This window comes from Emys orbicularis, chromosome 25, assembly GCF_028017835.1.
Source record: "Emys orbicularis isolate rEmyOrb1 chromosome 25, rEmyOrb1.hap1, whole genome shotgun sequence".
In the NCBI taxonomy this organism is placed as follows: domain Eukaryota; kingdom Metazoa; phylum Chordata; order Testudines; family Emydidae; genus Emys; species Emys orbicularis.
Window position 1 is genome coordinate 13,596,852 of NC_088707.1, and position 70,847 is coordinate 13,667,698.

The window sequence follows — 70,847 nt, forward strand, 5'->3', positions numbered from 1 at the left end:
AGAACTGGGGGTCACCGAATGAAATTAATAGGCAGCAGGTTTAAAACAAATACAAGGAAGTTCTTTTTCACGCAGCGCACAGTCAACTTGTGGAACTCCTTACCTGAGGTGGTTGTGAAGGCTAGGACTATAACAGCATTTAAAAGAGAATTGGATAAATTCATGGTGGTTAAGTCCATTAATGGTTATTAGCCAGGATGGGTAAGGAATGGTGTCCCTAGCCTCTGTTTGTCAGAGGATGGAGATGGATGGCAGGAGAGAGATCACTTGATCATTGCCTGTTAGGTCCACTCCCTCTGGGGCACCTGGCATTGGCCACTGTCGGTAGACAGGATACTGGGCTAGATGGACCTTTGGTCTGACCCGGTACGGCCGTTCTTCTGGACAGACTTGTGGTAGCTTAGCTGGTGCTAGCACACTAAAAATAGCAGGGTGGAGGTTGTTGCACTGGTGGAGGGTCAGGCTAGCCACCCAAGCTCGGACCCACGGCTTTAGGTGGATCTGAGATCAGGTGGCTGGCCTGAGCCTCAATGTCCACACTGATATTTTTAGCACACTTAAGTTGAGTTGAGCTGAGCTAGTGTGAGTCTCTATCCAGGCTGGGAGACACTCACCCAGCTGCAGTGAAGGCATCCTAAAGTGTGTGTGTTTAGGGGTAGCAGCTGAGTGTCAGATTTGAAAATGTCAGTGATGCCTAACTGGTGAATTTAGGTGTGTAAAGGAGGCAGGTAAGCCCCTGAATACCTTTTGAGGCATCATTGATTCACCCTTACTCACAGAGCTCTGTAGTCCCTTTTGATCTGCTGAGGGTCATACCTTGCAGTATCATTAGTGCCCACATGGATGAGTAGCATGGGGTAATAGAGGGCAGATGATCCTCGACAATCCCTCTGTAACGTCTCGCATATGGGCCCCTGGCGGGCAGCATGCTTCCTGGGATGCCATGTCCGGGTGACAGCTGGGTGCCTCTGTCCCCTTCAGAAGAGCGTCACCAACTACCACTACCCTACGTTTCCTCCTGGGAGTGGTGGCCACGATCCTCCCAGCCTTGGAGGTACATGGCTTTTCCTCTTCCACCTTTGGGGGTGAATCCTCATCGCTCGTTGCCAGGGCAGCATAACGGTTTTTCATCACCATGGGGGGTGGGTTGGGAGTAGAGGTGGAGCACTGACTGCTGCCAGAAGTAACCAGCAGCCAGTGTCTTCCCATTGACAGAGCCATATCCTCCTCACCCGGTGGTGTGACAGCAGTCCTCTAGCTGGAAAGCTTCCTCAGCCTTGGCTGTTTTCATATGAATACTCTCGAGGAATTCCTCGTGGTCATGGATGCTCCTCAGCCTAGCCACCTCTTGTAGCTCTCCCAGCTGCTTCCTGAGAGATTCCACCAGCAGGCACCTTTCACACTGGATGGTCCCCCCAGCCTGGCTTTCTGTGAGTGGAAAATGCAGCTCAGATCTGGGTAGAAACATCCATGGTTAGGTTGTCTGTCTAGATACAGAAAGGATGAGGAGTACTTGTGGCACCTTAGAGACTAACAAATGTATTTGGGTATAAGCTTTCGTGGGCTAAAACCCACTTCATCGGATGCATGAAGTGGAAAATACAGTAGGAAGACAGACACAGACACAGACACAGACACCCACCCACCCACCCACCATGAAAAAATGGGTGTTGCCATACCAACCCTAACAAGACTAATCAATTAAGGTGGGCTATTATCAGCAGGAGGGGGAAAAACTTTTGTAGTGATAATCAGGATGGCGCATTTCAAACAGTTAACAAGAAGGTGTGAGTAACAGTAGGGGAAAAATTAGCATGGGGAAATAGTTTTTACTTTGTGTAATGACCCATCCACTCCCAGTCTTTATTCAAGCCTAATTTAATGGTGTCCACTTTGCAAATTAATTCCAGTTTCTTGTTGGAGTCTGGTTTTTGAAGTTTTTTTGGTTGAAGAATTGCGACTTTTAGGTCTATAATTGCGTGACCAGGGAGGTGGAAGTATTCTCCGACTGGTTTTTGAATGTTATAATTCTTGATGTCTGATTTGTGTCCATTTATTCTTTTGCGTAGAGACTGTTTGGTTTGGCCAGTGTACATGGCAGAGGGGCATTGCTGGCACATATCACATTGGTAGATGTGCAGGTGAACGAGCCTCTGATGGTGTGGCTGATGTGATTATGTCCTATGATGGTGTCCCTTGAATAAATATGTGGACAGAGTTGGCAATGGTCTTTGTTGCAAGGATAGGTTCCTGGGTTAGTGTTTTTGTTGTGTGGTGTGTGGTTGCTGGTGAGTATTTGCTTCAGGTTGGGGGGCTGTCTGTAAGCAAAGATTGGCCTGTCTCCCAAGATGTGTGAGAGTGAGGGATCGTCCTTCAGGATAGGTTGTAGATTTTAGTTGGGGGCTGAAGGTGACGGCTAGTGGTATTATGTTACTTTCTTTGTTGGGCCTGTCCTGGAGTAGGTGACTTCTGGGTATTCTTCTGGCTCTGTCAATCTGTTTCTTCACTTCAGCAAGTGGGTATTGTAGTTTTAAGAACGCTTGATAGAGATCTTGTAGGTGTTTGTCTCTGTCTGAAAGATTGGAGCAAATGCGGTTGTATCTTAGAGCTTGGCTGTAGACAATGGATCATGTGATGTGGTCTGGATGAAAGCTGGAGGCATGTAGGTAAGTATAGTAGTAAGTAGGTTTCCGGTATAGGGTGGTGTTTATGTGACCATTGCTTATTAGCACTGTAGTGTCCAGGAAGTGAATCTCTTGTGTGGACTGGTCCAGGCTGAGGTTGATGGTGGGATGGAAATTGTTGAAATCATGGAATTCCTCAAGGGCTTCTTTTCCATGGGTCCAGATGATGAAGATGTCATCAATGTAGCGCAATTAGAGTAGGGGCGTTAGAACACTTCCTCAGCTCTCGTCCCCTAAGTCAGCCATAAAAATGTTGGCATACTGTGGGGCCATGCAGGTACCCATAGCAGTGCCGCTGACTTGAAGGCATACATTATCCCCAAATGTGAAATAGTTGTGGGTGAGGACAAAGTTCAGCCACCGGGTTTGCCGTGACATTATTGGGGATACTGTTCCTGACGGCTTGTAGTCTATCTTTGTGTGGAATGTTGGTGTAGAGGGCTTCTACATCCATAGTGGCCAGGATGGTGTTTTCTGGAAGATCACCAATGGATTGTAGTTTCCTCAGGAAGTCAGTGGTGTCTTGAAGATAGCTAGGAGTGCTGGTAGCGTAGGGCCTGAGGAGAGAGTCTACATAGCACAGACAATCCTGCTGTCAGGGTGCCAATGCCTGAGATGATGGGGCGTCCAGGATTTCCAGGTTTATGGATCTTTGGGTAGCAGATAGAATACCCCTGGTCGGGATTCTAGGGGGGTGTCTGTGCAGATTTGTTCCTATGCTTTTTCAGGGAGTTTCTTGAGCAAATGGTGTAGTTTCTTTTGGTAACCCTCAGTGGGATCAGAGGGTAATGGCCTGTAGAATGTGGTGTTAGAGAGCTGCCTAGCGCCTCTCATTCATATTCCGACCTATTCATGACGACGACAGCACCTCCTTTGTCAGCCTTTTTGTTTATGATGTCAGAGTTGTTCCTGAGGCTGTGGATGGCGTTGTGTTCTGCATGGCTGAGGTTATGGGGCAAGAGATGCTGCTTTTCCACAATTTCAGCCTGTGCACATTGGCGGAAGCACTCTATGTAGAAGTCCAGTCTGTTGTTTCGCCCTTCAGGAGGAGTCCACGCAGAATCCTTCTTTTTGTAGTGTTGGTAGGAAGGTTTCTGTGGATTAGTGTGCTGTTCAGAGGTGTGTTGGAAATATTCCTTGAGTTGGAGACGTCGAAAGTACGATTCCAGGTCACCGCAGAACTGTATCATGTTCGTGGGGGTGAAGGGGCAGAAGAAGAGGGTCTGAGATAGGACAGACTCTTCTGCCGGGCTAAGAGTATAGCTGGATAGATTAACAATATTGTTGGGTGAGTTAAGGGAACCACTGTTGTGGCCTCATATGGCATGTAGTAGTTTTAGATAGTTTAGTGTCCTTTTTCCTTTGTAGAGAAGCAAAGTGTGTGTTGTAAATGGCTTGCCTAGTTTTTGTAAAGTCCAGCCACGAAGAAGTTTGTGTGGAAGGTTGGCTTTTTATGAGAGTATCCAGTTTTGAAAGCTCATTCTTAATCTTTCCCTGTTTGCTGTATAGGATGTTGATCAGGTGGTTCCGCAGTTTCTTTGAGAGTGTGTGGCACAATTTCTCAGCATAGTCTGTGTAGTATGTACATTGTAATGGATTTTTTACCTTCAGTCCTTTTTACCTGACTTCTTGAGGTACCTGCTGTTAATTGATTTATCTCGTTAGACTGACCTCACACTTGGTAAAGCAACCCCCATCCTTTCACGTATTTATACCTGCTCCTGTATTTTTCACTTCATGCATCTGATGAAGTGGGTTTTAGCCCACGAAAGCTTATGCCCAAATAAATTTGTTAGTCTCTAAGGTGCCAGAAGTACTCCTCATTCTTTTTGCTGATACAGACTAACACGGCTACCACTCCTCCACCTGCACCTGTATCTAAATAGGTTTCAGAGACAGGAGCAGCACTGGCGATGCAGCCCTTCCTAACCATAACGATTATATTACATCTCCCTCCCACAAACTCCCCTGTTTGCTAGCTCCCCTTGATCGCTTAGCCTCTGGCTTTTAAAACCTTCTCTCCTAGGTCAGTCCTACCCCCTCGTTAATCACACGGGGAGGGTGATCACAAGGCTGATTGAGGCTGATCAAAGATGATAAAGGATGATCCAGGGAACAAAGGCTCAAAGAGTTCCCAGACACACAATCCCAACTGACCCAGTAACTGAAATAACCTGAAAGAGAGAGAAAAACCACAAACATCCAAACAAACTTACTCGCACCTTGTTCGTTCAGCAGGGGGATCTCCTTCAACCCCTCTCAAATTCCCCTGTTGGCGGTCCCATTCATGATCACTTGTACCTACGTTACTGTTAATTTTTCGTTCTGTGATCACTTCCTCTAACATAGCATTCTTCCATGTCAGCTGCAGCACTTTTTAGGTTAGGAAATTGTCATCTATTATATTTAGAAATTCCAAGGATGTTTTAGTCCTGGCAGAATGAGAACTCCGGCATGTGTCACTCAAATTAAAATCTCCCATGATAGTTTTTTTCCTACACGTTGTAGATAGGGATGTAAGGAGGTGGTCATCCTGTTCCCCAGTGAGATTTTGTGGGTTGTGGAGATACCAACTAATACCCTATTTTGTGATTTATCTGTTTGTTAGGACTTTGATCCATAAGTGTTGAAGGTAATTTTCCTTCGTTATCAGTGACTCAGAAGAAGGTAATGCCATTTTAGACATGATGCCACTCCCCCTTCCCTTTTGCCCACTCAGTCGTTCCTAAATAGGTTACAACCATTGATTTTAACATTCCAATCATTCAAATCATCCCAGCAGGTTTCAGTAATACCAACTTGAGCAAATTTATGCTCACCAATAAATAATTCCAGTTTCTCTTGTTTGTTACCCATGCTTAGGGTTACCTTATTTCAGGTTCCCAAAATGAGGACACAGGAGCAAGAAGCTTGAGGGGGGTTCAGTTGGGGTTGCTGGAGGGGGGAGGTATTTGGCTGTGTGTGTGTGTGTGTGTATGTACTGGGAGGGGTACCTGCAGCAGGGGTACTCACTGGAGGTAGTAGGGGGGCAGTGTCACTCCCTGCCATAGTGGCTGGGCAGCTGGTGCAAACCCAGGACCTAGCGCCAGCCATCAGTCAGCGCCTCCCTGTGGGACCTCCTCCCAGGGCTGGGAACCGGGGCTGTGAGGGAATGGACCAATCTGCTGTGGATGCAGGGGGAGGGACCAATTGGAAAGTAGACCAATGAGGGCCCTTTCTGAGCTGCATGTCTGGGAAAACCCAGATGTATGGTAACCCTACCCATGCTCCTAGCACTGGTGTATAGGCAATTTAAGAATTTCTTCTTTGTCCTTTGGTTCCTTGATTTTGTTCTCAACATCTCAATTTTTTGCTGTGTGCTCATATCTTCCCTCTTTTTATCCTTCCCTTTTGCTATTAGTTTACTGCCCTCCTGACTACTCTAGCCAGCCTGTCTAGGAGGAGATTGGTCCCCCTTCTACTGAGGTGGAGGTCATCCAAACTATTCAGCCCCCTCTCGCCATATAAGGTGGGCTAATGTTCCACAAAACCCAAACCCTCCTCTCTACACTACTTACCTAGCCAGCATTTCACTTCCAGAATCTTCTTCCTTCTTTTCTGTCTTCCTTTGGACAAGAAGAAACTCAGAGAAGTTTGCTTGGACATTCTTCTTCAGCAAGCTTCTCCGTTCCCTGAAATCATCTACTGTCTGTGAGAGATCCTGTGATGCAGTGTCATATGAACCATCACCAATGGATACTTGCCTGTCAACTACAGCAGCCTACCCAGTCTTAGAGTGAGGTTCGGGTCTTTGTCTCCAGGAAAGCAGCACGCTGTCCTGTTGTCTGCCTGTCCCTTGCAAAATGTTCTTTCGATTCTTCTGAGTATTGAATCCCAGTGTTAGCACTCAATGTAGACAGGCACATCTACAGTTCTGCTCACTCCAAGGTCAACCTCAGCCAGCTGCCTTGACAGTAAACATAGCAGTGCCTGATGTTTCCGCGGTTTAACAATCAGTTACCACAACTTACGGTCATGTTCTAATATGGTGCTGTGGCAGCGTAAACCTTAAGTGTGATTAATTTCATGAATGCTGTATGTGACCTAGTTATTGAGAAACTAGAACTATAGTGGGTTAGTGGAATGTTTATTATACCCCTATATTGCTTTAATTCAACTACGGCTGTTGCCAGGAGAAAAACAATACTCCCAGATAAGAACATCCCCAGCAAACACTTGAAAACCAATGGGAAAGCTATTAGTGTCAAGAATCCTACATCTTATCTCCAATAAAGTAGTGTTGCCAGTGCTGGGAGCTAACAGATCAAAGGGCTATAAACAGTTGACAAATGACTTGGTCTTATGGGGTGGGGGGAAAGTTTGGGGGCAGGGATTTAAGTTAAAGATTGAGCAGAATTTAAAGACACACACTCTCCAGCAGAGGGAGTGAACTGGTTTGTGAGTTAAGGGACCAGACTGCACACCTAGCTCTAGATGCCTTGGAGTGTCTGTAGGAAGCTTAGCCCTCCCTGAATGTCCATGTGCAAGATGGACCAACACCTGGTGAGCTAGACATCCATATTGTCTGTTTATTGTTTTAAGATCTTTTTCTCTGAAATGCTTTGGTTCTAAAACAACAATTTGCATTAGGCTGTCTGGTCACTGGCTGCCACTGGTTATAACTCCAGAGGAATGGAATGGCAGCTACTGAACCGAAGTTGCCTGAGGCAGTCGGGACTGCATCCCAAGAGAGGTGATGGCTGAAGGCCTGGGGTAAGTGCACTCACACGAGATGGGGGCAGAGGTGCAGTTAGCCTGGGAACTCTGACAGGTGCCTGTCACAGTTTAGAACAACTGCACCTGTATTCCCCTCCTCTGTAGTCCATCAAGGATACGCACTCCAGGCCTTTGGCTCCTTGGCCATCACCTCTCTTTGGCAGAGAGACACATCTCTCTCCCTCCTGAGCAGGGTTTTTCCAGGCAGCACAGTTCCCTGCCTACCCTATATTATCCCCAGCAAGCCAGACTGCCTAACACAGGCCAGTATCTGTGCTCTGCTTGCTCTCCAAAGGTTAAGAACAATGTAATTTCCAGCAGTTATGAGTTACCACACAGCACTTTATAAGCAAGCAGATTTATTCTTAAGGTGAAAGCATTACAGAGAAAACCTATTAAAAACAATACAAGAACCTACATGTATGCTGATAGGCTTACCAGAGAACATCCCCCAACTCTAAGAAGGGCTTGGTCAGAGTCAATTCTTCAAACCCCACAAAGGGGGTTTGCTGTGATTACAAGTTAATAGCCATCTTAGCTCAGAACTAGCCCACCCAGTCTTTCCTTTATACAGTTTGGGCCTTTGATCTTGGGACCCTGGGAACAGGTCATCAGACAATGGCTCCCTCCTCAGATCATAGCTTCAAAAGACAAGGTGTTTTTGTATAACTGGAGTGAGAGAATTTGCACTCGCTTCCCCTGAGAGAGGTTACATACAATCCCATCCCACAATAATACATACACTTTACATTTAATACAATAGACACCAGAGATACTTAATTCAATGGAGTTTTTTTCAAGATGTTACAGGAAATTGCCATATCTGTTACATCTCCTACTAAAGAAGTGGGTGCGAGTAGGGTCATTGGCTGACACCCTAGGGGCACCCATTGACTTGTTTCTTGGCGAGAGCATCAGCAACCAAATTTGCATTCCCTTTAACATGAATCACATCCACATCAGAGTTTTAGCATTTACCATTTTAGCAGCTTGGTGTTTGTCCCTTTCATTTGATATAGCCAGTTGAGTGGTCAGTGTATGTGAAATGTCACCCAGCAAAGTCAGGCTGTAGCTTCCTTGAAGGCCCCCATCATAGCCAAACATTCGTTTGCCACTGTTGCATAATTTTTCTCTCAGAACAGCATTTTCTTGCTCAGATACACTATGGGGCATATCTCCCCCTTTTCAGCAGTTTGCATCTGCCCAAGCCCGTGTCAGAGGCGACTTCTTCGAGTGCTTGCATATCAATTCCAGTGCAGGTATTTGTGCGCCCTGAGCACAGTTGCTGGAAATTTTTCCCTTAGCGGTATCCATCTGGTTGGCTCTAGTGCCCTGTGGCCAGGGCCGGCTCTAGGATTTTTGCCGCCCAAGGCAAAAACAATTTTGGCCGCCCCCCCCCCCCCGTTTTTTAATTACCCCCGGCCCCGCCTCAACTCCGCCCCTTCCCCAAATCCCCAGCCCTGCCTCCTCCCCCCAGGCTTTCAAGCCTGGGAGGGGGAGCAGCGGCGCGCGAAACACCTGTTTCGCGCACCGCGGCCGCTCGGGATCTCCCCCTCCCTCCCAGGTTTGAGAGCCTGGGAGGGAGGGGGAGACTCCGAGTGGCCACGGCGCGGGCGCCGCTTCTCCCCCTCCCTCCCAGGCTCTCAAGTCTGGGAGGGAGGGGGAGCAGCGCCGCGGCCGCTCGGGATCTCCCCCTCCCTCCCAGGTTTGAGAGCCTGGGAGGGAGGGGGAGACTCCGAGTGGCCGCGGCGCTAGGGCGGCCGGGGCACATTTTTAGGGGCGGCATTCTGGCGCCGGCCATGCCGCCCCTAAAAATGTGCCGCCCCAAGCACCAGCTTGTTTTGCTGGTGCCTAGAGCTGGCCCTGCCTGTGGCGTCGCACACTCATATGCCAGTAAAAGGGCCTGCTGACCCTGCCCTCCTTCAGTTCCTTCTTACCGCCCGCAATGGTTGCCGGAATCCCTGGTTGCTTAAGCAATCTCTTTCCTTAGTGGTTCTCTCTCTAGAATGTGCTGTAAATAGTTTGTTGATTAGGTAGTTTAGATAGCTCGGACAACCCTGCTTTATATAGTGGAGCTGTCCATAGTCTCGGTCCCGAGGCATATCCCGGTCACCAGGACTTAAGACTTACGCTGTATACAACAGGTCCATGCCCTTGCACAACCTGCACTTGAGGGGATGTTCACAGGAAGGACCGTTGCCAAATTTGTAAGGACTTTAAACCTCATAACCAGGAGGACAGTGCTGCTCACTTGAAGGTCCTGCTCCTGGAGGAGGCCCTAAGAACAGCCTCGGAGCTGCATTCAGACTTGGCATCAAGCAGAGCACGCCTCCGTCGTCGAGAGCTTCCTGACACTGATCATCATCTCTGGTGCCAAAGAAAAAGCACCGCAAAGACGTGGAAAAAAGCCAGTCCCCAGTGCCAACACACAGAGGGGAATGGGTCAGAGCAAGACCTGCGTCAGGCCGCTTTTCACCCCTGCACTGCACTGTCTGCTGCCCACAGTGATGGGGCAGCAGTGTCCTTCAAGGCCCCTCCGCCCCCAGACCAGCGCATGCAGTTTGTGGTGTCATTGACCCCTGAAGCCTTTGCAGTTGCTACAGATCTGATGACCTTGCCAGTACCAGGCTCTCCGGAGGGTCAAGACTCGGCACCACTGGTGCCCCCAGGTGGTAGAGAGTTGTCACCAACTAGACCAACACCGCACCACCTAGCCAAAGGCAAGCTGGCGTTTACAGCACCGAGGTCCCCTAGGCAACCTTCCCTGGCTCCCAGAGGCGCGGCCCAGCCCTGCTCTCCGTGGTACACCTTGTCCCTCTCAACATCTGACTTGGAGGAGGAAGCGTACTTTCGGCATCAAAGCAGTCAACCACTGTACTCCCCTGGCCGCTTCCACTCCTTCGCGGTGACAAGTTCATTAGGACCTCCTGGTTCTTGGCCACAGTGCCCTTGAGGTACAACCACAATGTACTGACCCTTTTGGAACCTGTGGGGATTCCCACTACTGCAAGGGGCCCCTTCCAGAAGGTCCTATTGGTTGTCTCATAGGCCAGGACACCACAGGCACCATGCAGGGACACCCCAGAACCGGACTCCAAGCTCCTGCTGGCACTGAGGCACAGATGGAGGTATCCCAACCAATTTTAGCATCCTCATCCTCTCCAGATGAGGCCACAGTAGCGCCTCTCCACTGACGGACGACCATAAGACTTAACAAGACCTCCTGAAGCAGGTATCCTCAAACCTAGGGGTCCAGGCTGAGGTGGTTAAGGAGGTGACACATGGCCTCCTGGATATCCTGTCACCCCTGGGCTCTTCCAGAGTGGCCCTACCAGTACACGAGGCTATCATGGAACCCATTAAAGCCCTTTGGCAAAGCCCCATCTCCTTCCCACCAACAGCAAAATGCTGCTAGCGGAAGTACTTTGTTCCAGCAAAGGGGTACAAATTCCTCTTTACACCTTCCCCTCCTCCCATTGGTGGTTGCGGCAGCTAATAAGCGAGACTATCAGGCACAATCAGGCTCTACGTCCAAAGCGAAGGACCCTAAAAAGATGGACCTCTTTGGGCACAAGGCTTATTCCTCAGGGGCCTGCAACTGCGTATAGCAAATCAGCAGGCCCTACTGGGGCGCTATGACTTCAACATGTGGGAGTCGTTAAGGAAGGAAGTCCTTAAACTTACTTAGGACTCCAGGCTGGAGTTTTCTTCCCTAGCAGAGGAAGGGAAAATGAGCCTCCCTACAAGCTGTGTTGGACGCTGAGGCCAAATCAATGGCAACGGTGGTAATTATGCGCAGGATTTCCTGGTTAAAATCATCAGGACTGCCCCAGGAGGTGCAACACACCATTAAGGGCCTCCCTTTTGAGCGCTTGTCACTCTTCTCAGAGTAGATGGATGCTAGGCTATATGGCCTTAAGGACTCCAAGGTGACGTTGCAATCCCTGGGCCTCTATATACTGGCAAGCGTGAGGAAACGGTTTAGAGCTCAACAACCTGTCACCAGGCAGGATCAGCAGAGAAGGAATAGAGGCTACAGGGGTAGGCCTCCTCCTCCTCAGTCATCCTCAGAGGGCCCTACATAACAAGCCTCCCGACATCCCGGTTGTCAAAGCATTAGTTTTGATGAGACACTCAAGGTTGGTATTTCAACCCCATCACATCGGATCCAGCTACACATCCCTGTTTTCCAATGTCTTTCCCATTTCCTGGATGCATGGACCCTGATTATTACAGACAGATGGGTACTCAATACCATAGAAGTGGGTTACACCATCCAATTCCTATCTTTCCCTCCTTCCCACCCACCCTGTCCCCATCCCTCTTCAGGGACCCTTCTTATGAGCTTCTGTTGGAACAAGAAGTCCAATCCTTCCTTCGGGTGGGAGCCATAGAGTGGGTGCCTCCCCACTTGAGAGGCAAGGGGTTCTACTCTTGCTACTTCCTAATCCCGAAAACCAAGGGGGGGGGAGAGGGTCTCAGACCCATCTTAGATCTGCGGGGTCTCAAAAGATATCTCAAGAACCTAAAGTTCTGCATAGTCTCCTTGGCTTCCATCATTCCTTTGCTGGATCCTGGGGGTTGGTATACTGCCCTCAATCTAAAGGACGCTTACTTTCATATTGCGATCTTCCCTGGTCATAGATGTTTCCTAAGGTTCGTAGTGAACCAAGATCACTACCAATTCACAGTGCTCCTGTTTGTCTGCCTTGCGGGTTTTCACAAAATGTATGGTGGTAGCAGCCGCATATTTAAGGAAAAAGGGAATACATGTGTTCCCATACCTCGATGACTGGCTAATCAAAGACTGGTCCAGAGCTCAAGTGAAGGCCGACATATGACTCATTCAATTGACCTTCAATGCATTGGGCCTCCTGTTGAACTCCCAGAAGTTCACCCTGACTCTGGTTCAAAGGACAGAGTTTATAGGGGCAGTGCTCGACTCCGTGAAAGTGAGAGCTATACTTCTGCATGACCGCTTCCTCATGATCTCGTCCCTGGTAAAGTCCCTCCAAAGCCACCCGATCACGACAGTGCCTGCGCCTTCTGGGCCACATGGCATAGGGCACATAAGTACTATGACAAGCAAGGCTCTGATTCAGACCTCTGCAAGCCTGGCTGACCACAGTTTATTCCCCTGCCCGACACCCCTGGACCTCAGTTCTTACGGTCCCGGCCCAAGTCCTAACCTCACTTCAATGGTGGCTGGACAAGAGTGTGGTATGCGATGGGGTACCCTTCTCAAGACCTTGCCTATCTTTGTCACTTGTATACAACGCATCAGCCCTTGGCTGGGAGGTGTACTGAGGGCCTATCAGAACACAAGGCCTATGGATCCAGGAAGAACTCTCCCTGCATATAAATGTCAGGAAGGCCATGTTCTACATAAACAGGCAAGAAGATGTGCACTCTTCCCCACTATGCCAGGAAGCGGTCTGCCTGTGGCTGTTCTGCATCAAGCATGACATCTTACTAGACGCTTCCTACCTTCCTGGACCTCAGAACCAGCTAGCAGCGGTCTTTCTCTTCTCACCACGAGTGGTCTCTCCATCCAGACGTTGAGGGACGTATTATGACGGTAGGGGACTCCCTGTTTGCCACTCAATCCAACTGGAAATGCCATCGGTTCTGCTCCTGCAGGGGTCACGACCAGGGATCTCTCGGAGATGCGTTCCTGTTACCATGGACACAGCACTTGTACTATGCGTTTCTGCCCATCCCACTCATTCACAAGGTTCTGATGAAGATCAAACAGGATCGAGCTCAAATCATCCTCTTAGCTCCAGCATGGCCCATTAAGCACTGATTCTCCTCTCTCTTGGCCATGTTGGTGGAAGTGCTTCTACATCTCCTGTCGCACACGGACTTAATATCCATGGATCATGGCTGAATGCTTCATCCAGACCTCACATCACTACATCTTATGGTCTGGAAGCTCCATGGCTAAATCCAGAGGAGCAGACCTGTTCGGAGCAAGTCCAAGAAGTCCTGATGTGCAGTAGAAAGCAATCGACCAGAGCTACTTACCTAGCAAAATGGAAGAGGTTCTCCATCTGGTGCTCACGAGTTCCACCCCTGCAGTTCTTCCTGCAACTCATCCTAGACTTTCTGCTTTCATTGAGGTAGGACGGACTGGCCCTCTCCTGAGTCCGGGTGCATCTGGCAGACATTTTGGCCTTTCATCCCAAGGTTGACAACTGTTTGATCTTTTCTCACAACATGGTGGTCAGGTTCCTCAATGGAGAGGGTGTACCCCTAGATCAGAGACCCCACCCCTTTGTGGAATCCTGGTCCTATCAAAGCTTACAGATCCCCTATTTGAACCATTGGCACATGCTTGCTACTACATCTCTCCTGGAAAGTTGCCTTCTTCATGGCCATCCCTGCAGCCAGATGGGTTTCAGAGATCCGAGCACTCATCCCAAAAGTGGTGTCTCAGTTCCATTGCAATCAAGCAGTTTTTCTGCTGGTATTCTACCCTAAACCGCATACCAGAGAGGAACGACTCCACACACTGGACGTACGGCGCGCCCTGGCAGTCTACGTACAAAGGAACAAACCATTCTGCAGATCCACCCAGCTATTTCTAGCAATAGCAGAGAGAATGAGAAGCCTCCCCATTTCAGCGCAAAGATTCTCATCATGGATCACATCATGTACCAAGACATGCTACATCCTCACGAACATTCCGCCCCCAGCTACTCTGATGGCTCATTCTACAAGATCCCAAGCTTCCTCTGCTGTCTTTCTGGTGCAGGTACCAATTCAGGACATGTGCAGGGCAGCAACCTGGTCATCAGTCCATACGTTCATCATGCACTATGCCATTACACAGCAGGCCAGAGACGATCCTGGCTTTGGCTGGGCTTTGTTAGTCATTCTACCCCTAACCTCCAAACTCACTTCCAGGTCAACTGCTTGTGAGTCACTTGCATTGGAATGGACACGTGCAAGCACTCGAAGAAGAAAAAACAGTTACTACCTTTCTGTAACTTCGAGATGTGTTGCACACGTCCATTCCAAAACCCACCCTCTTCGGAGGTGGTCTGTGAGAAGAAACCGAAGGAGAACAGGGTCGGCGGGTTCTTCTTCGAGTGATTGCTCCTGTGTATTCCACAGTAGGTGTGCGTGCTCGCCACGTGCACCGGTGCCGGAAGTTTTTCCCTTAGCAGTATCCGTAGCTGGGGAGCCCCGCGGCGACCCCTAGAGTGGCGCCTGTATATCGCGCTATAAGGGGAGCCATGGGCTCCCCCCACCCTCAGTTCCTTCTTGCCGCCAGTGAAGGTGGTCAGAACTTAGCGCTCCAGCTTCGCTGCTGCCCTTCTTCTCTAGCGGTACCGTTCGTCGGATCGTTCTCAGTGTTAGCTTGGGCTCGGGGCATGCCCCGCGCCCCAGGCTTCAAGTCGTGCGACTCCTGTTGCCGTTCTATGTCCAGGAGCGACCCTCACGCTGAGTGTCTTCGCTGCCTGGGTGAGACTCATATTAGCGACCGGTGCAAGATCTGTAGGTCGTTCAAACCAAGAACTAAAAAGGAGAGGGACTTCAGACCTTGAGCTCTCCTGATGGAGTCAGCGTTGGCACCGACGCCGGTGCGCAGATCGGACTCCGCACCGGCCGCCGCGTCGTCAGTATGTAGCGAGGCCCCCTCGACCACTCGGCACCGGTCTCCCTCCAGGAAGCAAGGGAAGGGCCTGGCCTCGCAGCGACACCACGATAAGGGCAAGGGGAAGGCTGGTCCCGTGCTGGGCAGCCCTCGGTTCCCCCCGGGCTTAAGACCTCCGGCTCATGTGGAGCGGAGCAGCCCGGTGCCATCAACCCAGACATCCCTGGTGCAGATGCCGTCGATGCCAGAGGCAGTGCAGGTGGCAAAGGACATTGTCTTTGTCCGTGCTGAGCTCGCAGCCGAGTACGGGCCCCAGGACTCGAGGCAAGCCCCTGTTAGGTGCCCGTCAGACCTCTTCGGCGAGCCGCAGTTCCTGCTCCGGGGACCGCTCCCCGCACCGCTCGGCGCACAGCGGCAGCTCTTCAGATGACTCCCGGCCACCGTCAGCGCCACCCAGCCCCACCGTCCCGCCGTCGAGACGGGAATCGCGGGCCCCCTCTACGCCGCCCGCCAGCGAGCGCAGGCACCGGGAGAGGCGCCAGGAACTCCCCGGTCAGGCGGGGGTACCGGAGCCGATCTAGACGCGACAGACGTCGTCGTTCACGCTCCAGCTCCCGCTCGACCAAACGCTGCGCCAGAGACTCTCCACGTGGTACCTCGGTGTCAAGGCACCGGGCTTCGTACCGTCATCATGGGTACCGAAGCAGCTCGTCGAGAGGGTACCGTTCCTCGTCATCGAGGTCCAGATTGCGAGGGAGACGTTGCCATAGGCACTGTTCCCATCGCTCCCATGGCACCGAACACTCTTCGGCCACCTCGGCCTCAGCACCCCTCTTCCCGTCCTCGGGCTGCGCTGCCCCGCCGGGACATGTTGTGCCATCAGGCACCCAGCAGGGTCAATGGCATGGTACCCCGTGGCAAGGACAGTGGTGCCAGTGGGCACCATGGCAGCAGGTACCGACCCAGCCCGGGGCCCGTTTGGTCGCCGGAGCATCCCAGGCTCCATTGGCCTCGTTGGGCCGTCCACGGGATAAGTCGACGGGCCAGGACTTGTCGGCCCCGCGACCGGACTCCGACCTGGGTCTTGACGCCCCGGCACCGATTGTGGTGCCCGGCTCCACGCGTGCCACGTCCCCGGCACCGGATGACGCCATTGTGGCTCCCCCGCCTTTGGTCCCACAGGAGGACTTTAAGGCACACAAGGACTTGCTGAAGGGGGTGACATCTAGCCTTCAGCTACAAGCCGAGGAGATGGAGGGACCTTCTGATTCCCTCTTCAACGTTTTATCTCCCTCGGCACCGGGCCGTGTGGCCCTGCCACTACACCAAGGTGTGGCCAACATCACCAGCTCCCTGTGGCAAACTCCTGCCTCCTTGGCCCCAATCTCCAAGAAGGCTGAGAGAAAGTACTTTGTGCTGGCAAAGGGTCATGAATTCCTTTATTCCCACCCGGCGCCTAACTCACTTGGGGTTGAGTCAGTGAACCACAGGGAGCGCCAAGGCCAACCCGCGCCCACCCCTAAGAACAAGGACGCCAAGAGACTCGACTCCTTTGGCAGAAAGATTTATTCGTCAGCTAGTTTTCAGCTGAGAGTAGCCAACTACCAGGCCTTGCTCAGCAGGTATGACTTTAAACTGTGGGAGTCCTTGCCTAAGTTCGAGCCCCTTCTCCCGGCCAAGGACAGGAAGGACTTCAAGGCTCTGGTGGAAGAGGGGTTGGCAGCCCTGCAGGTGGCGTCGGATGCTGCTGATACAGCGGCTCGCTCCATGGCTTCCGCAATCTCCATGCACTGGGTGAGATGGCTCCTGTTATCGGGTCTGTCGATGGAGGCCTAATCTCTGATGCAGGACCTCCCGTTCGATGGCAAGGCGCTCTTTGCGGACCAGACCAACGTCAGGCTACATGGGATGAAAGACTCCCGTACCACCCTGCAGATCTTGGGCCTCTACATCCCTCCGGCGAAGGACAAGGCCAAATCGCTCCCGGCGGCTCAACCTGGTAGGAGCAGATACGAGCCCCCATATAAAAGGCCTATAGACCAGAAATGCCAGTCTCAGAGGCAGCCCTGCTTTGCCCAACAGCCTGGTCCCCCTAAGAGCAAGAGGCAGGGAAAGCGGTGGTTTTGACTGTTTGCAGGGGGGTACCGGGCCTGTTGCCAGGGAAACCCCCCGACCAATAAAGTTTGTGTTCTGCAACCGATTGTCTGCCTTCCTCAGGGCTTGGTCCCGCATAACGTCGGACCAGTGGGTCCTCACTACTATTTCCAAGGGATACGTTCCGCAGTTCATTTCTCCCCTGCCAAGCCACCCGCCCCACATCATGGTCCTGGGGGATCCCGAGCATGCCCGCTTCCTAGACCAGGAGGTGGATTGGCTACTCGGCCTCTCGGTGGTGGAACGCATCCTGACACAGTTCCAGGGCAAGGGGTTTTACTCCCGTTACTTCCTGATCCCCAAGGTGAAAGGTGGTCTCAGACCCATCCTGGACCTGCGCGACCTGAACAGGTTCCTAACCCGTTCCAAGTTCCGCATGGTGTCCCTGGCTTCTATTATCCCCTCCCTAGATCCGGGGGACTGGTATGCTGCCCTGGATCTCCAGGACGCTTATTTCCACGTCCACATTTTCGAGGGGCACAGACGCTTCCTCAGATTCGTGGTGGGGATGGGGCACTACCAGTTTACGGTCTTCCCCTTTGGCCTGTCCACAGCCCCCAAGGTATTCACGAAATGCATGGCAGTGGTGGGGGCGTACCTCAGGAAGCAGGGGGTACAAATTTTCCCGTACCTGGACGACTGGCTCCTCAAGGGCGAGTTTCGTCCAGAGGTGGAGTTCCACATGCGGCTACTCCTGGCCACCTGCAAAACCCTAGGCCTGGTCGTGAATGAGGCCAAATCTACTCTAGTACCAGTCCAGCGCATAGAGTTCATTGGAGCTCTTCTAGACTCCTCCAAGGCTACAGCCTCTCTTCCCCTGGACAGGTTCGAGACCTTAAGGGATCTCATTGGAAACCGAGGGGTTTCCACGTTCCCAGTGACCACAGCCAGAGCATTCCTCTGGCTTCTGGGACACACGGCGGCCTGCATGTACGTGGTCTGCCATGCCAGACTCCGGATGAGGCCCCTCCAACTACGGCTAGCCTCCCAGATCTCCCAAGCCCAGGACAGCCTGGACAAGATCCTCACAATCCCGTCCCCGGTGTTGGCTTCCCTTTGATGATAGTCCCTCCCGAGCAATATGCTACAAGGGGTTCCCTGCAGGGAGGCCAGCCCATCCATAGACCTGATGTCCGATGCTTTGGACCTAGGCTGGGGAGCCCACATGGGAGACGTGCAGACCCAAGGGACGTGGTCGACCCCAGACTTGTCCCTGCACATAAATGTCAGGGAACTCAGGGCAATATGACTGGCGTGTATGGCATTTCTCACGCACCGCCGTGGCAGGGTAGTCAGAGTCCTCACAGACAACACTGCCGCCGTGTACTATATCAACAAGCAAGGTGGTACTCGTTCCCTAGCCCTATGCCGGGAAGCCCTGGCCTTATGGGAATTCTGTATAGCCCACGATATCTCCCTGAGGGCTGCTCACCTTCCGGGTGTCCGCAATACGCAAGTGGACCGCCTCAGCAGGGTCTTCTTCCCCCCAGTATGAGTGGTCGCTCCACTCGGAGGTTGCCTACCGGATATCCTAAAGTGGGGAGCTCCCCAGATCGACCTGTTTGCAATCCACCAGAACCGGCACTGTCCCCAGTTCTGCTCCAGGGGAGGGGTGGGGGAAGGCACGATCTCTGACGCGTTCCTCATGAGCTGGTCGGGCCAGCTCCTGTATGCCTTCCCCCCGCTCCCCCTCATCGCCAAGGTCCTGGAGAAGGTAAAGGTGGACAAGGTGGAGGTCATTCTTATAGCCCCGGCGTGGCCCCACTAGCACTGGTACGGGCCCCTCCTACGCCTCTTGGCAGACACCCCCCCCCCCGAGGGCGCTACTGCTCCGCCTGGACCACCTCTCCCAAGACGGGGGACGTCTCCTCCATCCCGACCTGGCCACGCTCCACCTGACAGCGTGGCTGCTCCGTGGCTAAACGAGAACAGGTGTTCGGAGCAGGTTAGGCGAGTCCTCCTGGAAAGCAGGAAGCCGTTCACGCGTCGGACGTACGTGGCGAAGTGGTCCAGATTTATCAGGTGGGCGAGCGAGCGGGGAGTTTCCCCCTCCGCTGCTCCTCTCCAGTTTGTCTTGGACTACCTTCTGTCCCTTAGGACCCACGGTCTGGCACCGGTCTCGGTCAGGGTGCACCTCGCAGCCATATCGGCTTTTCACCCGCCGGTGCAAGGGTACTCGGTCTTCTCCCACCCTATGACCTCCCGCTTCCTGAAGGGCCTAGTCCATTCGTTCCCGTACACTAGACCCCCCGTGCCACAATGGGACCTCAACCTGGTCTTGTCACGTCTCACGGGAACCCCTTCGAACCACTAGTCACGTGTTCCTGGTCACACCTCTCGTGGAAGGTGGCCTTCCTCGTGGCGATCATGTCTGCCTGGTGTCTCGGGACTCAGGGCCTTAACCTCAGAACCCCCCCATACAGTTTTCCATAGGGATACGGTCCAGCTTCGCCCACACCTGGTGTTCCTCCCAAAGGTGGTTTCCGCCTTCCATATGGAGCAGAGCATCTTTCTCCCCGTGCTCTGCCCTTAGCCCCATGCCTCTAACAAGGAACGCTGCCTCTACACGCTAGATGTGCATAGGGCGTTGGCTTTTTATCTGGATCGGACTAAACAGTTCCAGAAATCCTCTCAGCTCTTTGTTGCCTCGACCAAGCGGGTAAGAGGGCAACCTATCGCTACCCAGCGGCTCTCCCGCTGGATTACCTCGTGCATACGCACATGCTATGACCTGGCAGGGATTCCCCTGCCACCTATCATTAAGGCCCACTCTACGAGGGCTCAGGCCTCATCAGCTGCCTACGCCGCCCATGTCCCCATTCAGGACATCTGTAGGGCAGCCACATGGGCCTCAGTTCACACGTTTACTTCGCATTACACGATCGTCTCCCAGTCTAGGGTCGACGCTGCGTTTGGCAGGGTGGTATTTCGTCCCGAACCATTGTGAACTCCTACCCACCTCCAACAGATACTGCTTGGAATCCCGTACTGTGGAATACACAGGAGCAATCACTTGAAGAAAGGACAGTTACCTGTTCCGTAACTGGCGTTCTTCTTCGAGTGCTTGCTCATATCCATTCCAGTCAGGTGTGCGCGCGCCGCGTGCACGATCGTCGGAAAACTTTTACCCTAGCAACACCCGGTGGGTCGGCTGTGGAGCCCCCTGGAGTGGCGCCCTCATGGCGCCGGATATATACCGCAGCCGACCCAGCGCCCCCTCAGTTCCTTCTTACCGCCCCTGACGGTCGTTGGAATTGCGGAGCACAGCTTAGCTGGTCTCCACACTCCCTAGCGTCTAGCTTATTTCTGTAGATAGTTTAGATAGTTGTATAGTAGTTAGAGTCTTTAGATAGTTGTTATTTAGCTGGTAGTTGTTATAAATTGTTAGCGGGGGTTAAGGGGGTTGTTCTCCCCCCTTTTTCCCCCCGGAGCATACCGGGCTCATGCCCAAGGCTCCTGGCTTTAAGCCGTGCGCGTCCTGCGCGAAGCCGATGCCAACAAGTGACCCGCACGCCTCCTGCTTGAAGTGCCTCGGGGAAGCCCATCACGCAGATAAGTGCCCAATCTGCAAGGCCTTCAAGCCTCGAACGAGGAAGGAGCGGGACTTTCGGCTTCGGCAGCTCCTCATGGAGGCGGCGCTCAGCCCGGATCCTCCCTCGGCGCGCCCGGCCCCGGCACCGAGCGCGTCGGTGCGCAGCGCCCCAGCGGCGCCGACCGGCGCCGCGGACAAGTCCTCCCGGCACCGGCAGACTTCGGCACCGCGCCCACCTCAGGGGACTCGGCGCCGATCCCTCTCTCCAGGCCATAAGAAGGCCCGCAAGGCTCAGGACACTGCTGCCCTGAAGACGCCGGCTCCCCCTGTGCCGGGGGTAGAGCCGCGTCCGCCTTTGGACCGCCAAAAGCAGGCGGCCACACCGTCGACTCCGGCACCGAGGCCGTTGAGTCCGGTACGGACTGCTTCCCCACCTAGGCTGGTGGTGGAACCTTGTCTCCCCTCGACTCCGGAGACGTTTAATACCGCGAGGGACCTGATCGCACTCACGGAGCCGGCACCGTCGCAGCTCCCGGCACCGGTGGCTCCGCGCATTGTGCAGTCGAGAGGCAAGCCTGCACTGGTGCGCCCACCGTCTCCAACCGTGGACTCTCGGCACCGCTCCAGGTCTCGGAGCAGGTCCCGACGCCGCTCGGAGTCCCGGCGCCGACTATCACCTCGGCGCCGGTCGTACTCGCGGTCGAGGTCCTCTTCGCGGCGCCGCTCCACATCTCGGCACCGTCGCGACCGCTGGCACCGATCGGACTCGAGGCGCACCTCCCGGTACCGGTATGAGCGCCGATCGAGGGACCGCTCCCGGCACCGGGTGTCGTCGCGATCGTCGTCCCGCTCCAGATCCGGATCGCGGCACTGGCGGGGCTACCGGCACCGATCCCGATCCAGGCACCAATCTCCGGCACGCTGGGACAGATCGTCCTACGACCGGCACCGACCGGCACCGCACCAGCCGGGGACGGATGCTTCGCGTTCGGCACCGCCATGGCCGTCAAGATCCGCGTCCCACTCCTCTGAAGGGGCCTCTAGATCGGCCTACCCTCCACAGGGACAGGCGGCTTCGGCGGACTTCGGGCACTCGCAGGACATGGCAGAGGACCCTACGCAGGGACCTGCTCACTGGTCCTTTTGGACCCCATGGGCCTATCACCAAGCCCAAGGGGCCCCACCGTCTGCCTCCCGCTCGGCACGCTCTGAGCCCAGAGCCCCGGAGGCCACCATCTCCCGCCCCCCGCCAGGGGGCATGGAGGCTCCAGTGCCCACGCCGGCGCAGGCCATAGACACTGGGACGAGCGAGGCCCAGCTCCAGGAGCACCTGGAGCAAGACTTGCCTTTGGACCCCTTGCCACCGGGCGTATCCTCCTCCTCCTCGCCTGATGAGGCGGTAGCGGGGACATCCGCCATGGGCCCGCCCCCCATAGACCTCCGGGCCCACCAGGACCTGTTGCGCCGGGTGGCGCGCAATATGGACCTTCAGATGGAGGAGATCGTGGAGGTTCACGACCCGATCGTGAACATCCTTTCAGCGGACACCCCATCCAGGGTCGCGTTACCGCTGATTCGCTCCATTCAGACCAATGCCACCTCCATCTGGCAAACCCCGGCCTCTATTCCCCCCACGGCCAGGGGCGTGGAGAGGAAGTACTTTGTACCCTCCAAGGACCACGAGTACTTGTACACTCACCCTCAACCGTGCTCGCTGGTGGTCTCATCAGTAAATGCACGGGAGCGCCATGGTCAGCAGGCGGCAGCGCCGAAATCGAAGGACGCTAAGCGCTTCGATTTGTTCGGGCGCAAGGTCTATTCCGCGGGGGGGCTTCAGCTTAGGGCGGCCAACCAGCAGGCGCTCCTAAGCCGATATAGTTTTAACATCTGGTCCTCCATGGAGAAGTTCAAGGAACTGGTTCCCCAGGAATCTAGGGAAGAGTTCGGAACTTTGGTAGAGGAGGGTAAGCGGGTGGCACGCACCTCCCTACAGACCTCACTGGATATAGCCGACTCGGCCGCTAGGACCCTAGCGTCGGGTATAGCTATGAGGCGAACCTCCTGGCTCCAGGTGTCGGGCCTGCCACCTGAACTGCAGCAGACCCTCCAGGACTTGCCCTTTGAGGGTCAGGGCCTGTTTTCGGAAAAGACAGACTCGAGGCTCCAAAACCTTAAGGACTCTCGAACAATGATGCGCTCTCTGGGGATGCACGTCCCGGGTCCACAACGCAGACCCTTCAGGCCCCAGCCTCAGAGGTTCTACCCTCCCCCGCCTCGCCCGAGACAGGACTTTGCCAGGAGGCGGGGTCGAGGCGGTAGGCGACGGTCGACCGGCCCTCAACCCGGTCAGAACTAGGGCCAGCCGAGACCACCTTCAGGGCCTAGACAAGCCTTTTGAAGGTGCGGTCGAGGACGGCACCAGAACCAGCACCCAGGATTCATCTCCCCCCTTCCGGGATCGCCTCTCCCGTTTCCACCGTGCTTGGTCCCTTATAACATCAGACCGTTGGGTCCTTCGCACGGTGGAGAAGGGATACGCCCTCCAATTTTCCTCGCCCCCCCCTCCCACTCCCCCTCCCCGTCCCTCTTCAGGGACCCTTCTCACGAGCAACTCCTTTCACAGGAGGTTTTTGGGCTCCTCTCTATGGGAGCCATAGAGGAGGTTCCGCAGGAGTTAAGGGGCAGGGGGTTTTATTCCCGCTACTTCCTGATCCCCAAATCGAAAGGGGGTCTACGTCCCGTCTTAGACCTGCGCGGACTCAACAAATTCATAGTAAAGTTGAAGTTCCGCATGGTATCATTGGGGACCATTATTCCCTCGCTGGATCCTGGAGACTGGTTCGCCGCCCTCGACATGAAGGACGCTTACTTCCATATAGCTATTTATCCGCCTCACAGGCGCTTCCTGCGATTTGTAGTGAGCAAGGTGCACTACCAATTCGCAGTCCTTCCCTTCGGCTTGTCCTCGGCTCCCAGAGTGTTCACGAAATGTCTGGCAGTCGTCGCGGCATACCTTCGCCGACAAGGGGTACAGCTGTTCCCGTATTTGGACGACTGGCTGGTGCGCGGCCGCACCAGGGACCAAGTTCAAGCTCACGTCCACATGGTGACACAGACTTTCCACGAACTGGGCATTCTACTCAACAGGGAGAAGTCCACTCTGGTGCCAACACAGAGAATAGAGTTCATTGGAGCGATCCTGGACTCCAGAAGCGCACGAGCCATTCTGCCAGAAGGTCGCTTTCAGTCCATCGCACGCGTCATTCATGGACTGCGGGCATCTCCGTTCACCATCATAAGAACATGCCTTACCCTGTTGGGTCACATGGCCTCGTGCACCTACGTAACCAGCCACGCCAGACTGCGGCTTCGCCCACTGCAGGCTTGGGTGTCATCGGTGTACCGTCCTCACCGGGACGACCTGAACATGCTGGTCACGGTCCCGCCCTCGGTCTTGACCTCTGTAGTGAAGCGGCCTGGCTCCCGACGGCCCCTGAGAGGGAGGAGCCAGAACAGCCACCCAGGTGGGCGGAGCCAACCCCAGAGGGGGAAGAGCCAGAGCCGCCACTCAAGTGGGCGGAGCTACCACCACCTGTTCCCGCCCCCCGGAAGTCAAGGGGCGGGACAGGAAGTATAAAAGCCCGGCCCCAACACTCAGTTGGAGCCGAGCGGCCGGAGAGGACAGACGTTCCGGCCCGAGCTCCTGCGAGACGGAGCCTACCCCGAGCCCGGTACCTGGACGCAGACGGGCCGAGCCTCCCCAGACCCAGGCACTCTAACACCCAGCGCCGCTCAAACCTCCCGCTTGGCAGGTACCCTGAGGTGGACTGGCCGAGCCTGCCCCGAGCGCGGTACCCCAAGGCGGGCCGACCGAGACTGCCCCAAGGAAGGTACCCCGAGGTGGACTGGCCGAGCCTGCCCCGAGCGCGGTACCCCGAGGCGGACCGACCGAGACTGCCCCAAGGAAGGTACCCCGAGGTGGACTGGCCGAGCCTGCCCCGAGCACGGTACACCGAGGAGCCACCCGGACCTGAGCCGGACCCGAGACCGGAGGAGCGGCCCGACCTAGACAACCCCCAGCAACCCGAGGAGCCCATGGTGTGGGACCCCGCTGCCGAGCCCAGCGAGGAGCAGGTACCCATGGAGGAGGAGGAGTTGGGAAGTAGCCCGGGGATAGCAGACCCCGAGCCTATGTCAGTATGTTGCGGGCAGGATCCCCACTGACCCCGCGGCAGACGGACTGCTGCGGATAGGGCCCCGGGCTGGAACACAGTGGAGTGGGTGGGCCTGTGTTCCCCCCTGCCACCCCCCACGTCGGGTGGCAGTCTCTCCTCCTCCCTGCCTGAGGGCCTGAGCCCCTGAACTGCGTGTGTGCTTGCTCAGCCCCTCCCTGAGGGCCTGAGCCCTGAACTGCGTGTGTTGTTGCTCAGCCCCTCCCTGAGGGCCTGAGCCCTGAACTGCGTGTGTTGTTGCTCAGCCCTCCCTGAAGGCCTGAGCCTAGAACTGCTGTTGTGCTGCCCCGCCCTGCCTGAGGGCCTGGGCTTAAACCACTGACTTTGGTGCTCAGCCCTACCTGAAGGCCTGAGCCTAGAACTGCTGTTGTGCTGCCCCGCCCTGACTGAGGGCCTGGGCTTAAACCACTAACTTTGTTGCTCAGCCCTACCTGAAGGCCTGAGCCCAGAACTGCTGTTGGGCTGCCCCGCCCTGATTGAGGGCCTGGGTTTAGACTACTGACTCTGTTGCTCAGCCCTACCTGAGGGCCTGAGTTTAGACTGACTGTTTGCTGCCCCGCCCTGATTGAGGGCCTGGGCTGAATTACTGACTCTGTTGCTCAGCCCTGACAGTGGGCCTGGGCTGATTGTTTGCTGCCCCGCCCTGACCTAGGGCCTGGGTTGCCATTACCTGCCTGCTCACTCCCTGACTGAGGGACTGGAGTTGCTAAGTTTGGGGCGCTCAGCTCCTCCTGCAAGGGCCTGAGCCCCCCCCCCCTGAACTATTGGTTAGTGCTCAGCTCCTCCCACAAGGACCTGAGCCCCTCTTCGAACCCTGGGGTATCACCCCGCTCTGAGCTAGCCTTCGGGCTTATTGAACTGTGTAAATCCCCAGCTCCGGCTGAAGGAACCGGAGCTTAGGACGGGTCCACTGTCCCGCCCTGCCTGAGGGCGGGAACTCCTTGCAGCGGCAGGGAGCCTTTTGTTTAGCCCCTGCCAAAGGGGCGGAACCCTTAGACCTCCCGGGTACGAGGTCTGACTTGGCCGTGCAGTGAAGCGGCCTGGCGCCCGACGGCCCCTAAGAGGGCGCGACCCCCGCACCGGACTATTACAACCTCCCTCACCTGGTGGTTGGATCGCGCAGTGGTCTGTGCAGGAGTGCCTTTTCACGCCCCACAACCTTCCCTCCACCTAGTCACGGACGCTTCATCTCTAGGATGGGGCGCTCACCTCGGGGAGCGTCATACCCAGGGCCTGTGGTCCGCTTCCGAATTAGCCCTACACATCAACGTCCGGGAACTGATGGCGGTGCGCCTAGCCTGCCAGGCATTCCTCAACTTCCTACAGGGCCGTTGCGTGCTGGTCCTCACCGACAACACCACGGCCATGTTTTACATCAACAAGCAAGGCGGAGCCCACTCATCGCTCCTATGCCAAGAGGCCATTCGCTTGTGGGACTTCTGCATCGCCCACTCGATCTATCTCACCGCATCATTCCTGCCTGGAGTCCAGAATACGCTGGCGGACCGTCTCAGCAGGTCCTTCCAGACGCACGAGTGGTCGATTCGCCCGGATGTCATCTATTCCGTCTTCCGGAGGTGGGGATTTCCCCAGATCGACCTATTCGCATCCCGGGCCAACAGGAAGTGCCACGCATTCTGCTCCCTTTACGGACGAGCTCCAGGCTCTCTGTCGGACGCATTCCTTCTAACGTGGAAGAGTCACCTGTTCTACGCCTTTCCCCCATTTCCGCTTGTCCACAGGGTGCTGCTCAAGATCCGCACCGACCAGGCACGAGTAATTCTAGTGGCTCCCGCTTGGCCGAGGCAGCACTGGTACACCACACTGCTAGAGCTGTCGGTTCAAGCGCCGATCACGCTCCCCTTGAGTCCGGATCTCATCTCCCAGGACCACGGCCGTCTGTGTCACCCCGACCTACAATCGCTCCACCTCACAGCGTGGATGCTCCATGGCTGAGTCAGACGGAGCAACAATGTTCGCAGTCCGTCCAGCAGATCCTGCTGGGAAGTAGGAAGCCCTCTACACGGTCCACTTACTTAGCCAAGTGGAAGCGGTTCTCCTGTTGGTGTCAGCAACGGGCTACGTCCCCCTTGCAGGCACCTATCCCTCTCATACTGGACTATCTCCTGTCCCTAAGACAGCAGGGCTTGGCGGTATCTTCAATCAGGGTTCACCTCGCCGCCATTTCGGCATTCCACCCAGGAGAACTCTCGTCATCGGTCTTCTCTAACCCGATGGTCGTTAGATTCCTCAAGGGCTTGGACCGGCTGTACCCACAAATACGCCAGCCGGTTCCAACGTGGGACCTCAACCTCGTTCTCTCCAGGCTCACAGGGCCCCCGTTTGAACCATTAGCGACCTGTTCGCTCCTGTACTTATCCTGGAAGACGGCCTTCCTCGTAGCTATTACCTCAGCACGGCGTGTTTCTGAACTCAGAGCGCTGACGTCCGAGCCCCCATACACGGTGTTCCACAAGGACAAGGTGCAGCTTCGCCCCCACCCTGCCTTTCTTCCGAAGGTGGTTTCACCTTTCCACGTAAACCAGGACATCTTTCTCCCGGTCTTCCATCCAAAGCCACACGCTACTCGTCAAGACCAGCGTCTGCATTCTTTGGACGTACGCAAGGCCCTGGCTTTCTACATTGACCGTACAAAGCCGTTTAGAAAGACGACGCAACTCTTCGTTGCGGTGGCCGACCGGATGAAGGGCTCACCGGTCTCCTCACAGTGCCTGTCCTCTTGGATCACGTCCTGCATTCGTGCTTGTTACGACCTGGCCGGTGTCCCGACGCCACGCCTCACCGCTCACTCCACGAGGGCCCAGGCCTCCTCGACTGCCTTCCTGGCTCAAGTCCCGATCCAGGACATTTGTAGAGCTGCAGTGTGGTCTTCGGTGCACACGTTCGCAGCGCACTATGCGCTGGTGCAACAATCCAGAGACGATGCTGCTTTCGGGTCAGCGGTTCTGCACACAGCAATGTCTCACTCCGACCCCGCCACCTAGGTGGGGCTTGGGAGTCACCTGACTGGAATGGATATGAGCAAGCACTCGAAGAAGAAAAGACGGTTACTCACCGTTGTAACTGTTGTTCTTCGAGATGTGTTGCTCATATCCATTCCAAACCCGCCCCCCTTCCCCACTGTCGGAGTAGCCGGCAAGAAGGAACTGAGGGGGCGCTGGGTCGGCTGCGGTATATATCCGGCGCCATGAGGGCGCCACTCCAGGGGGCTCCACAGCCGACCCACCGGGTGTTGCTAGGGTAAAAGTTTTCCGACGATCGTGCACGCGGCGCGCGCACACCTGACTGGAATGGATATGAGCAACACATCTCGAAGAACAACAGTTACAACGGTGAGTAACCGTCTTTTCTTCGAGATGTGTTGCTCCTGTCTATTCCACACCCTGCCCTCCTTCCCCTCTATCGGAGTTGTCCGGCAAGAAGGAACCGAGGGTGGGGGGAGCCTGTGGCTCCCCTTATAGCGCGATATACAGGCACCACTCCAGGGGTCACCACAGGGCTCCCCAGCTATGGATACTGCTAAGGGAAAAACTTCCGGCACCAGTGCATGTGGTGAGCATGCACACCTACTGTGGAATAGACAGGAGCAACACCTCTCGAAGAACGTCAGTTATGGAACAGGTAACTGTCCTTTCTCATACTGGCATCATGAGTGAGCGGTGCCAGAAAGTGCTAGAGCCACCCCGATGGACACCGCTAAGGGAAAAATTTCTGTCAACTGTGCTCAGAAAGCTTATGCTTATGCCCAAATAAATTTGTTAGTCTCTAAGATGCCACAAGTACTCCTCCTCCTTTTTCTTTGTGCTCGGAGTGCACAAATACCTGCAATGGAATGGACGTGTGCAACACATCTCAGACAACAACAGTTACAGAAAGGTTAGTACCCATTTTGTCTGTGAATACCATAAAAGACTTGTCAGTGCCTGGGCATGCTAGAACTGAGTCTGTGCTCAGGGCTTCTTTCAGTTCATAAAAGCCCTGTTGATGCTGTTTGGACCAGACAACTTTGTGTGGCTTCCCCTGCTTACACAGATCAGTGACAGGAACAGTCAGAATACTAAAATGCAGGACGAACCATCAATAATATCCTGCTATCCAATAAAGGATTGTGCCTATTTTCTTGTCTGGGGTGTGGGCCAATTCTTAGCCTCTGCTTTGGCAGGGTCTGGTTTTATGCAGCCCCTCCCCAATCTATGGCTGAGAGAGCCTACTTCTGCCAGCCCCACCTTGCATTTCTCTACTTGTACAGTCAGGCCTGCTGTCGGAATGTTGTGAAGCACCCACCTTACATAGGTCATGGACTCATCACAGATCTGACTGAAAGTACACAATCCCCCCAGGCCATTGACTAACTGATCTACCAGCCTCTGGCAGGCAGCTAGGGCCCCCTTGAAGCCAAAAGGACCAGGAAACAGGTACATGCCCATGGTACAAATGGGTGGCATATGCCAATTTGAGTCTGGCATCCAAGTCCAAAGGCCTCTGCTACTAACCTTTAATGAGGTCAATTGTAGTCAGGAATTGGGCCCCTCCCAGCTTGTCCATTCTAGGCACAGGGTACACGTCAGACACTGTTATAACATTTAGCTTTCTACAATCCAATGGACCCTTCCTTCTTAGGCATTAGAACAATAGGGGAGGCCTCTGGACTATTTGACCATTAAAATCACCCCCAACTCCTGCATGTCAGTGACTCCTTTCTCTGGGCTGCTTTCCCAGGAACCCTGAAGGGTGAACTTTTTATTGGGGCCTGGGTTCCACCTCGTAGACACTAAGTGTGGTCTGGCCACACTTACTTAAAAATGCCTGTAGCCCCCCTCTGATCTCTGCTTGCTGTGTGGAGGTTCAGTGAGCAGAGAGGCCTGTGGAGGCCAGGGAGGGCCTGGCTCCTGTTTCTGCCCACAGGTCTATTAGGGAATTCTCTCCCTCCACCTACCAGCACCACAGCCAGAGTCTCTCAATCATAATAGGGTTTCATCATGTTCACATGATACACTTGGTGCCAGGGGGAGCAATTAGCCACTGACTGCAGTGCACTTACTCCACTTTACACTGAGATGAGTGGAGGATTTATAAAATGTGCCAAACTCCTCCATGACGTAAAGCCATTGAGTTCATCTATGATACTCCAGGGGCGAAGCTAGGCCACATACAGTAGTGCGAGTAGCTAAAATATGCAAATTATTCTTCATTGTACCTACCCACACTCTGCAGCGTATAACGTGTTTTAAAATGCTTTGGATATTTTAGAAGAAATCAGAAGCAGCATCAAACACATCAGTATTTTATTTGAGGGAGAGTGGGTGTAATGTGGAAGATGTTAACACGTATTTGCTGTAGTGCTCTGGTTCTAGGGGAATGAAGCCAGGAAAAAGTAAAACATTCCTTAATCTCAGCCAAGCACCATTTTATTGTCTGAGTGAAAAGGTCACGCAGGTGGATAGTCACACTCCCAGCAGGTAGCTGAATAGAACACACTGCCCTTTATTCAGATTTGTGCAGAAAGCATTCAGAGAGGAACAGTAGCTGCCTCGTGTCACAAAGGAAAGAGGTTTGCAAGGGTAGCACATGCCGACCCGACAAGGAGTTTAGACTGCAGGTGACCAGGGCAGATGCACATTGTTGTCCTCCCATGCCACTTTGAAAAATAATGCAAGTCTCTGACCACCACCAAACACAGCTGAGGACATCCAAGTTGTGTCCCTTTGCAGTAGCCTGATAAGCTTTTCAGGGGAAAGGCTGAAAGCCACTGATCACCAGCCATTAACTTGTCAGCAGAAACAGCCCCATGGCTGGTCTAGTGCCCCAGCTCCACCAGTGGGAGTGCTAGACAGGCCAGCAGCATTGTAACCACCATTCTTTCTAGAGCTGCCCCAAGCGGAGTTAGGCAACACTGGGGCAGAAGATCAGTACCCAGTGGATTCTGGAACACCCCTTGGTGTTAGCACTCGGAGCAGCTGTAGGAAATTTTAAGAAAAAAGTCCTAGTACAGACAAAGCCCATGAGACTTTTTTTTTTTTTTTTTTAAACCCCACACTAGCCTCCCCCACAGTCCAGAAACAATTGATCTTCAGCCTACCAGCATCAAGGCTTACGGTGATGTTAAAATTCAGAATCTTTATACTGCTGCTTAGGATAACCTAGAGGGTACAAAGGCACTTCCCCAGTACAGGGGCCCTCTTGTGCGAAACAGGATCAGTATGAGCCTGTAGGCAACTGCTCCAGTTATCACCTTTTCCAGCCTGTTTCTTAGCCCTACATTCCCTGGGGCTTTACTTCTCAGTCTTGCAGCATCCATGTAACATGCTCCCAGCTCAGGCACAAACCTTCACCTCAGCCAAGGAGGAAACCACAGATTGTATTCACTGTCCAAGAAAAGGCTATTTGCCCAAGCAAGTCAAACTTGGCAATAAATACACACCCACCCGATAGCAGCTCATCCATCAAAGGCCCCAGGCCATGCCTTGGAAATGGGGCTTTACTTGTGCTCACCCCCAGTAGCATGACTTTCCTGGGGTAATACGAGGAGGCAAGAGTTTACGCTCCTCCAACAGCTTCCCCCTGGTTTTTTTTAAGTGGTCAAAAGTAAAATATGACATTTTAAAAACTAATTCAGCCACTTCACAGTTCTTTGGTACAGACATTGGCCACAACAACTGACCAGCACACTTGACACCACAAGCACATTTTGCATATAAGTGTTTGCATTTTTTTTTTTTTGGCTGTGTAAACAAAAGGGAAAATGCTTCCAAGACCCACTTGCCAGCCATCTGCCCAGAGTTTGTTTTGTTTAAAACACCCCCTATGCATAATTTATTCTATCCTTTGAAGGAGTCCAACAGGAAAAATCCCAGCTATCGCTTCCGCTCGCCCTTCTGTGTCCTCTTCTTCTCCTTCTCCTTCCGCTCCTGCTTGGCCAGCTTGTCCTTCTCTCGCTGGTGTTTGTCTTGCTCTTTTTTCTTCTGGGACTCGTCCCGCAGAGAATCTCTCTCCAGCTTCCTCGCGTTTACAACAGTCTCCACATTTGTGTTACGGAACAACGCTGGTTGCAAGGTAAGGAGGATAAAGGACACGCTTTGGCTGGGCTCATGTAGGTCCCTGGGCTCTTTTCAATGCTCTCTCTCCGTGGGTATATATTTAAACTGGTGTGTAGGAGTTAGTGCACACAGGCTGTAGTGGGGGCTGCCTTATTCCAGACCCACCCCCCACACTTTCCAGTAGCACCTAATATTGCGGCTTTCCTTTACCAGGGGCAGCAATCCACACTGCGCTCTCTCCATGGCTGCTTTGCACGGGACTCCCATAGAAAGCAGAAACTTAAAGGCAGCTTCTGGGTCCAGGTGCTATGTGCAGCCAAGCTGTGCTCCACTGCTGTGTGCCCAGGAAAGCAGCATGCTTGGAAGCTGCTCTTCAGAGAAGATTCTCTCACTTCACAGTCTGCCAAACGCTAGCCCCAGTGCACTGCCAGAGCCCCTCGGCCGCAGCAGAGGGCTGTCATAAGGGCCAGGGAAGAGATTCACCCTCAGCTTGCTGAGCAGTGGTTTTTCACAGCTGACACCACGAACAGCCTTCCTGGCTCCTGCACTACATCTCCATGAGGTGAGGGGACTAGCCAGCAGTTCCACCAGCCCCGCTCCTGGGCCCCCCCAAACTCCCGTGTGCTAGGGTGCAGTGATGCTATAGACAGTGACTATGCCCCCTGCTCAGGGCCCCAGAATCTCCCCTGCCTTGCTGAGCCACATCCCTGGCACTGCCATCAGGCACTACTGCTGTGCTGTGGCCAGGGTGAAGAGGATTTGCCTCCCTAAGCCCTGGCAGCACCCATCTAGACGCACATGGAATCTGGCTGCCCTCACTGCTCTGTGTGGTCGTGCCCCATTCACCTGGTCAGAACTCTGCTCTGCAGAGTAACAGAGCTTACATACCAGTAGCCATGGCTTCTGCTACACGTGATGTGCAAAGGGAGGGCAATGGATGTGTGCCCTCAGCTTTTGCTTCTTTCTGAAGTAAGCCTGAAGGTTTGGGGCGGAGGGCATAGCAAGGGAGGTGCTACTTGGCTTTTCCATTAGAACAATCAGGAATGGCAAGCCGGTTACACCCCTCTTTTGCTGGAAGAGTATTTGTTGCTCTGAGCACAGGTTTTGTACCCTTAACAGTACATCTTAAAAGCTGATATGGTGACAGATGCCAGTGCCGGTGAAAGCTGATGGAATTTTTATGTATTGTCGGTTAATGATGTTAGGGCAAAGCCTTGGAGAAGCAGCATTGTAATTACTTTAAATCTACATAAATAGGTAAAGTGGTACAACCCCCTTCTGTGGGCACAGTGATAGCTATACAGAGGTGCTCATCCTGGCGACGTGTACAAGTGTGACTAACCCTAGAACTTGACCCACCCCAGAGGGTCATACCAGTAACCAGCAGTACAAAGCACTGTGCAGAGTTGCACAAGAATCTCCCAACAACAGGGGCAGATCCTCAGCTGGGTAAATCAGCTCCGCTGACTCAAAGGAGCTCGGATGACTTGCACCAGTTGTGAGCCTGCCCCAGACATGGCTTGGGCTCTCTCCTTGTGTAACTGAAGGGGGACAGGGCTGAATCTTTCAAGGAGTGCTCCCCCCAGTCTCCCCCCTCCCCCGGTGAGTGTCGGATGCTTAAGTGAAATGTGGTTAGTAAGAGGGTAATGATCTGAAGAAGTCACTCCTCCTTTCCTCACTGGGTCTGCAGGGAAGAGCTGCGTTTCCAAGGTAACAAAACCCAACAGTGGGGAATGGGACCTTTCAGATTTTTATACATCAGGAAGCAGGTGAGGGAGAGAGAACAAAGGGAAATTCAATGCAGAACTTACAGTCCTTCCAGAAAAGCCTCAGTGGCTAGCGAGCTGGGATTTTCAAAGGATACATTTTTCTGATCCAATCGTTAGTGCTGCTGCAGTGGCTCCGTCCTGTTCATCTGCTCCAGTGAGAGAACTAAGGAAACTTGGAGACTATTAATGAAACTTTGCACCCCGAGAGTCTCCTTTGTCCTAGGATCTCAAAACACGTGAGACATTAATTCTTTCAACAAAACTGGTGAGGTGCCAGAAGCTGGGGCACAGACTGATCAAGGGACTTGCTCAGTGTCCCGCAGAGTGAGGAATGGAACCCAGGAGTCTGCATTCCTTTTCCTCAGCTCCAACACCAGGTAAAAGTCCCTTTATTTCAATACACCCAGCTCTCCACAGGAAAGCCTGCCCTCTGCCCCACCTATTCACTCCTGTCAGAGGAGCAGCTTGAAAGTCTTCTGCAGGAAGCGAAGGCTGCATACAATACATTAGCTGAGCGGGCTGCTGTGACCAGCCCATTCTATTCCTGGAAACTGCTTCCATGAACAGATCTCACAAGCCATTGCAGGCTGTGGCCCAGCTCATATTGTTGCTGGGGTCTGGGATGGAAGTGGGGGATGCCAAGCTCAGTGCACATGAGGGGGCAGGAAGTCTCTCCCCACTGCTACCCAAACCTGCACTGCACAACTGGATAGGCGCATTAGAGCCGTTTTTACACCCTCCTCCAAAACATCAGGTAGCAACTGCTGCCGGAGGCGAGGGCTCAAGTTCAATGGACCAATGATCTGCTCTGATCTAGCAGGACGTAGGATGTTGCCATCAGGAAACTAGTGATAGAAAATGAAAGTTTCCCAGCGCAATAGTTCCCTGCCTTTGGTTTGCTTCCATGGCTCATTCAGACTGTGCTGCACAGAACACCGAGCAATACCACTCCTGCCAAACCAGCTACAACAGAATCGAAGGGGGCTTGAGTGGTCCTAGGTCACTAACTAAAATCCAAAGGGGCAGAAAGCCACGGGAAGCAGATTTAAACGTTCACCCTCAAAAGAAGCCTGGGAAGGTGGCCAGCACATTCTCAACATGGGGCTTGTGGTAAGGAAAGGATATTCCTCCTCGTCTGTTACATTGGCATACTGGGCCAGGAGGGCAGCTTTCCTCAGCTTCTCATCCTGGGAAACCTCCTTTGGCTTCACGACGATCTGGGCCTGCTTTTCGATCATGCTGGCAATTGCCTGGATCTCATCTGGGAAGGAGAGAAATCAGGGCATTAATGAGTGCCTCCACTGCGGCCAGCAGCTGGTGTCTGACATCGCCAGATAGAGGCCAGGTGCCTTTTCTCAATAGACAACGGCTGACGTGTTTGTCTGCAAAGCCTTTAAGTCAAAGTGTTTCACACACTTTACATGTATAGCACAACTGAAATGCAGCCACCTCTGGGGAGGAGCACGATAGTCAACCAGCACAGTGTGTGTGAATAAAGAAAGTTTTGGCCAATGAAATCCTTCCTCTTACAAAAATTGCCATGTGATCTTCAGAGTTCACAGAGCAGACAGGTTGGACATTATTAAAGCTGTAACCCAGCAAGTCAGGTGTGGAACTCTAGCTGTGTGCTTCAGAAAATGAAGGGCGGAGCTGGACGCTGCTGAGATTTGAACTTGTGGCTTGAGGGAGTTGGGTTATTTCAGAACTGCGGCTGAGGAGTCCAAGCCACTGGCTGCTGGAGGAAATGGCTCAGACCCTCGCCATCAGGTTAGACCGACCACCCTTGGCTCCCCTTCCTGATCAGTGTGAGGTCTGCAGACCCCATCACACCACAATTCCACAGACATGAAAAAAGTTACATCGGGCAAGTAGCCATCCGGCTGTGAGGAAATGCAGAAGCAGTGATAAAACCTAAAAATATCTAAAGGATGGAAAGAAGGGAAAATAAATGGTAAGGAATAAGTCAGATGTTAAAATATGTAAGCAACTGAAGCCAAAGGAATCAATAGCCAATAATGTTAAAGACAATACGAAGGCATTTTTAGAACATATTAGAAATAAAAAAGGTCCACTGGAGGGTGTACCCATCCCAGACATTGTGGATGGAGCAGAGGATTTACCCTATGTACCCAAGCAGCCTCTGCTAAAAATACCACACTTCCAAATCACCAGGCCAGGTAACTAGTCCTATCCCTTCTGAGAAACCCTGAGCCCCGCCTGCTCGCCGAGGATCTAGCGGAGGAGCTGTCTGACGCACTAATGTTAGATGTTAATAAATCTCGGAATACGGGGGAAATTCCCAAGGGCTGGAGGACTGCCCACAGTTTTAAAAGGCAAAAGCAGCTCTCAGTGCAGTGCTACAGCAACGTGAGCTGTGGCTGCACAAAAAGGGGAATCTAGAACCGAAGAGGGAAACGCTCTGAGCGTAGTCAGACGGCGACTAGAACATGGCCTAGTTCCGCTGTTCACACTTCAAGGCAGATGGGGACATACTGGAGAGAGTTCAAAGGAAGATCACAGAAGTGATCCAGAGGCTGGAGAACAAGCTCTATGACGTGTGGCTTAAGGAGCTCAATCTATTCAGTGTATTGACCAGCCTGGCTCGCTGGTCATGGTCCCTTCTGGCCTTGGAATCTGTGAATCCCAGGTCAGGCCCTTCCTTCACGGGCTAGGGGGAGACCAGGATTGCCTGTGTTACCCTCAACATGTTTCTGACCCCTGTAGCTCCATATTATGATCACTATAATTTAATCTTATGCTTCAGACAGTCTCCTGCAGGGCTCAGTAAGGAATTTCCTCCCTGAGGCACAATTGCAATCTGGGAAGCTATTTTTTTTCCATCTTCCTCTGAAGCATCTGAGATCTGCCATGGCTAGAACCAGGACACCAGCTGGGTGAGCCCGTGGGGTATAGTGTTATGGAGAAGCTGGTGTCTTCGATGCCTGGCTGACGCTCACAGTCAAACTGATCACCAGATCTGAGGTCAGGAAGGAATTTTCTCCCAAGTCAGATTGGCAGGGACCTTTGTGGTTTTCCACCTTCCTCTGCAGCATAGACCATGGTCCACCTGCTGGAGCCATCTGGGCATCTCAGTTTCCTGACCATTGCACGGTCCTCAGGCAGTGGTGGCACCTCAGTTTCTCCTGTTCTCTGCCCGTGGAATGCAATAGTTGAATCCAAAGGACTAAAATGCTTTAGTTTAACTGATGTTATCAGGATCAATATAAGGGTATCTGGGGGAAATGTAATGGCCTGATATACCCAGGAGGTCAATTTAGATGGTCCCTTCTGGTCTTAGACTCTACAAAAATAGTCAATACAGTGTAGGCCCAATGGTGAGGCCTTGCCTGCACTGTAAAGTTCTGCCAGTTGAATTATGCTGGTATAACTAACCAGAAAACCGCTCCTCGTGTGTTATTTACTCCTGGGGGAATTCTGCACCATTGCGCATGCACAGAATTAATGAGCCGTGCATATTTTTAATTTTTTGTGCAAGAATGTTGCTGCAGTTCTGCCTTTTGCCCACCAGAGGATGCTGTGACACTAGAACACAGCAGCTCCCAGCCAGCTAGGGAAGAGAAAGATCCTGCCTTCTTTGCAGCGCCTGTCGGGCCAGGGCAGGAGAGAGGGGCTATAGGGGGACAGACAGCGTGGGGCTGCTGCAGGGGCAGACGGGCTCATAAGGGCTAGTGGGGGGATGACAGACTGGGGCTGAATGGGAGTGGAGGCGCAGGGTCACAGGGGGGAGGGAGGTGCAGGGGCAGAGGGGAAGGGGGTGCAGAGCTACTGGAGGAAGGGGTTGGCTGAGTGGGGGCACAGAGACGGATAGGGGAGGGGGTGCAGGGACACAGGGGAGTGGCTGAGTGGGGGAAGAGACATCGGGACGGGGGAGGGGGTGCAGGGCCATATGGAGATGGGGGAGTGGGTGTCTGAGTGGAGGTGGAGGGACACATGTGGATAGGGGATGCAAGGACACATGGGGGTGCAGGGACACATGGGGACAGGGGCAGATGTGCCAGACTGAATGGGTGAGGCTAGGGGTCAGCCAGGGTCTGCCTGGGGGAAGCTCCCTAACAGTCCCTACCTGGCCCCCCCAAAAACTTGTTCCATACTTTTCGCACCCATACCCAACAACGCTCCAAGTTCACATCCAGGCTCCTTCCCAGCAATTACTATCCTTTCCCTCAGCCCCTCCGTTACCCCTGACTCCCCCAAGCCTTTGCACTGCTTCTGAGGGGTGCTGGAAATACAGTTCTGTATTGTAGTTTAAATGAATTACTCAGAGTTCTCTATTAATATGTCTAGTAAGGAATCTATTTGTCAAAAAGCATTTCCTGAATCTTTTTTGTTGTCTGTATTGTTACAGACATACTTGCTGACAGGTATTCTGAAATAAATGACCACAAATAATTGAAACTGGTGTGATTATATTGTGTTATTTTGACAAATAAAATATGCAGAATTTTGCAGAATTTGAAAATATTGTGCGCAGAATTTTTTTAAATTTTTGGCACAGAATTTCCCCCAGGAATAGTTATTGGTTGTTATTTGTGTTGTGGTAGTTCCTAGGAGTCCCAGTCACAGAGCAGGACCCCACCGTGCTTGGTGCTGTACAGACACAGAACAAAAAGACTTTGCCCCAAAGTGCCCCTAAGTATAAAACAAGAAACAACAGATGGATACAGAAAGGGGGAGCACAAGGAAACACGGACACAATACTGGTCCTCATGATGGGCCGTGGTCTCACCACACCAGCTGCTTAACTATTCTCAAATTTTCTGTAAGCATCACAGCAAATGAGTTTTAAGGAGGGATTTGAAAGAGGATAATGAGGTAGCTTTGTGGATGTTTACGTGGTACTCCTCCCAGACATGAGGGGCAGCATGGGCAAAAGCACAAAGGTGCTTGTTAAACACCTCTATCAGTATAAAAATGCTTATAGCAATACAGCTTATGCCAGCAGTTTGGGGAATCAACATAAACTATACTGGTATAAGCATTTTGATACCGATCATCCCCCTAACCACATAGCTATGCCAGGAAAACTTACTTACATATTTCTTTAAACAAAGAAGCAAACCCCTCCAAGACAGGTTGCATGGTCCAGGCCTGAGCACCTACGGGCTACACCTAGGTTTCCAAGCTGTAGGTTTTTGTGAAGGAAGGTTTTACACAATCTAATAGAAGAAGTACTCTCTTCCCCCTGCAGGACTATGAACCCAAACAGCAGCAGTACAACCAACCAACCCTTCTAAGCAGAGTGAAAGGCAAAAACGCAGCAATGCCAATGAACAGTAAATGAGATTTGCAACCGGATTAGTAATCGCAGGGTTTATTGCTAACAAAGCTAAGGGTTTTTAGGTGTAAGTCTCATCTTGACAGTATCCCTTGTATTACATGTGCTATTTGATTAAGACATGCAAAGCGTCAACACTACCTTCTTTTTTTTCTCTTACGCCAACATTCTGAGTTTCAGACCACTTCACGACTATTTCCCTGCAGACATCTGGTAACAGATCTTCTTCCTAGTAAGAAAAACAGAGATGTTCAGTTTCTGAACTGAAAGTCAGTCTGCTTTAAAATCAGCATGAATAAAAGACTCCTAAGGAATCAGAACAGCAAGAGACAAGCCTGAAGTAGAGATATAAGTGTAGTATGAAGAGTTAATGGGATATAAGCAGTTCTTAAATTCTTTGTTGAACTGGGGCGAACACCTATACTTTTGGCCAACACGGAGCAATTTTCCAAGGCCCTTACATAGTTTAAATATCTATCATAGCCTTCAGGTGTGCATTCACGTGATCCCCACACAAATATCAGCACGAAGGTTTTGATCACTTTGCAGCGTTTCAGGAGATGCCGTGCTGGTATTTTTCTTACTCTAGTGAGATTCAGCGCTGGCAGGGTGTGCTGGGTTCATAGCCCTAGCAAGCGGTGCCCTCTGCCCGCAGCGCAGAGCAGGCACAACATGGGCAGCAGCAAGACAGAAGCTTCCCACCATCAACAGTCGGTCTGAGCGCTGTTCTGAAAGGGACCACCTCGAAGATTGTCACAGTGACTTTTGCCTAAAACATTCCACTACTCTTTCCGTGAGTTCAGCTCCCCTGGCGGCAGCACTAGCACCAGATGTGCTGTGTGGCATAACCCAGCTGAGAGCTGTTTCACATGGTGCTCCACACATCCATGACAGTCTGGAGCTCCCCTACATTGTCCTAGGAGCCGGCATGCTAGGCACTGGACAAACAGAACAGAAAGACAGTTCCTGTCCAAAGAGCGTACAGACTAGGGATAAGACAAAAGCCAACAGGTGGATACAAACAGTCTGCCGGGGAGTACAAGAAAACAGAGACAATACTAGGCAGTGCTCTCAGCAAACCAACAGCCCAATTGTTGTTTTTATAGGCCTCATGGCAAAGCCATCTTCTCGGAGATCCTTCTTGTCCCTCAAGCAAAGGAAGACAGAAGAGAAGGTAGAAGATTCTGGAAGTAAACTTCTGGCTAGGTAAGTGGTGGAGGGTGAAGGGCTTTGGTTTTGTGGAACATGGGCCCACTTTCTATGGGGAGAGGGGGCTGTGTAGTTTGGATGGCCTCCACCTCAGTAAAGGGGGACCAGTCTCCTCAGGAACAGGCTGGCTAGAGTTATCAGGAGGGGTTTAAATGAATAGCAAAAGGGAAGGTGAAAAGGGGGGAGGGATAGCTCAGTGGTTTGAGCATTGGCCTGCTAAACCCAGGGTTGTGAGTTCAATCCTTGAGGGGGCCACTTAGGGATCTGGGGCAAAAATCAGTACTTGGTCCTGCTAGTGAAGGCAGGGGGCTGGACTCTATGACCTTTCAAGGTCCCTTCCAGTTCTAGGAGATGGGATATCTCCATTAATTTATTTTTATTTATTTATTTTATATGACAACAAAATCAAGAGGTTAAGAACAAAATTAATCAAGAAACCAGAGGACATGAAGAGAAGAAATTCTTGAATTGTTGACACACCAGTGCTAGGAGCTGGGTAGCAAATGAGAGGAATTGGAATTGCTCATTTATGAGCATAAATTCGATCGCGTTGGCATTACTGAACCCTGGTGGGATGAGTTGCATGACAGGAATGTTAAAATAAATGGTTAGGAAGGATCAAGGGGGCAAAAGGGGAGAGGAAGTGGCACTACATCAAAAACAGCATTACCTGCTTCCGAGTCACCGATAACTCAGAAGAAAATGATCCTCAATGCTTATGGATCAAGCTCCTAACAGATAAAGCACAAGATGGGGTACTAGCTAGTGTCTGCTACAGCCCACCAAATCACACTAAGGAACAGGATGACCACCTGCTTACACGCCTATCTACAATGTGTAGGAAAAAAAGCTGCATGATCACACGAGACTTCAATCTTAATGACACATGCTGCCAAAACTAAAACATCCTTGGAATTTCTAAACATAATAGATGACAACTTCCTAACCCAAAAAGTGTTGCAGCCAACATGGAGGAATGCTATGTTAGACCTCGTCCTAAAGATAAAGAGGAACTGGTCACAGAACTAAAAATTAATGGTAGCTTAGGTACAAGTGATCATGACTGGCTCACATTTATAATGTACAAGCAGAATAAAGCCCAGACCAGCAATACATATACTTGGCGCTTTAACAGGACCAATTTCACAAAGCTGAAAACAGATAAGAGCCAAATCAGCTGGGAGTAAGAATTTAATCAGAAAAGTGTGAATGAAAATTGGGAATCATTTAAGAACATCTTACTAGATGCCCGAAAAGCTAACTTCCCACAACTGAGGAAGAAGGCTGTGCTGGTTAAAAAAAAATCATCCTGGTTTAGAGGGGAAATGAAGGCAGCTGTAAAAAAGAAAACAACATTTAACAAATGGAAGAAAGGAGAAGTTGATAATAATGAATATAAATCAGAAGTTAGGGATTGTACAAAATTGATAAGGGGAGCCAAGGGCACAAGGAGAAATCTATGGCCAGCAGAGTTAAAGACAACAGGAAGGTTTTTTTAAATACATTAGGAACAAAAAGAATACTGACAAGGGTATTAGTCCATTACTAGATGGAAGTGGCATAGATTCCGGAGTGCTGTCCATCACAGCTCAACCAAGGAATGTAGTTGTTTCACCAGCTGTTTCTCTCTCGTCTCCCCCTAAAATGGGAGTTTAGAGACCAGGCAATAATTCACAAATTAGGGAAACACCAGCAGAATTCACACTGGATTTCTTCATTTAGAAAAAGGCTACAGCGGTGGTTCTCAAGCTTATTTGATCATGCCCCCCTTCTTTGTGTCTGTAGTAGTTTATGGCACCCCACCACACAAGTACATACACCAATAAAAAAAACACAAATCAACATGCAAGTCTCACTAAATATTAAAAACAGCAAGGCACTGATTCATACAAAGCCAATGATCCATTGTAATAAGAGCAAAAGCAAAACTGTAATTGTGATCGCTGCTTACAATGAAAGGTGCACACCGCATCACAGCAAATGGATTAACGTATAGATGGCAACGACTTTGTATAATGCTATCGAAGTTTAACAGAAATCTGTCAAAATGCACAGCACCATCTGAGGTAGGGTGACCAGATGTCCCGATTTTATAGGGACAGTCCCGATTTTGGGGTCTTTTTCTTATATAGGCTCCTATTACCCCCTGCCCCAATTTTTCACATTTGCTGTCTGGTCACCCTAATCTGAGGGACTGATATGTGTGGAGGAATCAACTTTGCTGGTTATTCATTGCTGTGGGTAAAATGTGAGCAGTTCCCCCCTGCCAAAAAAAGTTTCTCATGCCCTCCTCCACCCTCATTTGAGAGCCTCTGGTCTACAGAAATCTCACCTGACAGCTCACCAGACGCACTAGCTAACAGCCCTGAAGTTCAGAAACGGATAGACTCGTAAGTCAAACACTTAGAGGTTTTGAGTGTTTCTCGGCAGACAGATAATCGTGACAGACAATATGTTTGTCTTATATAGTTTTAAGGGCCTATTACAGGACTGTACCATATTATCTGGCTCAGAATCAAAGATGATTTAACCCTATAGACACCAATAAATGAGCAGAATTGCAAAACCTTCAGCACCCAGCCTCATAAACAGACAACTGCATGAAGTCTCAGAAAAAGCAGAGAGGTCAATCAGGACTAAGCTCTTCCCATGGGACAAAGCCAACCAGTCACAGGAAGAGAGTATCAGGGGAGTGAGAAGGAAAGTCCCAGGGTACTGTATATCCAGAGAGAGCAAGGTCAGGGAGATTGTAGCAAAACACAGGATGACCACATGGGTCCCTAGATTTAACCCTATCAGGGGACAGTCTTGAAATGACACAAGTCAGGGTTTAACTCCCTTTAAAAACAGAAGGGCCAGAGACAGAGGTACAAGAAAAAGGGGGTGGGGATGGGGATTAATCATCATCAACAGGATGGACCCTGGGACTGAGGTAGGGCATCAACACAAGTGAGGCAATTCGGGGGTCACGTGGGGATACCTTCAGCGTCTGCGGGCGTCAGGGCTGGGGTTAAAATCCCCCAGGGTCTCAAACCCTGAGAGAGTTAGATCCAGGGAGAAATTAACACGCAGAGGAGACCGGGGGGGGGGGGGGCGCGCTGAGCTGCTCTCCCCGACCCCTGCCCCTTGGTTCCAGCCCCAATCCCGGGGGGGGGGAGGGGAGGATCAGTACCCCGCCCCCATCGCTCCCAGCTGCCAGCGCCCGGCGGAGCGGCCCGCGCCCTCACCAGGCAGGCGGCCAGGACCCCGTGCAGCGCGTCCAGCCGCTCCTCGTCGCTCTCCTCCTCCCGGAGCAGCCCCTGGATGTAGGTGGCGTAGACAGCCCGGTCCAACCCCAGCACGTCCAGCCGCCCCGCCAGCCACGGCTCGAAGCCGCCCAGCCCGACCGCCGCCTCCCCGCCGCTGGGCGCCGCCATCTTGGAGCGGGGGTGTCTACTGCGATGCCTGCGGGCCGCTGAGGGGCCCTCTCTGCCCATGCGCAGGGGCTCGGGCATGCGCAGCCCTGGGCACGGGAGGCTCACGGGAGCTTGAGCGCCTCCCCCCGTCCTCGTGCAGACTACGGGAGCCGCTTGGGCCAAACTCCTGGTGTCCTGGCGCCTTGCGCCCGCCCTGTCCCTTCCCCCATGCCCGGCTCACCGGGCAGCGCCCCGCCGCGGGTCAGCCCTGGCTGGGTAGCTAGATGGCTCGGTGCTGGACGGACAGACACACGGCTCGGTAGCTAGATGGCTCGGTGCTGGACGGACAGACACACGGCTGGGTAGCTGGATGGCTCGGTGCTGGACGGACAGACACACGGCTGGGTAGCTAGATGGCTCGGTGCTGGACGGACAGACACCCGGCTGGGTAGCTGGATGGCTCGGTGCTGGACGGACAGACACCCGACTGGGTAGCTAGATGGCTCGGTGCTGGACGGACAGACACCCGGCTGGGTAGCTGGATGGCTCGGTGCTGGACGGACAGACACCCGGCTGGGTAGCTAGATGGCTCGGTGCTGGACGGACAGACACACGGCTGGGTAGCTAGATGGCTGGGTGCAGGACGGACAGACACACGGCTCGGTAGCTAGATGGCTCGGTGCAGGACGGACAGACACCCGGCTGGGTAGCTAGATGGCTCGGTGCAGGACGGACAGACACCCGGCTGGGTAGCTGGATGGCTCGGTGCTGGACGGACAGACACCCGGCTGGGTAGCTAGATGGCTCGGTGCTGGACGGACAGACACACGGCTGGGTAGCTAGATGGCTCGGTGCTGGACGGACAGACACCCGGCTGGGTAGCTGGATGGCTCGGTGCAGGACGGACAGACACCCGGCTGGGTAGCTAGATGGCTCGGTGCAGGACGGACAGACACCCGGCTGGGTAGCTGGATGGCTCGGTGCTGGACGGACAGACACACGGCTGGGTAGCTGGATGGCTCGGTGCTGGACGGACAGACACACGGCTGGGTAGCTGGATGGCTCGGAGCTGGACGGACAGACACACGGCTGGGTAGCTGGATGGCTCGGTGCTGGACGGACAGACACCCGGCTGGGTAGCTAGATGGCTGGGTGCTGGACGGACAGACACCCGGCTGGGTAGCTAGATGGCTGGGTGCTGGACGGACAGACACCCGGCTGGGTAGCTAGATGGCTCGGTGCTGGACGGACAGACACACGGCTGGGTAGCTGGATGGCTCGGTGCTGGACGGACAGACACCCGGCTGGGTAGCTAGATGGCTGGGTGCTGGACGGACAGACACCCGGCTGGGTAGCTAGATGGCTCGGTGCTGGACTGACAGACACACGGCTGGGTAGCTGGATGGCTCGGTGCTGGACTGACAGACACCCGGCTGGGTAGCTGGATGGCTCGGTGGTGGACGGACAGACACCCGGCTGGGTAGCTAGATGGCTGGGTGCTGGACGGACAGACACCCGGCTGGGTAGCTAGATGGCTCGGTGCTGGACGGACAGACACACGGCTGGGTAGCTGGATGGCTCGGTGCTGGACGGACAGACACCCGGCTGGGTAGCTAGATGGCTGGGTGCTGGACGGACAGACACCCGGCTGGGTAGCTAGATGGCTGGGTGCTGGACGGACAGACACACGGCTGGGTAGCTAGATGGCTCGGTGCAGGACGGACAGACACCCGGCTGGGTAGCTAGATGGCTCGGTGCTGGACTGACAGACACCCGGCTGGGTAGCTGGATGGCTCGGTGGTGGACGGACAGACACCCGGCTGGGTAGCTAGATGGCTCGGTGCTGGACGGACAGACACACGGCTGGGTAGCTAGATGGCTGGGTGCTGGACGGACAGACACACGGCTGGGTAGCTAGATGGCTCGGAGCTGGACGGACAGACACACAGCTGGGTAGCTAGATGGCTGGGTGCTGGACGGACAGACACATGGCTCGGTAGCTAGATGGCTGGGTGCTGGACGGACAGACACCCGGCTGGGTAGCTAGATGGCTGGGTGCTGGACGGACAGACACCCGGCTGGGTAGCTAGATGGCTCGGTGCAGGACGGACAGACACCCGGCTGGGTAGCTAGATGGCTCGGTGCTGGACGGACAGACACACGGCTGGGTAGCTAGATGGCTCGGAGCTGGACGGACAGACACACGGCTCGGTAGCTAGATGGCTGGGTGCTGGACGGACAGACACCCGGCTGGGTAGCTAGATGGCTCGGTGCAGGACGGACAGACACCCGGCTGGGTAGCTAGATGGCTCGGTGCTGGACGGACAGACACACGGCTGGGTAGCTAGATGGCTCGGTGCTGGATGGACAGACACACGGCTGGGTAGCTGGACGGCTGGGTAGATGTGTAGTGTTGTGGAGTCATGTCGCTCCCAGGATAGTACAGACATTAGCTTGGTGAGAGAGACGAGCTTCAGAACTCTTCCTCAGATCTGGGACAGGAATTCCGATCTGTGACACTCTGAGTAAGTTTCCCAGACCTGCAGAAGAGCTCTGGGTGGCTCAGAGGCATGTGTCTCTCACAACAAAATATATTACCTCACTCAGCTTGTCTCTCACATGAATAGATGGATGGACAGAAGAATGAATGAATTACAGACAGACAGATAGATGGACGGATGGATCAGATAAAGAGGGGATAGATCAGATAGATGACTGATTAACTAAAGTACATTTGGGATGAACTGGTAGATGGAATAAAGTTTGAATGGACAGATAGATTGGACAAAGCTCGGAGGAATAGAAAGGTAGGTGGGTATGTAAAACTGGAATGGGTAGATTTAGATATAGTTAAAAGTAGGAAAGACAGATTAGGTAATGTCAGGATAGATTTAAATAGACAACAATACTTAATCCTTAAATTGTATTACTTTGCAAAGACGAGACAGTATCTTTATTCCCCACTTTTAGAAATAGGGAAATTGAGGCACAGAGATGGGAAGTGACTTGCCAATGGTAGCTCAGAAGTTAGTAGCAGAGCCAGAAATAGAACGTAAGCCTCTGTCTCCCTGTTCAGTGTCCAAAAGCTGCCCCTAAGTTATACAAAGCCGCACTCATTTGTAATGCTGTACTGCGTTCCGTGGCAACAACAGATCAAACTGTGCAATGCAGCACCTTGTTCTGAGTGGGTAGATGGGGCCTGTAGAAACTACAGTCCTCACTTGCAGTGTTCCACCTTGACCCAAAGCTGCCTGTTTCACTGCCAGAACTGGATTTTCCAACAGCATCCTGAATTTACTGCATTCTGATCTGCTGGCGCTGGCAGTGGCAGTGGCAGTGGGGAGGGATAGCTCAGTGGTTTGAGCATTGAGCCTGCTAAACCTAGGGTTGTGAGTTCAAATCCTTGAGGGGGCCACTTAGGGATCTGGGGCAAAATCAATACTTGGTCCTGCTAGTGAAGGCAGGGGGCTGGACTCAATGACCTTTCAAGGTCCCTTCCAGTTCTAGATGATAGGATATCTCCATTAATTTATTTATAGTGTGTTATCTACTATACCTGTTAATGTAAGGAGGTGATGTGACTCACTACCCTGACTTTGGGCAAGTCATGCAGTCTCTCAGCACCTAATTTTCCCATCTGTTAAATGGGGATAATGATGATTCCCTGTATAAAGTGCTCTGAGATCCTCAAGTGAAAAGCAGTATAAAAGAAAATTAATTTGAATTTAGACCTGGTGATAAGTGCCAGATTGACAGCCCTAGGATACTTAGCCTTAGAACAGGCTTCCCTTCCCTCACAGATTGCTACTTGTCTTTGCCCCTCCAACCTGATCCAAAGTGCTCAGATACTACAGTGATGAGTGTGGTATAAGAATCCAAATAGAATAGAATAGGGACTCTATGGGAGAGAGTTAAGCTCTCCAGTCCATCTCAGCCCTGGAGCTGCTCTATCAAACACACAGTGTCCCGTCAGCAATAATCCAGAGCCCCTTGCCCCCTGCTGCACTTGAACCTTCCCTTCCAGCTCCCGAGGCTGGAGGACATGACGCTTTGGCCGCCACCACCACAAATGTTGTGTGAATGGGCAGGGAGATTCCAGTTTTGCTCATGGCTTGGCCTTGATGGCTAAGCTGTCATTAGTGGAATGAACAGTCTGAAAACAAACCACCATGGTACCAACAACAGTGTTGTTAACCTTTGTCAGGTGCCCCTGTACCAGGGTATCTGATCTGCTCTAAATAATTCAGCATGGGAGCTAAAGGGCAGACAGCAGCTGTGGGGCCTGCTGGGTGCCAGCCCTGCTCAGTCAGATCCCTGAGACGTCACTGCTTTCGCCCCCGGGTGCTGGAGTCTGTATTGAGGCAAACTCCCACCCGTCCAGCAGGAGTGCCGGAACCCGGGGGTGTCCAGGGGCTTCGCACGTGCCACAGGGCCATGTCCTCGCGCTGCCGTGACGCCAGCACGTTGCGCCGCGACGCAAACCCGACAAGGCGCCAGCCCAGGTGCTGCGTGACTGGGGGGGAAGGGGCCCAAACCCCATCGCCAGGCCCCGCCCCCTCTCGCGGGGAGCCCACGTGCCGCTAGCGTCAGGGGGGCGCGGGCTTTGCAGGAAGGCGGTTGGTCCCTCCCCAGCCGCCGTAGCCCGCTGGCTGTTCCGGCGGCGGAGGGGGCGGGGCGGAAATTTAAATTGGCCGCCGCGGCCGCTGTCAGGAGAAGGTGGAGGAGCGGAGGTGAGAGCCCTGGGCGGGGCCGGGCCGGGGGTCATCACCCGGCTCCGCGCGCGTCCGGCGCTACCGAGCCTCCGGCCCCGGCCCCGCGCGGGCTGATCGCGGCTCTCTCTGTTCGCGGGTTGCAGGCGCCGGGCCGGGCCGGGACCACCCGCTGCTCCATCCCCCATGGCCGCGCCGGAGCTCGGGAGGCGGGAGCCCGGTACGTGCAGGGCGGCGGGGGGCGCTAGGCCAGGCCGGTGCCAGGTGTTCTCGGGCCCGGCCCGTGCCCACGCCCCGAGCCACGTGTCGGCGCCGGGCCGGGCCTGGGGGCTTCCCTTCCTCGGGGTGTTCCCGATGCTGTGCGTGCAGGAGCCGCAGCCACTTCTGGGGTGCAAGGCCGTGACCGTCTGTCCGTGCGCAACAGCTCCTGGCGGAGCCCGGCCGTGCGGGTCGTGCCCACCTCCGCCCCGGGGGGAGGTGGAGGTAGAATGTGACTACGTGTGTCGGGCGATGGCCTCGGGGCTAACACCGGGTTCAAACCATGCCCCCCCCCCCCCCGACAACAGGGGATGGGGAGACCAAGGAGTGAAGAGATTTAACCCTTTCTTCCCTGGACTTGTGTTCTGTGCCGCGTTGCAGCTTGTTTCTCTTGTGTGTTGGGCAGAAGGAACCCAAAGCAGTTGACCCCCTAGTCCCTTGTGCCCTCCCCACTGCTCATCTGAGAGGCTGACTCTCTTGCTGGCTGTGGGGTTTTTTTTTTAGCAGGTAGGATGGGCTGTCAATCAGAGAAAAGGCAAAGGAGGCCTCCAGAGAAACAGCAGCAGCAGGAGGTGACTGGGTCCTCCAAGAACCTGCCCTTCTTGGGAAAATCCTTCTACCTGGACCTGCCGAACAACAAGAATGTGGAGTTTCTGGTGGCGACAATAAAGCAGCTGGGTGGGGTGAGTATGGAGGCACCTTGCCTGTTGGAGAGTGTGAAGCAGCTGCATTCGAGCGCCAGAAGAGCCAAAGACTCCAATTGATGCTGCTGTAGGAGTGTTGCATTGGCAAGGGGCAGAGTTGCTGAATGGACTTGGGTGGGGGCGTGAAATGCAGCGCCTCTAGTCCAAACCTTAACCTGAAATGGTGGTGGGTAGGAATGCGTTCCTGGAAAGCCCCGGCCCTGTCACTTTACCCTTTGCGCTCCCATCTGCAGGGCTCAGGAAGTCTTGAATGCGCTTTTCAAGCCCAAAGATGGGGACAGTCCCTCACAAGCTGCTTGTAGGTCTATTCACATGGGGCTGGGTTTTCAAGAGAGTCCAGCTCCCCCCAAGTGGTGCCAGTTCTTCAGGAGCTCAGCCCCTGGATGCATGTTGGGTGCTGGTCTCTTGTGAAAACTTGCCCATTAAATGGGAGCTGAACTCTTGAAGTCACCAAGAGCCAATTTTTCAAGAACTGTGCATTTGGGGGCTGGGGACACTGTGGTTAATGCTGGGGAAGGCTTCTGAGTACACGTGTAAACTGATTCCCAAGTGTCCCAGCTCACTAGGCTGACCAGTACAGTCCTTACAAGGTATCTTTCAGTTGCATGTAATTAGTAGTCTAGCATGACTGGGGAGGAGGCCTTAAGGCTGGAAGGCAGTAAGGGATGGAGCTGGAAGGGGGAAAATGTCTAGTTTAAAGACTGGGTCTCACACAGCACTGTTCCTGCATCTAGGCAGCTGAAGATGGTGGTTGCTTTGCTGGTTACCAAGATGTTCCAGATCTTGCTGTGGACTTGGTGGCTCTGCAGCTGACTCTGTTTTTGTCTCTGGTCCAGGTGATTGAAAGCTTCTTGAGTAAAGAAATCAGCTATGTGGTTTCCAGCAGCAAAGAGGCCAAACTGGACAGCGGGCCTCGGAGACAGACTGAGAAACGGAGCAGTGCAGCTTCAGGGGATGCCAAGGCAAAGACTCTGCCCTCTGCTGTGCCCAAAGGGAGCCATGCGGGGCCTCACCACAAGCCAGCAGACAGTGTAAGGACTGTGAAGGTCCAGGCAGCCTTAAGCCTTGGGGCAGTGGCTCATGGGGAGCAGAGCCTGAGAGCAGCAACTGCAGAAGAGCTTGTCTGCCGCACTGAGAACACCTGTCTGTCCATCTGTCCCAGTCCTGGTGCTGTTTACACTCCGTTAAATGAGCCCTGCCCTCTGGGCAGTGGCTCGAGATGCCAAATCTTTCTGTAGCATTTTTAATCTCCAAACATTCTGCAAAGTGCCCATAGAGATCGGTGCAACTGCCTCTTGGGTGCAGCACCGTCCAACAGCATACAGTGGCACTATGGTGTGCCCTTCATTTCCTAGCCTACAGCTCATAATCAAAACTGGAAATGGTCGGGTGGCAGACAAACTCCCCACAGTGCCGCAAATGGCCGGCACACCCAGACTATTGCTAATCAGTGGTAAAGGGATAAATACCACAGGAATTTACACAGGTTTGTAGTAGGATATGTTGGCATAAAAGCTGATACTTCCCTTCAGAGTCACTACAGACTGGAAGCCTGGCAGGCCTCGCTGCCTCAGCTAGAGGGTACAGATGTTCTGCACCAGCCTAAAAGCTGGAAGAAATTGTTTATTTGGCTGATTAGTCCTGCTGCTCAGCGGAGATAATAGGGGCTTGTTTCTTGTATGGATTTGCTTCTAATTTCCTCTTGTGTGACTTGTTCTGGTATTGGCTGGTGGGATGGATGTGAATGGTGCCCCTCCCCCTCGCATTCATGCAGGGACTAGCTCTGCATGTCACTGAGTTTTGCCCCAGGCTCAGAAATGTCACTAGAGCAGAGGAATGATCACCAAGGAGCTGGTAGGATGACATCCAGGGTACCCTACCTAGAACTTCCAGCTTGCATCCTGCCAACTCTGCTCTCAGTCAGCAAGTCCCTGTCTGGGCAGAGGGCTGACTCAACAGATCGAAGTTGAACACTCTGCACCCTCAGAGGTGGGAGGCTATGCTGGAGAAGGTGGAGGCAGCAGGGGTCAGATACAGGTGGGCTGGGAAGCAGCCGTGCTGCCAGAGGAGGGAGCTGGCAGGTCAAGAGAAAAGGGCTCAGTGTTGCACTTCAAGGTCTTCCCAACCTGTAAAACAATCCGACTCCATTGAACTGTTAACAGTAGAACATGCAGCACCGGGCAGGGCGCTGGCCAGGGCTGCACTGAGGGCTGCCCAGAGTAGTAAAGAAATAATACACGGTCAGATGGCTTGAGCCCCACCCCCAAACTAGAAGCAACCTTGCTCTCTCCCTGCGGTCTGACAGGGCATCCTACTGCAACATGGCCTCTGCTGGGCATGTCTATGTAGAGGCCAAATGGCTTCCATAGCAGATCTAGCAAGAGTCCCATCCATGGCTTTCCTGCTGCACTGTTAACCTGACCTGTGCTATAGTCTCTGGTCCAACATGCTGAAGGCCGGGCGGACTGTAGGTGTCCCGGGCAGACTTTCAGTCCCATAGGGCAGAGCCTCAGGGTACAAAAGCCACTTGCTGCTGCCCAAGAGAAGCATGTCCTTTGCCAAAGGACCTCTGCAGTGAAGAGCCTGTGGTGGAGAAGGGAAGCCTTGGGCCTCTGAGCGGATCCTCTCCTGGGAAGGTTAAACCTATTGCATCTCCCTGGAGGTCTGTAATCGGGGGTGGTAGTGATGGTTGGGGGTGCCAGGGACACGGTACATGATGACACTGAGAATCTGTTCCCTCTCCCTTTAAAACGATCTGGGCAGCAGCGTACTGGTCCACCTGGCTGGCTGCTCCGGAGCTTTTGGTCTAAATGCTGTTTGGCTTGTGTCTTCTGCAGGCTCTGATCAGCAGGGGGAAGGAGCTGCTGCAGAAGGCCATGAGGAACCAGGTGAGCAGCACCGTGATGGGCTTCCCCTCTAGACAGGTAGGTGCAAGGCATTCCTGAGCAGGGCAACAATCCGGCCTGTGCTTGGGGAGCAGTGCAGAGATTTGGCCCATCGCTAGACACCACCTGGGTTGCAAGTACAAGTCCTCCATTCAAAAATGCAAGACTGTAATGCTGCCCGGTGTTCTGAGCCATTCAGCCCCTTATGGGGTCTATTCCTTTCCCACGTGCTGCCTCCCAGTGCTGGCCCTTGGACTGGACACTCATACAGGTAGCTATATTACTGTTGCTTGAACGACCCAACGCGTGTGACTGCTTTGCAGTGGCAGTGCTGCAGTGTGGATGCTTCCTACATCAACAGAAGGGGGTTTTCGGTCAATGTAGATAACCCACCTCTCCAAACTCGGTCAATGGAAGACCACAGTGGGGTTTGTATGCTGCACAGGATGTGAAACCTTTCACAGCCCTGAGTGATATAGCTAGGTTGACCTGAGGCTTTTAGGTGCAGACCAGGCCTATAAGAGCCTCCCAACGGCATCAGGAGACTTAGCAATAACCTAGGGAGCACTGAAGCCACTCGGGACATGGACTTGGTTAGCCACATAGCCTGGCTGCGGAGTTGGGAGAGGCTTTGCCGTTAGCCCTTGTGCTGAAAGGTTTCTGATCCCTCAGTAACAAACATGGCATTGATGCTTAACTAAAAGGCTCACGCTACAGCCGACTTAGTCTAGCTCATGCTTCCAGCTCTGAGTCCGGGTAAGAACATTTTCTCCTCTTCCCTGCACCATGTGCCCTAGGACTTGGAAATGCCAACTTCATCTGCAAATTGACAGATCCCCTCTGGGGCAGGGAGCTGGCCCAGGATTGAGCTTTCTGAAATGGCAAAGGTAGAATTGGCTACTCAAAAAATCCCATCTTTACAGCAAGATAGCTCTTGTTTCTAGTCTTATACCAAGATGATCTTGGCTACCACTGATTTCTGGTCAGTCAAGATGGGCTAGAAAACTGCTTCTGAGCAGTGGGATTGCAGCCTTTCCACTAGGGAAGTCATGGCTTCTAACTCTAGAAGTTCTCAAAATGGCATCTGCTAAAATCCTGCTGCTGACTTTGGATGTGGGGCAGGAAAGACTAATGTTAATGACTGACAGTGATGTGACCCACAATATAATCTCGTAGCCTGTCGAGGCCAACAGTCCGACTGAGATGTCCACTCGACCTGGGCTGTGCATCACTGAGTCTCTCCTCTTGTTTATGCAGGACTCCAGCAGTGGCAGTAGTATCCTTGCCAATGCTCGCTCCTGGGGGGTTCGGATCTTGCATGTGGATGGTATCCTTCTACAGAAACTGTGCTGTGGGGATGGGAATCTGACCTTTAATATCTAGCTTCTGAATCTGTGACCTGGGGGGTGAATGGCTGGTTATGGGGGGAGCAAGAATTTGATGGTGACTGAGGCTTTGCTGGCCTGGGGGAAACAGGCTTTCAAAGGAGGGTCTTCAAAAGTCTGTGTGGGGAACGGGGTGTGGGCTTGGTCAGACCCATCTATGTTCTTTTCCTAGCAGTCTGACTATAACCTTCCTCTCCTGATCCAAGGGTTCTAAACACAGGTGCAGAACCACCACTACACCTTAGGATCACATCTGGTCTGTATGTTAAATGCACGTCCCTGCTGGATTGATGGTCCCGAAGGCCTCTGCATAAGCGCAGACCACGTTTAGCCTAGACAGTGTCAGTGAGCCCTGCTGAAGTGCCTTGGTCCTGGCATGTAGCAACTCCCACAAGAGCAGCTTGCCGAGATCCTCAGGGAGGGAGGGGAGCACTGGGGATGCCTCTCACTAGCAATGGGGCTGGGGTGCTAGGTCTCTGCTGACCCATGCTGGACTCGAGCCAACAGCTGAGGCTCTGTACCCTGGGCTCATGCACACCCAACCCCGTCCAACATGAGTTTAGAGTTTCTAGGCTAAAGTGGGCTGCAGCTCAGCTTCTGCCTGTTTGTCTAAGGCATGCTGCACCCTCCTCTGCATCCCCTCTGTAAAGGGAAATGCTGCTACATCTGCCTTGGCTAGAGCTGGTCCAAGAACCGAGATTCCCTCACCCACCTGGTCTCTCAGGACCAACGCACCAGTCAGCCATCTAGGGCTGAAAGCTCTTCGCTCCCACTGATTGTAGCACCCAACACACAGAGCTCCCTCTCCCATCTGGCCACTAGCTCTTGTCCTTATTTCCTCCATGGAAGGAGGATGTGCAGTACCACTCTTTGCCAAAGGTGGCAGAGGAGGGCGCTGAAGCACTTTCCCTGGTACGGTGGGTAGATCTCTGGAGTTGTATTTCATCCTCCATTGGCTATGGGTGCTGAGGAGTAGCAGCCCCCTCTGTTTCTCTGGACTTTAGCGCCTTGACTTCCCACCCCACACAGAAATGATGGCCTGTGTGCAGCAGCTGCTGTTCCGTGTGTCAGGAGCAAGGAAGCAGAGTGAGAAGATGATGGTAACTGACCTAAACCCTTCCCCCAGTGCAGGGCTTCCTGGGAACAAGTGTTTTTTGTCCTCCCTGACTACCCCAGGATGCAGCCCTCTTACAGCAAAGTCACTTCAGGCCTTGTCTGAACATACAAGGTCAATGAGCAGGGCCCCATAGGGATTGGTTTTTGTCCAGTGCCAGTCAGTATTTTATCAACAATTCCAAGGCCAGAAGGGATCTTTGTGGTGATCTCGTCTGACCACCTATGTAAACAGGCCACAGAACTTCCCCCCAATAATCCCTAGAGCAGATCTTCTAGAAAACATCCAGTCTGGATTTAACAACTGTCAGGAATGGAGCATCCACCACAACTCTGGGTAAACTGTTCCAATGGTTGATTACTTTCACAGTTAAAAATTTGTGCCTTATTTCTAGTCTGACTTTGTTTAGATTCAACTTCCAGCCACAGGATGGTGTTGCACCTGTCTCTGCTAGATTGAAGAGCCCGTTATTAAATCTTTGTTCCCTGGGTAGGTACTTACACACTCTGCTCAAGTCACCCATTGACCTCTTTAAGATTGAGCTTCTTGAGTCTTTCGACGCAAGGCAGGTTTTCTAATCCTTTAATTAGTCTTGTGGCTCTTCTCTGCATCCTCCCCAACTTATCAACATCCTTCTTGAATCGCAGACACTAGAACTGGATGCAGTATTCCAGCCGCGGCCGCACCAATGCCAAATAGAGGTAAAATAACCTCTCTCCTCCTAATCGAGATTCCCCTGTTTATACATTTAAGGATTGGCCCTTTTGGCCACAGCATCCCCCGGAGCTCATGTTCAGCTGATTATCCACCATGACCCCCAAATCTTTAATCGCATCTTCCCAGGACAGTCTCCCACTGGGTAAGTATGACCTACATTCTTTGTTCCTAGATGTATACATTTATGTTTAGCCATATTAAACACACACCTTGTATGCATGCATGCATGCATGCAGCTTACCAAACGATCCAGATCATGCTGAATCAGTAACCTGCCCTTGTTATTTACCACCCCCAATTTTTCTCATCTGCAAACATTATCAGTGATGACTTATCAATGACCTGGTAGAAAACATAAAAACTGTTAAATAGCGTAGGGCCAAGGACTGATCCCTGCAGGAACCCACTAGAAATGCACCTGCTGGAGGATGATTCTGTTTAGTTAGCCAGTTTTAATCCATTTAGTGTATGCCATGTTAATTTTTATATTCTAGTTTTTAATCCGAGTATCATGCAGTACCAAGTCAGAGGCCTTACAGAAGTCTGTTACATCAACACTATTACCTCTTTCTGCCAATCTTGTAAGCTCAACAAAACCAATCAAGTTTAGTTTCCATAAACATTTTAGGCGATGATACAAAATCGTTGGTAAAGTTATAGATGACCCAAAGTTTGGGGGCAGTAAGTAATGAGGAAAGGATACTGTTAATGATCTAAATAGTTAAATGATCAGAATCCAACAAAATGCATTTTAATACAGCCAAATGTAAGGTAATACATCTAGGAACCAAGAATCCAGGTTGTACGTACAGGATGGAAGCCTGTTTGGGGGAAAGTAGTGACTCAAAAGGACATCGTGTTTGTAGATGTCCCTCAACATGAGATCTCAAAAGTGTGGCAAAAAGGAAAAGTATGGAAAGGAATATCAGGTAGAAGTAGGGAAGTGATGGTTTTGTTTTTCTTTTTTAGAACAGGTTAGATACACGCCTGTCAGGGATGGTCTGGACTGACTTAATCCTACCTTAGCATAGGACTGGATGATCCCTCTAGATCCCTTCCAGACCTTCATTACTATGATTGTATGGCATTGGTAAGACAGCTACTAGAACACTGTCTAGTTCTGGTGTCCACACCTCAAAGATGAGGATCTACTGGAGAGAGTTCAAAGGGGTCCCACAAGATCCAGGTGCTGGAAAAGAGGCCTCGTGGTTTGAGACTTAACTCTTCGTTTTACTGAAGGGTGAGTTGCTCACTGCGCCTAGGCCCTGACACATGGACAAAATCTCTGATCATGAGAGGGGCTTTTCAACTCCACCACCAAATGCGGAACAAGACCCAGTGGCTGGAAGGTCAAGTTGGACAAATTCTGACTTGATGTAAGAGGCGGTTTGCCAGCACTGGGGGTGAGTGAACATTGGAACAACTTACCCAGGGAGGTGGTAGACTCCCCCTCGCTTGGAGTCTCTATAGTGAGATTAGAATCTTTCTGCAACATGCGTTAATCCTGCTCTGGGAGCAATGCTGCAGCCAGTGTGTGTGAGGCTGTTTTGTGGTCATGGTGACCCTTTCTGGCCTTGGAATCTGTGAATCTCTGCACCCCTGTTCATCCCCTTCCTTCATGGGCTATGGGGGGGGGGGGGGGAGAACAGGAAGCTCTGCATGTTCCTAACACTCGCAGATCAGTAGGATGACATTGATTATTATCAAATCTCACATTTCAGGGCTTAAGCAGGTTGCCTGCCGAGGTCAGGAAGGAATCTGTTCCCCAGGGCACAATTGGCCAGAGGTATTCTGGGTCTTTTCATCTGCCTCTGAAGCAGCAGTGATTGGCCACAGCTGGTGATGAGACACTGGACAGGGTGGATCAGTGGTCTGAGATGGTGCAGAGAATTGCTCCTCCATTGTCTGGCTGGTGTCTCCTGTTCATATGCTCAGGGTCTCACTGATCACTAGCTTTGGGGTTGGGAAGGCATGTCCCCCAAGGTCAGACCAGCAGAGATCTGGGGGGGGGGAGTTTCCACCTTCCTGTGCAGTGTGGGTCACATACCTGATCAATTCCCTGCCACTGCAGGGGCCTCAAGAGTGAGATGTCTCTAATGCCTCTGTTCTCTGCCTGTGGCATGCAACTGTTTAGTCTCCTGAGGGCTGAACTCTTTAGCCTAAGGAGTTATTGGGCTCAATACAGGTGTGTCTAGGGGGTGGGGGTGGTCTGTGATTATATAGGTAGTCGGACTAGATGATCTGATGGTTCTGGCCTGAAACTCTGATGCGCTTGGTATAGTTAAACCAGTATAACCTAGTCTAGTGGGGCTGTAGATATACTGGTAGAAAAGTCCTTATTCTATGCAGGCAGAGGAGGCACCTTTTGCTCAGTATAACTGAGTCCATGCTGGCGCTTTTACTGGTACAACTCGATGGGTTTTAAAACGCACACACCCCCAAGCTGAAATCCTTCTAGCAAGCCAACTTCAGGTGCCGCCCAGGCCTAGTGCTGGGCTGGATGACCAACCTACAACAGGCCCGGATCCCAACCAATTTACAGGGGGAAACTTTCTCCACCCAAGAGGCAAGGGAGGTAAAACCACAATGCGGTAGACAGTCAGCAGTCTGCCAGCAGGCTTGGGTTAGGGTGGCGGCCAGGTGAGGCTGGCCTTGCTTTAGGAGGGTCAGTCGTATGATCTGCTTTCCAGGAGTCTGAGCGAGGCAATGCTGAGCTACGCGAACCAAGTCAGATCTGCCAAACACCAGGGGACAAGAACTCCTGGGTCACAGCAGCCGTGGACTGCCTTAAGGATGAGCATGCCCTGTGCTGCCATCTTCCCCCCTCACTGCTCTGCAATCAGTGGGCTGCTAGGCTTGTTTATGGCTGGCCCCCATCCTAAATGCTGTCTGTTTTTCTGTCTAGGTGAAGTGTTTCTCAGTGGGGCCAGGAGTCCTTAAAGGTCAGTACAGAAGCTTTGCTCTCAGCTGGTGTCGAGCTGGTTGGGAGATTTTGTGAAAACGCGTCATTGATGTTTCAACAAAACGACTTGTTTCTGCAAAAACTTCTGTTCCATCCAAGCCATTTACTGTCCAAGCTCCGACAGAAAACTTGCTGGGCTCTCCTTGTCGTGCTTTAAAGCTTGCGCAGCATTTTGAAAGCATAGCTAGGATGCTTCCTGTGTGGCTGGCTTTCTGCTCTTGCTCTCAGGCGGGATCTTGTCTAAAATCACGTTCATCATTTGTCCACTTATCTTGTCTCTTCTGTGCTGTGAGACACTTTACAGCAGGTGCTTCTAGAATTGTGAGTCATGGTAAGAACTGAGCTACTGCGGCTTCATTCTCTGAATCCACTGTTGGCTGTGACACGAAGTCTCGAATAACACCTCCTCCGGAGGGGAGAACGTGTTCCCCACATCCCACTCGCTTCTGTTAGCAGAAGGCTGCAATATGCCACTGACGCCGATGTAGGACTGACCATGTCTTAACATACAGTTTGGGGGGGATTTTTTTTATGTACTTGGCTCACTGCACCGTTGGGATCTGTTGTGCAGACCGGAGCACCAATGGTGTGGCTGTACTTCAGCGATGCTGCTTTACTCATGGGCTGGCCTGGAAGCATGTGGCCTTCGCCCTGCTGGGAAGGGAGCGTTCAGAGAAGCCTTTGCTGCCTTCAAAGCGTTCAGGCTGGAGTCAGGTCTGACTCTTAAACCTCGAAGGCAGCTTTTTTTAAAAGGTGACCTCCAGAGCTGGGGCAGACAATAGCCCTGTGCTTCTTGCTCCTATATAATGGGACAGAGATGGCTGGAGATCTCTAGGAAACCTTGTTTCCTGCTGACGAGACTTCAGTCTTGTCTGGCCTGGAAGAACCTCCAGTGACTGAGAGCTAGTGTAAAGATTGCGAACAGAGAGCGAAAGCTGAACCGTTGGGGGTGGGGTTTGTCACTGATCAAAACCAGGCCACTCATGTGGGCACCAAATGGTGCTTCCAGACTCATTTTAGGTCCCTAAATATGAGGTCTGACTTCCGAAAGTGCTGAGCACCCAGCAGCTACATGGGAACAATTTCAGCCTTGTGCTTTAATAGCTACTTCGCTTCAGTGACTTAACATCCTGGATACAAATCTCGGCTCAAACCTGCTCAGAGGCCTCTTGGGTGCCCCAGCCCCAGCCGGGGTGGTCAGACTTGTTGTTCTTGATCTCCCAGGCTGGGGGGGTACCCAGCTCTCAGGCCTGGGCCCATCGTAAAGAATCAGACTCCAGTCTCCTTTGTGGCCTTGGTGCGTTTGACACTCCAAAAGTACTTGGAGCAGCTCCTATGCTTGGCCAAATCCTCCTTCTCAAGTGCAACACCAAGCACCTTGGCACAGCCTGGGACACAGCAGGTTACTTGCCTTGTGCTGCCCACGTATCGGGAAGGCATAGCCCTAAATCCTGCTTGTGGGAAGAATCAACCTGATGCCCCATGAGAGGATGTCTGTATCCTGACACCCTGCTGAGGCTGAGTTCAGCTACTGCTCCCCCAGCACACGCTGGTACCTGCTGTCCGCCTGACATGGAGGGCATTCTGACAACAGCCGTGCTTTGGCTCTGGGCCTGACCACAACTTGGGCCCTTGTTAACAGAACTAACAACCTTTGTTGCTTGCTCATCTGTAGCAGCTTTTAACTCTTCGCTGTCTCTCAGCTGTCCATTAAATCTTCTCTAGACTTAACCATCCCCACCAAGGTTCTGAACACAGATTGTATGTTTTGCCTTCTAAATGACTATCTGCAGTGAAAGTTGTCCATTGAAATACCTGCATCCTTAGCATTAGGCTTCAGAGTCCACTGGTGGAGATAAGTGGAAAATTGATGCCGCTCAGGGCTATTGTTTCAGGCTTCCTGCAGACTCCGGCAAACAGATCTTGATTCTTTAAATAAATTTAAATTAATGGAGATATCCCATCTCCTAGGACTGGAAGGGACCTTGAAAGGTCATTGAGTCCAGCCCCCTGCCTTCACTAGCAGGACCAAATACTGATTTTGCCCCAGCTCCCTAAGTGGCCCCCTCAAGGATTGAACTCACAACCCTGGGTTTAGCAGGCCAATGCTCAAACCACTGAGCTATCCCTCCCCCCTTCTTGTTTCAGGATTTCTTAGTATCCAGAAGTGTTATAAATATTGGCGTGGGGGAGACAAACATTAGATTTTTGGAGTCCAGTTCTGTGTAGCCAGGGATTGGATAATGGGATGGGGTGTGCATTGTGGGGGGGAGGGAATGCCTGCCCAGGCCAGCTGCTAACTACGAAATTCTCCTTCTAGTGGGAAAACTGAAGCCCCCGTTTCTGAAGATTGAGGACCGGAGCAGGTGAATGAGCCATTTCAATCTGACCTTTCTTTTAACTTTGTGGCCGAACTTTGCACTCCTGGCTGAAGGGCTGGGAGGAGTCCCTGTGGCGGATCTTCCCTCCCCTCTTACCCTCGTAACCCTCCGAGCCCCTCATTGACAAGTGCGTTGCGGATGCACTTCTAGTGCTGGGGAAGAGGGGTAAGTGTGGTGCAGAAATGTAGCCTAGGTTACCCTGTGTGCACCGTGGGGTGGCAGTACTGGGCAGAGGCCTAGGCTCCATTTCCAGCTCAACCAGATTCCCTGTGTGACCCTGGACACGTCACTTCATCGCTCTGGGCTGCAATTCTTGTGTGTTCTTCCCCCAGTGTGGTTAGATTGTAAACTCCCTGGGCAGGGCCTGTCTGTGTTGAGCAGCCACCACGATGGGCTCTGATCTCTGGGCCTCTGTGTGCTGCCGAAGTAACTTGCAGCCTTCCAAGCCACAGAGAACAGAGATTCCTGCCTCCTCCCACTTGTTGCGCTGCCTTTGTCCCTGTAGTGACAGATGTGACTAGCCCTGGGAAGTAGCAAATGTTACAGGCCTGTGATGTTTATGATGCACTTTGCTTGCTAGAAAGCAGTTGTTTCTGGGGTGTAGGTCATTGTGCAGCTAAGTAATACAATCCTTTAGAGCTGTGGTTTTCAAACTTGTTTTTCTGGCGACCCGGTTGAAGAAAATTGATGCCCGCAACCCAACGGAGCTGGGGATGAGGGGTTTGGGGTGTGGGAAGGACTCAAGGTTGGGGTGAGGGCTGCGGGGTGGGACTCAGGGCTGGGGCTGAGGTGTAGGAGAGTCAGGGCTCTGGGCTGGGGTGTAGGCTTGGGTGGGGCCCGGGATGAGGGATTTGGGGTGTAGGAGGGGGCTCTGGGTTTCAGGAGGGGCTCAGGGCTGGGGTAGGGGATTGGGGCACAGGCTTACCTCCGGCAGCTCCCGGTCAGCAGCACAGCTGGGGTGCAGAGGCAGGCTTCCCACCTGTCCTGGCACCATGGACCACACTGCGCCCTGGAAGCAGCCAGCAGCAGGTCTGGCTCCTAGGCAGAGGCGTGCAAGAGGCTCCATGCAGCTCTCGCCTGCAGGCACTGCATCTCTGGCTCCCATTGGCCAGGAGTGTGGAGACAATGCTCAGGGCAGGGGCAGCACGCAGAGCCCTGTGGGGCATGGCCCCCAGCCTAGGAGCCAGACCTGCTTCTGGGCGCAGCACGGTGTCAGAACAGGTAGGGACTAGCCAGGCAGCACCGCCGATGGGACTCTTAACGGCCCAGTCGGTGGTGCTGACCAGAGCTGCCGCAACCCAGTGCCTTCCATTCCGCGACCCTGTACTGGGTTGCAACCCACAGTTTGAAAACCACCTCTTTAGAGAGGCGTGGGAAACCGCAGCATCCAGAACTCGAGTGCCTCAAGTACTCTTTGAAGTAAACGTCTGGAGGGGCACTAACCAGCAGCTGCAGGACCACATGTTAGGTCTGGGAGTAATCTGTAACAAAGCACAAAGAGCCAAAGGGTGGAGTCTCCAGCATCAGCAGGTTTGGGGTAAAACCTTCCGTGCAGAGCAAGAAACTCCACCCAACGCTGGGTGAGAGCGTAAGAGTGAAATGGGTTGACAGCAAGTGTGAGCTGCTTGGGCCAGGAGCTATCTTAGTTCTGAATTTATGCAGGGCCTAGCGCAGTGGGGCCAGGTCCATGACGGCCCATGGGTGCCTCCGCAACGCCGATAATAGCCAGCACCCGTTTCGAATGTCCCCGGCTTTGGGTGTAATGCAATCCGAGCTCAGGCGTGAGAGGAGAACTAGGTCTCAATGCTATCCGCTTAATCTCAGGTGCTGGTAACAGGCATTTCTAGCTGAGACCGTGTCCCTCAAAGATCTTCACACACTGCTGATTGTGTCCTGTACTCTGGGCCCAGTCCAGTTTCCCACAGGGGATGGGAGGGTGCAGGGAGAAGGCTGCCTTGGGATTCACTGTCCCAAAGGCCTTGTCCTACACTTGGAAAAATCAAGTACACAACTGCCCACTGGCGCACCTCCACCGGTGGTAGCACCAGCTGGAGTGTGGGATGCAGGATGCTCCCGGATACCAGTGTCCTTCGGGGCTAGGCAGCAAACGCCTGCCCATGGCCTCCACCGGTAGTGGTGCCCCACCTCTGCAGCTGCTGTCTGCCCCGAGGGAGAAATGAATTGTCCAGTGCTGCTCACGTTGCAGTCAAGGGGGCCCTTCATGGATGCAAAGGCTGGATTTGTCCATGGGTATGGAATTGAGGGAGCTGGTGAAATGGGGGGCAGAGGCTGGAGCTGCCACAGGGAGTCAGCACAGGTCTCCGGAGCTGAGCCCTCGGCTTGCAGCTCAGCCCACCTTCTCTGAGCAAGCAGGGGGACTTGAGGGCTCTGTAGGAAGCTGCCTGCCCCAGCAGTCTCCCAAGGAAGAGTCTCTGGGCCAAATCAAGGCCTGGTGTAAACACGCTGAATCCTGAAACTACCCCAGGGCTCCACTTTCATCTCATTCTAACAAGGGAAACAGGAACATAAGAACAGCCATACTGGGTCAGACCAAAGGTCCATCTAGCCCAGTATCCTGTCTTCTGACAGTGGCCAATGCCAGGTGCCCAGGAGGGAATGAACCAAACAGGGAATCATCAAGTGATCCATCCCCTGTCACCCAGCTTCTGGCAAACTGAGGTTAGGGACATCATCTCTGCCCATCCTGGCTAATAGCCATTGATGGACCTATCCTCCATGAATTTATCTAGTTCTTTTTTTGAACCCTGTTATAGCCTTGGCCTTCACAACATCCTCTGGCAAGGAGTGCCACAGGTTGACTCTGCATTTGTGTGAAGAAAACCTTCCTTTTGTTTGTTTTAAACCTGCTGCCTATTAATTTCATTTAAATGGAGAAGTGGAAGCCCCAAGCGGGGTGAGGGGAACACCGAGCCCCTGTGCTTGGACGAAGGCTCAGGGAGGAGGTGTGGGGAATCCTGTAGTAGCCCAGGTAAGTGAGAACTGGGCCAAAATGGGTCACAGCTATGCCTAACGTCTGACACTGACGGTTCTTGCAGGAAATTCCGGCCCTTCTATCACCAATTCAAGAGCTTCCCTGACCTGAACTTCCTGGCACCAAACAGATCCAGCCCATTTGAGCCTCTGAAAACCCCCTCAAGCTCCTGCAGAGTCAGGTAGGTGGTGCAAGCTGCCAGGGAGCATGGCTGTTACAGCCCCACTGCTGCCTTGGAGCCATTGGCGTCACCAGAGACTCCCAGCTCCTTTGCACGGGGCCAGAGAGACTCCTGAGCTGCTTTCTTCCACGGCTAATCTGAGCTCTGACCTTGTTCCAGGTCAGAAAACTGCCAACCGGCTGGGGAGGGCCCCAGCTGGCAGGTGGCCTCACCATCCCCAGACCTTGCTGTGCCGATGGCTTGTGCCAGAGCCTGTGTTTCACAAAGACTCCTCTGGGGCTGGGTGTTAAGTGGGTCTGTGTGACCCAGCTGCAGCCCTCATGTGACTCCTGAGCACTCGGGAGCTTGCTGCTGCTCCTCCGCCAGCTTTCTGTGGGGGGGTCCACAGGACTGTCCTTGGTTCCCTTCTCATCTCCTCCTGCCCTTACCTCTGGCTGATCTCCTCCACAAACCAGCTCAGCTACTCTTTGCTGACAACACGTGGACTTTCCTCTCTGCACCAGACCTGTCTCCTGTCAGCCTCCCTCTCTCATCTCCTCAAGCTCAACATGGCTAAAACTGAGCTCTTAATCCCCCCCCCCCCCCCCCCCCCATCCTTCCTGCTACCTCCTTTCTCGTCAGGCTGAGTGAGACCTCATCTGGAACACTGGTCACCCATGTTCATGAAAGGTGAATCCAGAACAGGTGCAGAGAAGAGCTGCTAGGATGACCAGGGGACTGGAGAGCTGACCTTACGAGAGGGGATTGGCTTGTTTAGCCTAGTGAGACCGCTCATGATTGGTCTCTGATTATGTTGGGGGTGAAGAGCTGTTGAAGCTGAAGGACAATGTTGGCACAAGAAGAAGCGGGGACAAACTAGCCATGAACACATTCTGGCTGGAAATGAGGTTTCTCTCACCAGTCATCCTTCCCAGCCGTGGCTGAAGTTGACAAAGGTACAAGGTGCTGGCTTCCCTTGTCTGCTTAGGCAAAGATCTTTCTTTCACCTAAGACTTTTCCTCACCTATATTCGGTTCCAGTGACTTCACGTGCCCCTTCTTCCCCACCCCTTGGTTGAAGGACTCGTCTTGTCTGTCTAGTGATGGATGCCAAAGATGGCTTCAGTCCTTGCTTAGATCTTGTGAAGGTCAATGACCTTGTTTCAAGAAGCAGGATGATCTCCTGCTGTTCTTTCCCTTCCTGTGGGTTTCCCATCCCCCTTTGAGTTCTATGAAAAGCGGCTTCCATTGTTTGATTCCTCTATGCTTAATGTACATAGGAGACAGGTAGAAAGCTGTGACATCCCCTCCTGTCTGGGCAGACTGGTATCCGGGAGTATCCATTATTCCTCATACAGTGTTAATACAGCCAGTTCAGTGATATTAATCACCAGTCATTAGCGGTCAGCAAAGGCCTCACTCAATACTCTTGTAGTACAGTAACGTTGTACACCATCAGCTGCTTATCACTGGAGGTTCAGCCCAGGGAGCCTTTGCAGTGGATTCCTCTGGAAAAGTGAAACCCAGACCAAGCGTCTGTCTCCTGCTGGGAATAGGCGCCATGCTGCCTTCTTCTCTCCCCCCTCCCCCCCTTGTCAGTGTGAGGTTTGCCTCTGCCCCTTGTCAGCTTGGTAGGGGGGATGTAAATGGGACTCTCATCCCTATGTTTGGGACAGACCTGGCGCACCTCCAGCACCCCCCTGGTTCACACTCCACGACTCTCCATACCCGTCGCATGCAGACATCACACAAGAAAGTTAATGATCAGTGAGTTATTGGTACCTCACAAGGCCTATTTTGTGCACAGATGATTACCGCGGTGTGTAGGATGTGAGTACAGGCTGCTTTCGGTCACAATCAGGGATTCTGGGTTTATCTCCTTCCTCTGAAGCCTCAGGATGGCTGTGGCTGGGCTTGGACATGGCTGGGGAGCGCCAGGGCTCTCAGGTGGCACTGGGCATTTTCTCTCTCAGGTGCTTGGCTGATGCCCCTCGGCCTGTGGGCCCTTCGAACCGACAGTCCCTTTGTTTGGGTTCAGTGTGCGGGTGCTGGGTGGGGCTGGTGCCCTGGGCTACACAGGAGGTCCGACTCAGTGAGCTGGGGGTCCCTGCTGGCCTTGAACTCTGTGACTTGACCAGTATGGACAGCCCCACTGTCCTCTCTGTCACTGAGGCCTGTAACCAGGCATCCGCTTCAACTCGGACCTCCCTCTAGGTCCTTGCACCCAGGCTGTGTCAATGGTATCAGTTCTTTGTGCAGAAAATCCCTAAGGTCCGGCCTCTCCTATCCATCCACAGACCTAGAGCTCCCATCTCACCTCTCGATTACTGCAGCCTCCTTCTGTCTGGCCTGGACACGTGCGTCTCTCGTATCCCAAACGTTGCTGCAGAGGTCGTTCTCCTCGCCCATTGTTGTGACCATGTCCCCTGTCTCGTGTCCTTCCACTGACTCCTCTGTCACCTCAAACATAAGCTGCTTGTCTTCACTCCCCAGGCCCTTTGTGGCCTATCCCCCACCCTACCTCTCACCTCTCCTTGGCTATGAAGAGGTCATCTCCAACCTCTGATCAGCCCAGCGATGCTAGCCTCCTTCGCCCCTTTGTGCTTGCTTCTCTGCTGCCCCTCGTGCTTGGGAGGAGCTCCCTGTAGATCTCCCACAGCTGCCTCACTATCTGCCTTCAGATCCCACCTTAACTCCTTTGCTGCAGTGCCCGCGCAGACCGACAACAGTCAGGTGCTGGTGTGCAGAGACCACGGCCTGTCACGCTAAGCAGCGTCCTTGTGCTCCCGTCTCCTCTCCTACTTAATACTGTCTGCCCCTGGGGACAGAGGCCATCTTGTTTGTACCACACCTAGCACAACCGATTGCTAGGCATGGGGTAATACGGATCTCTAGCCCTGTACTGTGTCCTCTTGCAGAGTCCCCGAGGGCTGTCTGACACACAGCGAGAGAGAGAGGAGCCCCCGGTCCAGCCCAGCTGCCGCGCCCAAGAGGAGGAAGGGGTTTTGTGAATGCTGCCAGGAGACCTTCGGGGAGCTGCAGCTGGTAAGGGCTCCACTGGCATCTAAGCAGGCCTAGCGCTGTCTCGGTCTCCCCCGCCCGTGGCTCAAGGCGGGCAGAGCCTCTGCAGACATGCCCAACGCAGGCTTGCCCAATGGGGAAGCCGCTGATCTTACAGGTGTGCCTTGGCGCCATGGTGCTCGGCTGGACTCTGCTGCTCCTCTGACCTGTCTCAGCAGAGCAGCCCAAGTCCATGGGAGCTGGGAGCGTGCCATCCTGGGGGGCAGTCATGCCCCTGGCCCGGGGGAGCCTGGAGTGCCGGCACTGGTGTCCATCCCAGCTGCTGGGAGCCAAGCCGTGGACGGCACTGCTCTTGCCCCATACTTGTCATATCTTGGCCCTGGGATGTTCCCGGCACCATAGCCCTGTGCAGCCTGGTGGGCAGCGGCTGGCATCTGTTGCATGAAAGGGTAGAGCAGCTGTCGCTTTGTGCCCAGATCTGTTCCCCTTGGCCCCACAGCCTGTCCCTGAGGGCCTCTTGCCTTCCCCAGCAGCTGCCATCCAGCTACCTCCAGAGCAAGCAGCTACTGCTGCTCCCTGGCCCTCTCCCCAGCGTGGTGCTGCAGCCCGCTCTCATGTGCCTGCTGCTGCTGGAGGAAGGTGCTAGCCCCACGCTCCCCTTGCTCTCTGTTCCAGCACCTCCAGAGTCCCCGGCACAGGCGGTTCGCGCTGGACGCCTCTCGGTATGCGGCTGTGGATCACGTCATCGCCCAGCTCACCAACGACTTTGCAGAGATCCCAGCCTGGTCCTCGCCCCCCAGGTAACCCACACAGAGCTTGCTGCCCTGGGGCTTGAGGGTCTGGCTTGGGCAGCCCAGATCACAAGGGGTTAAAATCTACAGCCAGTCAGCTGCTCAGTGACCTGTCAGGCAGGCAGTTCTGGTGGAGGGGCCCTGCTTCCCTTAGCAGAGCAGGGTCCGGGTGACCAGTTCCCTTCGGTGTCCAGGGCAGACTGGCTCCTTCCCCTGCTGCACCCTCAAAAACACGAGCCGCTCTGGGCTTCTGTTGCCCTGGGGCTGTTCTCTGGGGAATTTCCCAGCCCCCTCTCATGCCTTTACCCAAGAGAGACTCGTCTCCTGTGACGCAGGACCCCTCACTGCCCAAAAGATACATCTGCTCCTCCGCCCCCCGCCTGTTTCTCTGTGCTGGGGCGTCTCTCGGGGGCTGGGTCAGGCTGCCCTGGTGAACTTCCCTCCTGGGCTGGAGTTCTGCACAGCTGCATTTCAAGCCAGTGCCTCTCCCAGTCTACTCGGCCTCCCCTCCGAGCAGAGGGGCTTAACTACCCCGTCCCTGCACAAATCGTGCTGACTACCCGAGGGGCGCTGCCCAGCCCTGGCGTCTGGTCCGGGCAAGGGGCCCCCGTTTTAAATGAGACGCTTTCTCTCCCAGGGTGCCCTGCTCTCCTGTGGCTGACGATGAACGTTGTGGCTCTCAAGCAAAGGCCGTGGAAGGCCTGGGCGCACCAGCTGCAGAGCTGGGACAGAAGCCCCAGCTGGCCAGGAAGGACCAAGCAGAGCTGTGTCTCAGTGCAGTGGCCGTGCTGGGCGGGGAATGCTCCACGGGCCCAGAGGAGAAGGTCAGCCAGCTCCCTCCTGCTCCAGAATTGCCAGATGGGCACCCCCTGCTGGGGCTACGGGCTGAGATGCTGCGAGCCAGGCCATCTGCTAGCCCAGGGCCAGCTGGGAGGGCCCATGCTGGGTGTCGGAACACGGACCGATCTGCTGTTGGCAGCAGCCCCCACTGCACTGTTGTCTTGGCTACTGCTCCTGATCTCAGCCGGTGGACCCAGGCCAGCGATGGATTGACTGGAGAGGCAGCTGCTTGCTCCCCTGAACTTGTTCCCCAGGATGCGCTCGAGCCCCTGGGAGCATCATCCTGCTCCAGGAAACGCAAACTCTCCGACAGCCCTCACCCGCGGCTGGAAAAGAAGCCGAGGATCCGGCTGAGCAGCGACCCCCTGCAGCTGGAGAAGCAGACAGGCTCGGAGCACTGCAGCTCAGTTCATCGGGGTGTGGGGCTGGCTGCGGAGGGGGCTGCTGGCACTGCTCCATCTGGTGCTCCTGGAGCAGAGCGCTTGCTGCTTTCCAGCAGGCTCTGCAGCTTCCCTGCTTCCGTGACGCCTCAGGACTGTGCCCGTGTGCTGCCAGAGCCTCCCGAGCCTGTTCCCATGGCTATAGATGACACCGAGGCTACCCTGGCAAGCACAGCCACTCAGCAGGGCTGGGAGAGAGGGACTCCAGAGGGGCAGCCTACAGAGAAGGCCCCGGAGCCTCCCTGCTGTGTGGCTGGCTCTGGCCTTGAGCTGCGATCGCCTACCTGGGACAAGGCCAGCTGTTCTGCAGTCCAGCCAGCCCTCCCACACCTGCCAATCCCCCAGGCCAGGCACTTGCGCTGTACTGAAGTAGCTGAAGGTGCACCGCCCAAGCCACCCAACAGCATAGACCTTGGTGAAAGCATCCTCCAGCCTGCCCCTTGCGGCACCCAGGCTGGCCCGAATCTGGGACCATCACTCTCTTCTTCCGAGTCGGACTGGGACGTCCAGCTGCTCTGCTCACTGGACACTCTGCAGGGCACCAGGAACCGGCCGGTAGACCTGGAGGTGCTCCGGAGGACCTGCATCAACGTCCGAGACAGCGGCTACGAGTCCCATCTCTACTCGGTCCTGAAGCAGAAGTCTGAGCTGGACTGGGCAGGCAGAGATGACCAGAGCTGTCGGAACTGTCGCGTGGAAACGGAAGGAGCCCCTTTCGCTGTCTTTGAGGCCTGCCTGGGCAGCTGGACCAGCTAGCCACTTGCTGCACAGACCCCTTCCAGTACTAGAGCTCCCCCTCCACACTGCCCCAAGCTCGGCTGCAAAGGGAGCCTCCCCATGGCTCTGGCAAACCGCCTTCCCCACAGCCATCAGAAAGCACAAGCCTGCCTGGAGCCTGTCTGTGGGCAGTGGAATGAGATCCGTGATCATTACTGGCTGCAAATGGAGGGTGGGGCTGAGCCTGGAGGCTTCGGGCAAGACTTGGTTCACTTGCTTGTGGGTCTCGGCCGCAGGCTGGGCTCTCCGGCAGGGCCATGCTAGCCCTGTCTTTCCATGGGGACGGACCACTGGGCCTAGCCAGGCCTTGACCAATAGTGGCCTGGCTCTCCTCTCCCCTCAGTGGAGTGACCAGGAAGCAGACTCCCTTGCCTAGACTAGACGACACCATGTGTCCAGCTGCTCGATAGTGGCTTTTGAAGGGCCTGCTGCCTTTCATTAGCACTGCTCATACATGCATCTCCTGTGCTCTCAATCACCCTCTGCAGCCTGACCCTGGCGGAGAGAGACGTGAGCACTTAGTACCAGGAAAACAACATTCCCTTAGCCAGTGGCCTGGCAAGTGTGCAGCGAGCTGATGCAGAGCCGGTGGAGGTGGGATGCACCCCTAGTCTGATCTGCAGACGGAGCTGGGGTTTTCTCCCCTCTTCCCATGCAGCAGAAAGGCAGGCAGTCAATGCTGCCGTTCTCTCGCCCAGAAAGAGCTGCTGTCCTCGAAATGACTCTGCTCTGAGCTCCCGCCAGCGTTCCCTGCTCTTTCTGCATCTCCCTGGCCCCTTTCTACTTGTGGTATAGTTAATGGGGGGGAAATGAGCCGCTGTCTGGATCGATTCCTCTTCCTGTTTTAGCTTCTGCTCTGTTCTATGGGGCCACGGCTCCCCTGTCTCTCGTGTCTCCACTGGCCATTGCAGATGATTGTGTTTAAAACTTCCTGCTTGTTTTAGAAACAAATTAAAACTAAAATAAACTGAGTGTAACGATCCAGTGTGAGACTCGGCTTCCTCGTGCGGCTGCCGGGGGCGTTC

At 53.5% G+C, this 70,847-nt stretch overlaps 1 protein-coding gene across 1 annotated transcript; it reads right to left on the bottom strand.

The window, feature by feature from the left end:
- Window positions 1-30,251: 30,251 nt before the first annotated feature.
- Window positions 30,252-43,786, bottom strand: CCDC43 (coiled-coil domain containing 43). The gene is made up of 5 exons (XM_065422614.1): window positions 43,520-43,786; window positions 39,225-39,312; window positions 34,913-35,048; window positions 33,883-33,941; window positions 30,252-32,023 (listed from the first exon to the last, which is right to left on the bottom strand). The coding sequence occupies exons 1-5, from the start codon at window positions 43,784-43,786 to the stop codon at window positions 31,836-31,838; spliced, it is 738 nt and encodes a 245-aa protein (XP_065278686.1). The 3' UTR covers window positions 30,252-31,835.
- Between the last annotated feature and the right edge of the window lie 27,061 nt (window positions 43,787-70,847).

Bases quoted from the DNA above. Each gene is read 5' to 3' on its own strand.
- CCDC43 (XM_065422614.1), bottom strand. From the start codon at position 43,786: ATGCCCGAGCCCCTGCGCATGGGCAGAGAGGGCCCCTCAGCGGCCCGC. The intron at 39,313-43,519 runs GTGAGGGCGCGG...TTTTCTTACTAG, and splicing joins GGGTCCTGGCCGCCTGCCTG to GAAGAAGATCTGTTACCAGA. The intron at 33,942-34,912 runs ATATCCTTTCCT...TAGTTCTCTCAC, and splicing joins AATGTAACAGACGAGGAGGA to TGGAGCAGATGAACAGGACG.